The sequence below is a fragment of the Folsomia candida genome, unplaced genomic scaffold, assembly GCF_002217175.1.
Source record: "Folsomia candida strain VU population unplaced genomic scaffold, ASM221717v1 Fcan01_Sc037, whole genome shotgun sequence".
Classification (NCBI taxonomy): Eukaryota; Metazoa; Arthropoda; class Collembola; order Entomobryomorpha; family Isotomidae; genus Folsomia; species Folsomia candida.
In genome coordinates, this window is record NW_019091229.1 from 104,598 (window position 1) to 176,686 (window position 72,089).

At 36.5% G+C, this 72,089-nt stretch overlaps 6 protein-coding genes across 6 annotated transcripts; 5 read left to right on the forward strand and 1 right to left on the reverse strand.

Moving 5' to 3' along the window:
* Nucleotides 1-10,654: 10,654 nt before the first annotated feature.
* LOC110861097 lies at nucleotides 10,655-12,422 on the forward strand. Its single transcript, XM_022110210.2, has 4 exons — nucleotides 10,655-10,880; nucleotides 10,971-11,073; nucleotides 11,518-11,542; nucleotides 12,314-12,422. The coding sequence occupies exons 1-4, from the start codon at nucleotides 10,731-10,733 to the stop codon at nucleotides 12,411-12,413; spliced, it is 378 nt and encodes a 125-aa protein (XP_021965902.1). The 5' UTR covers nucleotides 10,655-10,730; the 3' UTR covers nucleotides 12,414-12,422.
* A 5,361-nt stretch (nucleotides 12,423-17,783) lies between these two features.
* Nucleotides 17,784-19,338, forward strand: LOC110861106 (caltractin). The gene is made up of 2 exons (XM_022110217.2): nucleotides 17,784-17,940; nucleotides 18,574-19,338. The coding sequence occupies exon 2, from the start codon at nucleotides 18,584-18,586 to the stop codon at nucleotides 19,037-19,039; it is 456 nt and encodes a 151-aa protein (XP_021965909.1). The 5' UTR covers nucleotides 17,784-17,940; nucleotides 18,574-18,583; the 3' UTR covers nucleotides 19,040-19,338.
* Nucleotides 19,339-21,543: 2,205 nt separating this feature from the next.
* Nucleotides 21,544-22,760, forward strand: LOC110861096. The gene is made up of 2 exons (XM_022110208.2): nucleotides 21,544-21,668; nucleotides 22,147-22,760. Exon 2 carries the CDS (start codon nucleotides 22,157-22,159, stop codon nucleotides 22,619-22,621), a length of 465 nt encoding a protein of 154 aa, XP_021965900.1. The 5' UTR covers nucleotides 21,544-21,668; nucleotides 22,147-22,156; the 3' UTR covers nucleotides 22,622-22,760.
* A 998-nt stretch (nucleotides 22,761-23,758) lies between these two features.
* On the reverse strand, nucleotides 23,759-33,284 carry LOC118439520. The gene is made up of 4 exons (XM_035860904.1): nucleotides 32,963-33,284; nucleotides 30,836-32,035; nucleotides 26,711-28,283; nucleotides 23,759-25,171 (listed from the first exon to the last, which is right to left on the reverse strand). Exons 1-4 carry the CDS (start codon nucleotides 33,196-33,198, stop codon nucleotides 24,371-24,373), a joined length of 3,810 nt encoding a protein of 1,269 aa, XP_035716797.1. The 5' UTR covers nucleotides 33,199-33,284; the 3' UTR covers nucleotides 23,759-24,370.
* An 11,256-nt stretch (nucleotides 33,285-44,540) lies between these two features.
* LOC110861085 lies at nucleotides 44,541-54,878 on the forward strand. Its single transcript, XM_035860886.1, has 4 exons — nucleotides 44,541-45,105; nucleotides 45,725-47,948; nucleotides 48,695-50,269; nucleotides 53,948-54,878. Exons 3-4 carry the CDS (start codon nucleotides 49,556-49,558, stop codon nucleotides 54,752-54,754), a joined length of 1,521 nt encoding a protein of 506 aa, XP_035716779.1. The 5' UTR covers nucleotides 44,541-45,105; nucleotides 45,725-47,948; nucleotides 48,695-49,555; the 3' UTR covers nucleotides 54,755-54,878.
* A 2,400-nt stretch (nucleotides 54,879-57,278) lies between these two features.
* On the forward strand, nucleotides 57,279-59,222 carry LOC118439503. Its single transcript, XM_035860874.1, has 2 exons — nucleotides 57,279-57,759; nucleotides 58,566-59,222. The coding sequence occupies exon 2, from the start codon at nucleotides 58,579-58,581 to the stop codon at nucleotides 59,032-59,034; it is 456 nt and encodes a 151-aa protein (XP_035716767.1). The 5' UTR covers nucleotides 57,279-57,759; nucleotides 58,566-58,578; the 3' UTR covers nucleotides 59,035-59,222.
* Nucleotides 59,223-72,089: the final 12,867 nt, after the last annotated feature.

Here is a 72,089-nt window from a genome sequence, read left to right on the forward strand (position 1 = left end):
GCAAAATTTACCCGCAAAAAGTATTGACAACCCTTAACTTAAGAAATCATAAATCAAAGAAACGCCAATTTTATTATGACAAACTGCTTCTAGTATTACGTAGCACCTCCCCTCGACGCAATACAAGCAAAAATACGTCGTGGAATTGATTCAACAAGTTTCGTTATAACGCTTTTCTATATGGCTGCCCACACTTCCTTTGAACTTTTGACAAGCTCGTTTTTCGAAGAGTGGTTTCCCACCAGTCCCTCTTTTCTGAATCCGGACAATCAGAATCACATCGGGAGACTGTGCAATCAACGAAAGAAGCTTAACCTTTTCGATCTCCAAAACCTTGCATCGTTAAATTGGCTACATGTTTGGGGTCACTGAATTTTCGGAATATAAAATTCCTTCATAGGTCAGATTTTTATCAAATAATTTCAAATTATCGTTTAGAATGATTATTTGGACCTCATTGGTCATGATTCCATCGATAATGACCAGCTACCTACGCCACGACCTAGTCATTTAACCCCAAACCATAATCGCTCCTCTTCTGTGTTTAGCTGTCATACGAACATATTCGTTTTTGTGAGCCTATTATGGCATCCGCCAGACTTGAACCATTCAATTGGCTCCGAATAAGTAAAATATGCTTATGTCAGACCAGCAGAACCTTCTTCATTCATTGGAAGTCTATTCAGGGTGGTGTTTAGTCCATTCCAATTTATTGAGTTGGTTCGTTTTGGGGACCCTCGCGTCAGTCGGGCTTCTGGACCCTGAAACCCCATGGCATGATTTTTGATTGATCACAATATTGCATGATATGTTGACGCCACAGTTGGTTCTCAAATTCAACATGGTTTTTGGGGTTAAAATCTTCCGATCTCGAGTGATAATTTGCTTGATTCATCAGTGGCTCGCGGGCGTAGGTGACTTTTTTCTTCCGCACCATGGAAAAGTAGAAACTGAGATTGTCATTTTATATTTCTTGGCTACCTATTCAATAGTAAATATGGAAAAGTATGTTTTCTCTTTGATTTTTCGATAGTAAAGCTTTTTTGTGAAAGATACATGATTATTTCTCGCTGCGCCAAATACAGCTCGTTTGATGTCGCCATTTTGGCTCCAGACAACACAACTGTAGACTTAAAATGTAGCTAACGTCATATTTGGTCACCTAATTAACTTACCGTAATGAAATGTGGTAGCTGATTAAGAAAATTGTTTCGCGTAATTAATTTGGCCACATGTTGCCAATACTTTTTGCGGGTAAATTTTGCAAATTTTCCAACAAATTATTTAAAAACTGTGTTTATCTAATTTGAATCAATAAAACATGACTATAATCGAAAACTACATAATATTTGCTAAAGGCCTACAAATTTTCATGCCAATTGTATAATGCATTCTAACGTTACAGCAAATTTTATTTAGCTGGCGTGGGGGTTGCCAATACTTTTTCCATTGACTGTACGTACGCTATACCGTGTAGTAATGACTCGGTATTTAAGTTTTACCTTATCGATAGTAATTTTTTACTGTATAACTTTGATATAAACGCTTAGTACGGAGAAATCAATACAAGCGTAACTCTACCAGGTTTTTAACGAGAGCATACATATGGATGTACATACATATTTACAAATGGAAATATACTTACGTATGTCCGTAATGTATGTATGTATGTATGTATGTATGTATGTATGTAATTACCTGGAAATGTTTACATACATCTAGGAGTTTATTAGTTACAATTTGTAACTTACAAAATAGGTGATACGAGGTAAAATTGTAGTTTACCATTAGTAATCAGTACCATGACAATTAGTAATCCAAAAGCGGATGATGATCTGTAATTGCGGGCAGCATTAACGATGTAATTTTTGTAGTTCTGCTTGGATATTTTTAGTTGGATTTGGTAATTCTATATGTAATAAATACAAAATTTGCACATGTATGAGCATAGGTCTACTCAAGTTCGCAGTTTTCGATGATTTTCATAACCATAAACGCATGTATGTACTGTACATGCATAAGTTCAATACTAAATTTAGTGTTTCCATAACTTACTACGTATGTATATATGTACATGCATATGTATGTGCATAATAATTGCATGCACCGAGTAAAACTAACAAGCATAAATTGTGTTTGGGTTATTAATGCAATTTTCAGTTGTGCTTATTTGCCGGTTATACCTACATATTGTGCCTTTGGTTGAACGTATAACGTATTGGTATTTGTATTATTTTTAACCTGAAATTAAAACTATGTAAATATATATGTACATATGTAATACTGATTATTCAGTTCAACTTCCAAGGATGAGTAGAAACTACATATATGTATGCAAACACGTAAGGAAGTAGCGTTGTTTCGTATAGCTTTGAGTTCGATAGAACATGACGCCATTACGTGTAATCTCATGACAAATTTGACCAGAAGATAAATAAAACTACATTGCAAGTCGAGGTTTTTGGAAAATATCTTTTCGAAAGAGAATATATAACGTCTTAATAAAAATGATTGTTACACAATTAATGTGGTCTTCGCTTGATTTATGTTCAAAATACAACGCTCGCTTCTGGCAGCACCCGTTCGAGTGGGATCCTTCCAGACAGAAATTTGTTGCGAATTCAAAATCAAAAAAGTTGATTTTTTATTTGTTATCCATGGTAACCGTCGGATCGGTTCCGGTCGCCCTTTTAGTTCTACTATCTTTCCACAGTTTTGGCCTCAGCAATCCAACCTTCCTCGAAATACTGGTAAATGTGCATATTTTATTACTAGTGATGCTAGCATTGGTCACGGAATGGTCGTTTGCAACATACGCGGACGAATTACAACTTTGCAGCAACTACTTGATCAGACTGGAAGGCGATGTTCAATCATGTAAGTTGATATGTGGTATCGCAGAACTTTATTCAATAATAGAAAGTTTTTAAAAATCATAGTATTTTTTTCAACTTCTGATTTTTTTAATTTAATTTGTTGCATAAACGATGCACCAATTAGTCAGGAATCTTTTGGTCAGTGGCGGCGGAAGTAGGGGGACATATTTATAGAGGCATTAGAATTGTGAGATTGGAACAAGGGCTTATTGCATTGCGAATAAAAAGTTTGTCTGAATTTGGACAATGTCCCCTGATCCCCACATCTGCCCCCACTACTTTTGATGGAGAGGTGTTTTTAATTTTAAGTTTAAAAAATTATTAAGTTGAATATGCTTGCCCGAGCAAGCAGTTTCGAGCTAAACGTTATTATACTATTTGGTAGATGCACAGTATGGAATTATAAATGTTGGAAAAAAATCTGGAAGGAACAAGCCTGACACACTCGTTATGAATTTTATAGTTCTTACAACTTTGTCAATTAAGTAAATTTCTCATTTTGTGTATGTGCATATTTACTTTTTCAGCTCTTCCTCGTCGAACCGGAAACTGGGACTAGTTAGGAACATTTTTTCACATTGTACTACTCGTGAACAAGACGGCTCCCTGGTTATGCTTGACATTCGTCCTTGCTGTCGACGTAAAATTGGATGCTGTATTTCTAATAATAAAGTATTGTGTGCCAAAGTACTGGAATCAATCCTTGATGCCGTCTCCGGTCACTTTGCATAATCCCTTTTCCATAACGGTTATATTGCAGAATTTTTATCCCATAAAAGTCACATGGTATAAACAACCACTTTCCATAATACATTTTCTCATAAATTGTAAAAAATAAATAATTTCTGATTAATGAGAACTAAAATCCTGTAGACAATACGAAATTGGTCAAAAATATTGCAGCATATTAACTGTACTGTAGTATTATAAATTTCAACAATATTCGTTAACCTGATACCCACCTTGCAATTTTTAAACCTCTAATTATCTGATCAGCCTTCAAAATTTCAACACAATTCCATATACTTTGATGAGACTCATTACAAATGGTGTTCATTTGAAAATGTCAAGCCTCTACAGAGTTATTGGTACAAGGAGTGGAATTTTCAAAACATGTGTAACTATTCCATAAAATTATCGGACATCGTAGTTGTCACGGAAGAACCCAGCCATTTTAGTGAATCACTTGATTGCTAAATATTTTATCCGGTGGAGTTTATGAAAAGAGAAAAGATTATAGGAGATGAACGAGTAGTATGCAAGGCAGCGTTATGCAAAATGACCTTGTATGCAAAGTGACTATTTAGGTTAAATGCGTTAGGGGATAATTTTGTATGCAAAATGCGTTATGCAAAGTGACACCAGACCCTTGATGCAGGCCTACTATTTGATTCGGCCCCTTTTTATCATTCCAATGACACAGATATGCCGCAGCTTGTTCTTTCTTGTCCTCATGGGGACAATAGTTGGTAACTTATACCTAAGTTGTTTCGAGCACCTGGACAAGACAGCGGTTCGAGTAAGCAGCAATTTTCGCCCAAACGTTGAAAAATATTTCCGGGATTACGATATTCTTCGAATTTTCGCAACTATCGGATCCACAACGTTTGGCGTATTAATATTCTTCACATTTACGACCGTTTTCATACTCACGGTAGTCTGCAATTTCACCTCGATCCGATTAAGGGAGGAAATTCATATGGAGACCTACATATTTTTCCCCTTGACCGGACACTGTAAGAATAAATAACCCCACACGGAGTAAAATTCTATCCATGCCAGAGTTAATAGTGTATGCACTCTCTATGGTGTACGTGGGAGCTTAAAAGCAAAAGAGTTACGCATTTTACTCCGGTTGAATACAGCGTTACTCCCAGCGGAGTAACGCTTCCAGCCAGGGCACTGCGCATTGGTAACCCTCATAGGGGTACTGCTTACTCGGTACCGGGTTCTTTCTGTGAGAGCGGTATATGCAAATAATTTGAAATCTACTTAATTGTCCTTACATAATTTCAATACAAGATTTTATTAATTAATTATCAATTTTAAAATTTCATCCCCCCCCTTTCGATGGCTCTAGTAATTCGTCATCTGCAATATGGTGATCTGAAAATAAGACGGAAAATTCGAATCAAATTTATGAGAATACAATTTATTGTATGATTTGAAAGAATTTCTTAATTATTTATTTACCCTCAATTTTTTACGTATTCCTGTAATCCAAATTGCTGTAGAAGTCCTTGCACTACTTGTGTTGCAATTTTCAAGTGGGGGTGGTTAGAATTAAACGGGGGTCAGAAAATAAATAAAATTCCACTGCCAAAATTACACTCGCAGCGTATGCGGAAGGCGGTTGAGTGGGAACTGAGCTACTTTGTGGCTTCAGCCAATCTCCCCGCCCAACTCGATAACTCTGCCACGGGTAAGATATGCATTGCCAACTCTTTCTGGGGTAAACGCAAGTAAAGTGGCCTAAACAGAGTAAAGTTTGGGCAAACTCGGTGAAGGGTTGGTCACTTTACCCTGTGTAGATTTATCAATACCCCGTACAGTGTATGCAGGCAAGTAACTCAGCGCTAAGTTAGACACATTTCTAAGAGTGGAATACTTGCCCCAACGACGATCAAAATTGTACTATCATTTCTTGTCGGGATCAATGATACGTCAAACAGGATTTTGGAAAAGTGTAAATTTTATTTGAACAGAAGTAACGAGAGGAAATTCGTGAGACGCAGGGTACGTTCAATGCATCCGATTTGTTTGCATGGGGAATTTATGGGGGCAAAATTGTTTAAGTGCAATAAACCAAGTAGGACGGAATATTTTTCGGCAATGTTGTATTATACTGTGACGGCTCTCATTACCTGGAAAAAAGCATAAATAGCAAATGACACAATGTATTTACTCATGATTGGTGTTAAATATCTGATTCAACGTAAATTCGTACGCTATGTACAAGACTGTTAAAAATCTGATGTACATAGTGAGTAAAATCCTGAATTACTACACCGGGTTATTTATAAATACCAGGGTTGGGCAAAATACATGGGTTTTAAAATACAAAATACAAAATGAAAATACATTGCTGTGAACCTTCAAAACACAATTACAAAATACAAAATACTCGAATCTCATAAAAATACAAAATACAAAATACTTTTGGCCAAAATCGTCGAAATCTAAAAATACAAAATACATAAACAAGGTCCCAAAAAGATGGAAATCTTAGTGAGGCTTGGTGCAACTACAGATGTTAAATTAATTTTCCGGAACAGCATTTGCATCACCACTCTCCAAACTATCTTATTCTAGACGATTTACAAATTATTGTAGATTGAAATATGAAATCAACAGCAGCTTATACACCAAGGAACTGTAAAAGGATGGAATTAAGTTTATCTTTGGTATCAAAGATAATACGGTTCCTACATCTCCTTATTCATAGCTCTCTTGTCTCTTAGAAATATTCTGATAATTTTATAAAACTAAATCTCCGAATAGAAAGTTTGCAGATTGGTGATGCAAATGCTGTTCCGGAAAATTCATTTAATATCTGTAGTTACACCAAGCCTCACTAAGATTTCCATCTTTTTGGGACCTTGTTTATTTAATACTTGTAATTAGTAGTTTTTTGAAGGTTTTGTTGTCAATGGTGTTTCTATTATATAAATTTCATCCATTTTTTGCACCTCTCATAGGAAAAACTTTGTCATTTATCAACCGATTTTAATCATACTACCCTTAAAATTTGCAGAAAAATTTACTCTAAACTTTGTGCAATTGGTTTCTTGCTGCAATATGCCAGTAATTAACTATAAATATAAATGTGTTTCTAAGGGTACATTTTTGTTCATAACTCGGGTAAAAATCAAAAATTCGCTAAGTCGAATCGATAAACTTTTTTAAATTGGCTCAAAATGATCTGTGCAAAATTTTATCCAAATCGGTTGAGAAATGGCTGAGATATCGTAAAATTACACTTTTTTTAACGATAGTAACTGCATACTTAGTAATTTTTTCGTTGTTGAGTATTTTCCTCACTAAGAAAAATACGTATTTAAAATACATTTCAAAATACAGAATACTATTGCCAGATTTGACCCTGAAAATACAAGTCAAGCTCAAATTTCAAAAGTTTTGCAAACTCATTTTAGTTCACAGCATTATTTGGAAGTTACTAATTCTTTTTCTGAGTATGTTTGAGGTCATTTGTTATCTAAAAAATGATACGAAGATTATAAGCCCTACATAATTTCAATCTAAGTAATTTTAATCTTTCTCGCACTACCAAAAGACCTTCTCGTACGATAAAGTGTAGATAAGGAAGTAAAATAAGTTTTAATACCCATCATAACACTTGTGAGAAATTTAAAAATAAAAAATTAATCATCTGCATAAATAGAGAGTTGGAGATTCCTTGTACTCTGACTGTAGACTGTACTGTGGACTCTAGATGATGACGTCATCAGCTTTTTGTACTAATTCTACAGTCTACAGTAGACAAATTGAAACACGGGCTCAATTTGTACTACTGTGGAAAAATCAAGGGTTGGCAACTAGGATATCTCTAGAACGCCTCAATGTAATCAGACGCCGTTTTCGCCATTTTGCTTCTAATTTTTGACCCTAGGTCGAGTTCGAAGATGGGCTCCCTGTGGTCAAGGTCAAGGTCACCCTGGCGTGAAGTAAACGCAAAATTGTACCTTAATTTTCATATGCGGTATCATTTTAAAGGAAATTTCACCAAGAATTTATAGTCGTCAATACTTTTGACCTACGACCAACCAATGACCGAAAGGACGAGGTCAAAGGTCGCAATTTAAGTGTCGACTGTTTTAGACGTGTATTAAGGCGAGAATTTAAGAAATCTGCATAGCTTTAACGTATGAAGACCCCGTGACCATGTTCACGAGGTCAAAGGTCAAAAATCTTAATATTTTATTTCAACCGTTGCAGACGTAGTTCACTTTGAAGCGAGGAGTTCAGAAATTACTATCATTTCGGCTTATATCAGCCTGGTGACCGTTTTAATCGAGGTCAAGGGTAAAAAATTTCGACTTTTTGGTTTGATCGTTTTAAACGCACATGTTGGAGGGATTCTCATTTTGTATATCATGAGTTGATTTGTCTCAATTTTTGACTCATCTATTTCGCGGAGTTTTACAATACAATTTTTTCAGAGTACAAAATAATGAAATTCTCCAGGTCTTTTGATTTTTGTACTAATTTTTGTATTGTACTGTAGTCACAGTACAGTACAAGTAAAAGTACAAAAAATCTCCAACTCTCTAATATGACATATTTTATGTAGTTTTCTGACACAGCCATGAGTCCAAAAACTGAAAATAATCGATGAGATCTGAGATCCTATTTAGCTGAAACCGTAAATATTAGTTTGCAATAGATATCGAATGGACCAACTCTTGTTCTTCTCATGAGCTCGTCTCATATTTGCCAAATGTATTTTGTAAAGTACTTTTGTATTTAAAATCCATTGACCGACCGAAAAATTAGAAAATACAAAATACAAAATACAAAATACCCGGCTAGCTTCAAAATACAAAATACAAAATACTTTCATCTGAACCATGGCCCTCAAAATACAAAATACAAAATAGTATTTTGTATTTTGTAATTTGTATTTTGTATTTCAAATAGTATTTTGCCCAACCCTGATAAATACGACTTTGATAGAATCAAATATGTAGGTACTCTGAAAATAGTATCATTATTTTTTTGATAATACTCCTTGGTATAATTTTTCTATCGGATTTCTAGTACAGGGGTGGGACAGAAGAAGGAGCCACTTGAATTTTAGGGGTGGCGTGTGATGCACAGTCGCGGCATTTTCAAAATTTGCATATGTCATACCCAGAAAATTTTACCTTGTAGAGATATCCTACGCGTATGATGTATTGTCTGATCCAAAAAAGAAAGAGGTCTATGATCGATATGGATTAAGGGGGTTGCAAGAAGGTGGAGGCCATGATGGAGACCACTTTGGTGGTGGCGGATTTCCCGGAGATTTCTTTTCAGACTTATTCGGCGGAGGCGGTGGGCCTAGCATGTTTTTTGGAGGAGGTGCCCACGGTCATTTTTTTGGATTCGAGTACTTAAAACAGAGCCTTCTTGAAAGGAAAACGCGTGCGTTTTGATGCACTTTGGAAAAGTGTTCAGGACGAGTGGTGCAGAATCACTCTGAAAATTGTGTCAAAGGTCATGACTGGTTGGAAAAAGCGACTGAGGCTCGTTAGATAAACTAAAGGGCTTCACACTGAACCAATTACCAAACTTCACAAACGAATAATAAGGCCGGAATAAATTTAGGCAAAGTGGCTCCTTCTTCTGTCCCACCCCTCTGTAGTGTGCAAATATAAATATCTACATAATTGTATGTAAACTCTACATATATGCCGACATAGTGCACAATTTTACATGTAGCTGCAAAATCATGACAACATTAAAAATGCTATGCTGGAATCAATTTAAGATTGGTGTAATTTTTGTAATGATTATTTTTTAAGAAATAAAATAAAAAATGTACTTAATTCATTAAAAATATATGGAAAGCATACATACGCATAAGTGGTAAATGTCTGCATATGTAGGTTTTTGCCACACGATAAGAAATGTAGCTTTGTTAGATAGATAGCTCAACTCGCCTGAACTTGGTGCGGTGCACGGGCCTTTCCAACACTTAGCACCAGAGCACGTCCACACAGAAAAGTGTGCATAATAATACAACAAATGATCTGAATGAAAATCTTTCATTGTGTGGGGTATAATTTATTCAAAATTACGATATATAGTCAAATTAATCAACCGATTTCAATTTTGTTCTCAATAAAAATAGTTTATAAAATTCAAGGTATAAAACAATCACAGGGACTCCTCTCCGATAGGGAAATGTGATACACCAAAATGAAGGGTTCTTCATACTGGTCAGAAATATATAAAATAACTTATTAAGGCCGGCAAACGTATATTAAGGTCATAAAAAAGGTCAGAGGTTAAAATTTTTATTCTATTTTTGGACGTTCTAGAGAATTTTAAGACCTTGTCTTACTTCCCCCAGGCGGGAAATTTTTGGGGTATTGTAAGATTTGTTGTTTTTCTTGTAGAATAGCGATTATAAATAGCGAATATTTTTATGTAAGGCGGTAAATTTTTCGAGCACAAATTAATACTAATTATTAATTATTAGGGTAAAGTTATAATGCTCCATATTGTGGTAGCTAGGTAGGATAGCTAGCTAGTAAAGATATTTAGGATGGCTAGGTAGGATTGCTAGCTAGGATGGCTCCCTAGCACTGTGCGAGGCTAACAAAATGATCGACATTCAACATTCGCTAAAAGCTAGAAATCTTACATTACCCCCCAAAAAATTTATGAGTTTAAGTATTTATACATACAGGTATATAAGAATTTGCATATATGCTTACTATGCATTAAACATGAGCAAATTTGAAGCAGTGAATCATTGGTCAAAATAGTGGTCATTTTTGAAACCTCTGTCCCAAATACTGGCTAAGCCAGTAAACAAAAATGCAAAAAAAGCAATTGCCCCGACTAGTATTGGAACCCACGACCCCGAAATGGGATAAAACGAATTTAAGCGTGCTCAAAATGTGTTTTTCGCACATTTCAGAGCCACCACCGCGAGCTGAGCTATCTATCCATATATAACTGATCGTGTGGATTTTTGCTATGTATCTATGTACATACAGGTTGGTGCACCAAGCTCAAGGCTATGTATGCGTTACCATGACAACTTGTATGCTTCTTCTGTCAGCCGGTCTCACACTTAATTACCCACACATAACACCAATACATATCCAGGCATATTACAATAATATGGGAAAAGTGTTCTATGTTTTCTCCGTTTTAAACTTTTTGCTCGTTACTTGTACCGCGGAGAAAGCAATGGAAACCATGGTGGCCACGTGGGAGGGGGTGGTGATTGCAGAGTCGGGAAATTGCGTCGTTGTGGAGGGCAATCAATACGTAAATAAGAATGATTTAGAATTTGCATAAGTGTGTACGTATTTTAAATTTTGTAGATGAATTAATTAATTTTTCTGTTTGGTTTAAAAGTTTCCTGCAGATTCGATCAAAATGGAATATTTTGAAAAGTCGGATACAACAACGGTTTGTGGGTGGAAGGGGACCGCAAATTATTACAATGTTCGCGTTAATGGTAAATAATTTTATGAAGTGATATATTTACATAAATAACAGAACGGAAATTCGCACTGATTTGTGCAACACACTAAAAACAGTATATATATATATATGTATGTATGTACATAAATGGTAAAAATCTTGCAAAATTGGGCGTTGATTTTTTTATTTTGCAAAAAAAAATAAAATTGAGCACTCTGACTCGGGTTAAAATAATTTTCTATGAGAGATTAAATTTCCCGACCTGTTGTACATATATACCTACATAAATATGAACAATAGATTTTAAACTTGCTTACATGATTTCTTTTAACCCATTTATGTATGTAAATATGTATTTACTGTTTGCTAACTTTTGCAAAGTTTGCAAACTTTACTGCATTACTGTGCTAATTTGTTTTTATGAATGGTAAAATACTACGATAACGTTGACGTCAATTTTTTACTGAATGATTTGCAGGAAAGGTTAACAAGGATGCTGCTTGGTAAGTGTTTTACTTATTATCCGCTGAATAGAACTCAGGAAAGACTTATGTATATGTAATGAGTATTCACAAATGCCTTCGTATCCTTTGTATCGTAAAATAGTTTACGAAGGAAAAAAATAAGGCGTCAAGCTTCGTAAAAAATGTGCATAATTTTCGATGACAAAATTTTACGCCGCTTACATAATCTCATAACTGTCGGTCGTATACTCTAAGAAAATGATAAGTGTACCGGTTCTTGTGATCGTGGTTTTTGCAGTGTTGGTGGTGGATACTTGCGTGTGATGATTGAGTATCACCGATTTGGTGGTGGGTTATTTCCATGCGGTGACCAAGCTGTCACCGAGCGGTGACGTATGATCACCATTCCGGTACACTGATCACATAAATATTTATGATCACGCAGGTATTGATTTCTCGGTATTAAAGTTGCTACTGCTTGGTATTAAAAATTTAGCGGTCCGTAAAAATTTGATATCAATATTGTAAAACTTTAATACTGAATTATTACTACACGGTGTTATTTATGTATCAGTACCAAGTTGGTATAGTCATATGTATGTATATGAATACCTCCAGGTATTATTTTAATACTGGATTGCTAAGAGTATTGAGTCACAAATAGTCACCGGTCGGGATAACATTTCTTCGAGTGAAACTTATTTAACGATGCGTGGAATACTAAGGAATTGAAGGAATCATGAATACCCTCAGAGTTAATTTCCGCAACAAGATTTGAAATTACATATGCATTTATAATTATCGTTGCAGGTATTATGCAGAGCCAAAGGCTGCAGCGGAGAATATCAAAGGGCGAGTAGCCTTTTGGAAGGGCGTCGTGGTGAAGAAATCTCCCAACGCGGAGTTGTAGGATGATAATGGAAATTGTAAAATCCTTACAAATTTTTACACAGTACTTTAAATTTATATAAAACAACGAATTAAAAATTAGAATGGATTCTTATGCAAAGTTTGTACATACATTTTTATAAAGTTAATAAATACTTAAAAAGTCCGTATTAAATCTTAAATAATTCAGTTATTCGTTATTCATTAATACCTCAAGTTGAACCGAAAGTGCAGGCAACACAAGTCATTTTAGTCAAATGATAGACATCTTTTGGAATAGACATTCTTACTCTGATTCGTATTGTAGACCGAGAAATGTGGGGGGAATCCGACCACAAAATTTAGTGCCAGCGGAATCGTGAGGACAATGTGCCCATACGGTTCTTCAATGTCGCTATGTTATATATGTAGGTAACCCCTCCCTCCCTTATCCTACAATGCTAATGACCCCAAATATCCCCATTGATTCCGCAGCAACTGATTTTTATATTGAAATTTCTTGAATCTATGTACATTTTTTTCGGCCTGTCTCATTCTTGCAGTTGATTGTGGAAATGTGTACGTGCCCATGTTGGGTTTTGCAAAATTATGCGTGTTATAAAACCATGCAACAATAACGATAACCTAAAAATTCTGTGAATGCGAATTAGAATCAAAGTACAAGAAATGGCTATTGCGAAATGTGTATAATACGTAAGTAAATACGTTCAATACGTGCGCATATGTATGTACATATACGTAATACTTGCGTATCACATATCTTGAGTAATGTAACGTGTTGTACAACCGAATTAGGTGCATTTTACTCTACAAATATGCTGTCAAACTACCAGGCCCCGATTTAGGGGCGGGCAACCCGGGCAGCTGCCCGGGGCGCCAAACCCCTGGGGGGCGCCGGCAAGCGCCCGGGTTTAGACTAGATATAATTGAATTTTCCTGTTGTAAATTTCGAAAATCTTTTCTTGGAGTTTCTATGTTTATCAAGTTTAGACAAGTCATTGCGACAGTTCTGATGTGTTGATGCACCAAATTGTTGTGTTAACCTCTACTTTGCTAAGCATGTAAATTCTCTAAAACTTATTTTTAATAATATGCCTGGCAATACATTTAGAGTTTACGCTGGGGAGCAAAATAAATTGAATGATATAACAACTGCTCTATGTCGCATTGGTTACATAGCATCTTGAGAGTTCAGAAAGATTGTGGTTTTATGTATATCATTCCGATTTTTGAAAAATGTCAAAGAGGACTGACTATGCAGGTCTTTCACATGTAAACATCGAATAACCATGCGACCACAAAAAATAAGCAAAAAATAAGTTGTCTTCAAATTTGTCGTTCTAATTTTCAAAGAATATTGCACGTGGATTTTGTATAAATGAAATAAGGCAATCTAAAGGGGCATGTTTTCAAACTTTTGGATTCGCGCTAAAATTAGAAAATTTGCAGAATTTTAAAGACCGACGTTTTGGCTGGAAAACAACTTAAAATTCGCGCTCAAATTATCGCCTTATGGAAAATGCAAAATTCAAAAAATACAGGGACGCTTTTATATTTTTTGTGAACAAAATAAATTGGTTTGTTTGCACGTAAATGTCAGATTTTTTGAAGGCATATTTCCAATTGTGGTGTCGGTTTGTCCCCAATTTTAACAATAATCACCAATAAAGATGTAAAAGAATTTCATATAGATATAAAAAGGTAAAATTTAATTCAACTTATTTAAACGCTGTCTAAATCACCGTAGTAAAATTTCTGAAGTTTTAAATTTGCAAAATTTAGACTAACAGTATTGAAACGCTGTAACTTCTTGCCCCCCATTCATATTTTTCTCTAATTTTTGGAATTTAGATGGAGTAAATTTCGTGGTATTGCTAATTACATTTCTCAAAATTGAAAGGGCATTATATCTGAAAATATATTTACCAAAACTTTCAAAGAACTTCGTGACTGACTAGGTAAAGTTGCAGGAGCGCAAAAAGCAGTGTTTTAAATTTTATATACCACTTGGTTTGATTTTTACCATCACAGTGGTAAAAAGTGGTAAAGTGGTAAAATGGTAAAAAGTGGTATAAACTGGCAACAAGTGGTAAAAACTCAGGATTCGTTGATTTAAACTGTGGGAAGTTCAATCTAAATGATATTTTTAATAATACGTAGATTGTTAATAGTTTATCATAATATTTCTCACCTTCCCTAACATTTCTCGGTAAGTTACTCAAACATAAAGAATTACAAACAACACATTTAATTTAATTTCCATAATAAATGAATATTTTTTTGCGCGTTTGTTCATAACATTTTTTAACTTTCATGTAAACCGTGACACTTGAAACATACCTAAATTCATTGCCTTCGTGCGACAATTGACAGAAACCAAAGTTTGTTTTAATATTGGGTTTGAAAATTATTTAATACTTGAATCTTTTTATCATTTTAAATAAATTTAATAATTCCTAGTATGTGCTGTGGTAATAACTTATGAATTTTATAACTGTGATCACTGAAACTTTCAATACTGTCCGTGTATCAACCAAATAATTAATTCTTGCAAATTTTTCTTAACTTCGTATGGCAGGATTAGTCTCACAATACCCCAAAAGGTTTATACCACTTCATACCACTTTAACTCGGTGGTAAATACCGGTAAATACCAGTTTTTACCAGTGGTAAATATCACTTGGTAAATACCACATTAAACACTGGCAAAAAGTTTGCTACCTCATTGTATATGTCCATTCTAATACGGCCTGGGTAAGAATATTTTGCGCAAATATCTGATTGAGAAAAAAGCCACATGCGAGCGCCGAAGGCGCGAGCGGCTAGGGGCGCCTAATTTCTTTGCCCAGGTAAGATTTTGGGCTAGATCGGGGCCTGCAAACTACGTAAATTTACCTTCATAAATTTACAATTTACGTTAATTTACCTTTTACTTGCATGCAAGTTCGTCTAGGGATGCGATACTGTTTTAAAGAGCATAGTACATATATATGTAAGATTGCGGAGTATTCTCGTTGTTAAGGAATCTATGCAGAAAATATTTCAAAAACTCATGCACAACATTACTTAAATCTTTGTATAGAAGCAATTTTTTTACAATTTCATAAAATTAGAGCACCCAAATTCTTGGCTCTAATCGGTACGGTGTGCACACACGTATAACGGGTAATTGGCCTTCGCGAAATTATACCCCCCACCTTTTCAGTTGGACCTGATGTATACAACTTTATAGCTGTTTGATTACACTAATTTATCAAACTAATCTTCAGCTTACCTCCTCAGCTGGATCTAGATCTCAGAGCTGTAGGGATTTCATGACCACCTAACCTTTTTCTTATGTATGTACCCTATTACAGACAGGTTGGGGGGTATAAAATTACAGCAGGGGAAAGAGTACATCCTGATATGTACGCTTATTGGACATCCACAGTACATTAACGTATTGTCCCAAATTAATTGTGGTACGCTTTCTATTTGCTAAATAAATTGACGTCAATTCTGTAATTACATTCATACCTATGTACATAGATACATATATACGTAAACCGTGTTCCTTGGACTACCTCACTTCCACTTATTTCTAGGCAATTTATCCAATAAAGCAATTTGACAACTTATGTATGTATGTAAGCGATAATTTTTATTAGTTAGGTTTTTACAACGTATAAATTCAAAGTTCTTATCACGAATTTCGACGTGATCTGATTTCTTACCCTAATGTGCACGAAATGCAAGAAATTGTACCACACTTGGAGACTGTCTGTCCCCTAAATCGCGTTTATTTCGTGCATTTCTTGCATTCGCGGAGAAATGATGCTTGCTAAACAATTTCTTTCAGTTTTTTTACCTCAAATACTGAGCACAGTTTCAACTCATTCATGCACTTTGAAAATCGAATGACTTTTTTTCAATTCCTGTATAAAGGTGAGATACATGACTTGAATGTTAGGCGACACGAATTGTATGCACATTTATGTACTAGGTGGCCCAGGCAAACTGGTAGTGAAATGAAAGGCTGTAGCCGCAACAGTTTCTGTGTTACAAATTTCTGATTAATTTTAATGGAAAGCCAGCTAATTTTCGAGTGGAAAACAATTTCTAGTTTTTGAAATTTCCTCCCCCCTCATAAATCTAGCGCTGAAGATGCGGCATCCTGTCATTGACGAAAGTGCGCACTGAGTTTGAGGACAAATTCTTTGATTTCGTGGCCAAAGATTTTTTTAATGCTTCCATACTTCTGTGAATCCTAGAACACACATTTGCACATAATTTTTGCAATATTTCATAATCCGGGGGTTCAAATGCACCAAGGAGAATGTAAATTCCGAAGTGGAGATAAAGTCCGGAATTTGTTTTTTTTTGCCACGCGTGCATCGTTTTTTGCACTATGCACTGGTGCTGAGTCCTTCTGAAAGGTCTAATCGGCTCCATTGAATCGGATCTCACTTAGGGGATGTACCACGGACTTGAAAACATATTTTAAGAAATTTGATCCCCCCACCTCCCCCCCATTTTAGATGAAATTATGAAAAATTTCCCCAAATCAGCTCGCACCGGCCAAAACCACCATAAAACCTGGATATTGTGAACTTTTGACCTTTTTCTTTATTGGGAACTCTCTTTGATAGGTTTTGCGTAAAAAATGTCGTTTTGTTTCTTAAAAAATTTCTCCACGGCCAAAATATCTTCATCTGTAAACAGAATCCTCTTTACTTTTTTTGGAGCGAACCGCTTCAGGAGGGCCCTTCATTTCTTAAATCTAGGTTTCCTTTGGAGGATAACCATCATATGACAAGGTCCACGTTTCGAAGCCTGAAGTCCAAGGTTCAGTTTGAGCACTCGTTGGATAATCTGCAGCGACACTGTCAGCTGTAATGCTAGTTTCCGGTGAAATTCCGTATATTTTTTCGGATTCTAGCCTTCAGCACCTTGCCAATGGGTGTGGTCGTTTGAAGTTTTAAAAAAATACTTCTTCGACTGTTCGTAGTCAACCCTATCCCAGTGAACATTTTTATAGTCCTCTGGACTAAATTAAAGTTCACCTTCGATTTCTGTAGTAGTTTTCAAATTGAGTATTTCTCCTCCGAATTTTTAGGTGGAAAATTTTTGTCTCCTGCGTCCTTTCACGATTTTCCCTACCAATATGCGTTGCAAGTAGTTAAAAGTGAAATTATGTTTCTTATAGAAAATCGCACGACGAATCCAATGCACTTATTAGATTTTTATTATATCCAGCGGTTTTGAAGTAAAGAGCTACTTTCAGCTTGCCTGGGCCCAGTAGGTATGTACATATGTGCAATTTAAGTAGTATATTTTCCTCCTGCATGCAATTCACATAAATAACGCTTGTTTTCCTGGTTTACTTGGTACTTAACCCACCAGAAATCTCTTCTCCTGTTGTCATTTAGTCGTAAAACAAGCAACAGAAACAACAGGGATACACTAACCAGGGTCCTTCTAGCTTCCAATTTCAAGGTTTCAGGTTGTCATATTTTTGTGAGCTGTACACTTAAAAAAGGGGCACACGAATCAAGGAACATATTGAAAAGGTAAATCACAAGCATTCTATGAAACGATTTCGGTTCTCCATAATGTAAATGTCAGTAAAAAACAGTTACACTGTTAAAAATCTGGCGGAGTCCTACTCCGGGTTGGTATTAATTTGGTAGTAAGTTCCTACCGAATTGGTAGTAGTTTATTATTGAGTGGTAAATTTTTCATTACCAGAACATTATTAAACAGTAATGTCTGTTACAAATTAGGTTTTACAGTAGTGGTAGAATCAAATCTGTGTTCCAATTACTGCCAATTAGTAATGATTTAGCAGTAGTACCCGGTTTATAAGGGCGTACAAGTAACATGGAAAAATCAAATTTGACAACTGGTCAATAATTTTTGACATAATCAACTAAAAATTTGAAGTTTAATTTCACAATATTTGACTTATGAAGAAACTTGAATTTCATCCGGCACGTCAGTTGAGATACATCAATATGTACGCAGATTATTAGAATTTAACATTATTACAGGTTTGTAGTATTTAAAACGAACTACATAGGCTCTCCTGTTGACCACTTTCTAGTAACACTTACAGTAATTTTTACAGAACGCCGATTGGTTTTTAATCATAAAAATCCTGTCTTTATTTTAAATTTAACTAATGAATTGCTCATTTTAACCAGATTATTCGAGATGGCTCACAACCGGCGATACGATCATTACGAGGTGGAAGCAGTTTTCAAGAAAATGCCGACTTTTAACGATGACACGATTGACGTCACCGATCTGAACGTCTTCTTTGCCAATATGAACTACACCTGCACTGATGAACAGAGAGCCGCATACAACAAATATTTGCGTGACTATCACAACAGAAAACTTCCTTTGGATCTTGCCGTCGCATGTTTGGCAGTAATTGACGACCCGAAAGAAATGATGCGTCACAATGTTACTGCCCTCGATCAAAATAAGGATGGAATCATAGATGAAGCCGAGTTCAAGTGTATCGTCCAATTGTTATTGGTTCATGATCCGACCTTCCCAAAAGTGGATTATGCCAAGTTCTTTGAAGAGGCTGACACCGATGGGGATGGGCAAGTTACGATTGAAGAAGCGGTGGAATGGATTGGCAAAAACACGAAAAAATAAACCGTTGCATATGTATTTTCCAGACACTGATCTGGAGTTTTTAAGACAACCAGCATGCAAAGCTAATAAAGATATGCGTACATATGTATTTCATATTTAACTGCTGACTTAATGCTTATAATTTGGGCAAGGATAGTGATTAAAATTCATGAATTATGCAATTTACTTTTTTATTCAAGTATATTAGTTACCTGGTCTGTCCAAACGTTTAATTTTGAGTACCCTTGTGTTAACCAGCAGTTTTTGTACATAATACTTATTAAGAAAGTAGTATAATAAAACTTCAATAAAAATCTGCACAATTGTTTTTTTGACTTATGTATTGTGTCCCCTTTTCAGGTGAATTTGTAGATACGGACAAAGTTTGAAAATTGCATGTTATAGTTCGAGCAAATTATTAGTTGTGGGTAACAATAAAAATATGCATGATTATTTTTAAGCAATACAAAAATTTAAGTAGGTTCAATGACATCCTGTGTGAAACTCTGATGCATGATTATGGCATTTGACGACTGGGATCCGTTCCCATTTATCACTGCCACTTACAAGGGAACATACCGAGGTGTCCAACGAGTTAAGGGTCGACACCTATACCAAAATGACCACAGTACATGACTTATTAAACAAACTGAAGGAATTTCCGTGTAAAAATCACTTTTCGTCAAGTTGTGACGATATTTGTGACGAGCGCATGACCATTGGGTTCCAGAGAGGGAGAGGTCGGCCGCTGAACGATCAGATCGAACACAGAGAAGCGTCGTCGTCTTCACGTCGTTTCTTCAGAGATTTCAAATTCTTTCAAATTTTGAAAACATCTTGAAATTTTGAAAAAAATTTGAGAAAATTTTGAGAAAATTTTGAAATTTTGAGAAAATTTCAAAATTTTTAGAACATTTTGCAATTTTGAAGAAATTTTTGCAATCTTGAAGAAATTTCAAAATTTTTCCAAAATTTAAAGATGTTTTCAAAATTTGAAAGAATTTGAAATCTCTGAAGACGACGTGAAGACGACGACGCTTCTCTGTGTTCGATCTGATCGTTCAGCGGCTGACCTCTCCCGCTGGCAACCCGATGGTCATGCGCTCGTCACAAATATCGTCACAACTTGACGAAAAGTGATTTTTACACGGAAATTCCTTCAGTTTGTTTAATAAGTCATGTATTGTGGTCATTTTGGTATAGGTGTCGACCCTTAACTCGTTGGACACCTCGGTATGTTCCCTTGTTAGTGATTAGTTCTTTAGTAATTAAAAATGTCTTAATTAAGCATAACATTGAACTATTTATACGAGTGAATTTGGATGCAGTAAACTAGTCTTTATTCAAAGTATCGCTGAGAAAGGTTTCTTATTTCAACAGGTATGATTTCAAAAATATGTAACTATGTATGTAGATATTTGCATATACATAGGTTTGCAAATTAATATTTCCATCTAAACTACATATAACGGCTATGTACAACGGCTAACCAAGATCTTATAAGCAACTACTTACCTATGTACATACATATGTAGGTCATACTAATTTATCGCACTTATGTTCAGTTTGCGTCATTGACTTGAACTCGATCTCAAAGCGTTTGAGTAATGACTAAGGAGCTATGTATTTATTTATGTTTCCTAGAAAAGACAGGTTTGTTTAAATACTAATACAAGGGAAAACAATACAGCATTATTGGAAATTTATAGTACGTACGCATTGCACTTATTTAAACTCTTAGGAAACTTACCAATTGTAGTACATTTATGTATGACCGTTCCGGCATGTTAATGACGAACATAACTGTTTAATAATGTTCTGGTGATGAAAAATTTATCACCCAGAAACAAACTCAGACCTATCCGGTAGGAAGTTATTACCCAATCAATATCAGCACGTATGTACGTGTGACTCCGGACTCTACCAGATTTTTAACAGTAAGCTAAATTATGGTATGATTTCTACTAGTCATAACATTTGACGTCACTTCTGCAACTACGTACAAGCGTGTTCAATGACCTACCTCATTTCTATCTGTTTCCTGAGTGTTTATCCAATTAAGTAATTGTCCACTAATGGGATCATTTTTATTGCAGTTAGGTATTTACAATGCATCGGGTCAAAGTGATTGTGACGTGATCCGATTTATTGCACTGCACTGCAAGAAATGCAAGGTGCACGAAATTCAGGAAATTTGCGCCATCTAGCGGCTTGCACTATAGATGTACACGTAATTATAGAGATTGCCCCCTCCCCTACATCGCGCTAATTTCGCACATTTCTTGCAAGGAATTATGCCTGCAAAACAACAATTTCTTGCACTTTTCTTCACGGCAAGCACGGTGTCAAGTCATAAAGCATTTTTGAAACGTGAAGATTTTTTTGCAGAAGACTTGACACGGATCTTTGCAGATAGATAATTTATCGCATTTTCCTCCAACCCACTTAACTAAATGATGCTCATTTTCCTTCTTTTTGTCGTATTTAACCCACCAGAATTCTATTGCCTGTTGTCATTTAATCTTGGTAACGTGCAGCGAAAAGAAGGGTGTATTTACCTGGATCTTTTTAGTTTCCAATTCAAAGTTTTCAGGTTGAGAGATTTTTGTGCGTTGTACAACAGGGACACACGAAGTACGGTATTCACAAGGTATGTAAATCACCAATATTCGACAAACAATTTTTGTATGCCATTATGCATCTAAATGTCAATTAAAAATAGCTGTGTACACTGTTAAAAATCTGCTAGCGCCACATACATACTTCGTACTCGAACTGATACTGTTTTGGTGGAAATTTATTACCGGAATTGGTAGCAGTAAACCATTATTTGAACCAATTCTTAGATTTGTAGTAAATGATTTAGAGTTTAAGAACTTTCTAATGAGTGTACATTAATTGTGAACAGCATATCTGATTTTATTGCAATATTCTGTACCCAAAATGTTTGGGGGTACTCACGACAACGTGGTATTTAGCATTTTTTGCAAATCATTTACCAAATCTGCCATAAAGATCTATTTTCCGGATACACCCGTTAAATTTGACAGTTATTAATTCCGAAAAAAAACATATCCTTTATTTTAACTTTATAAGGATAACAAATTGATGATTTAATTTGACCCCAGATTGTTCGAGATGGCTCACAACCGAAGATACGATCATTTCGAGGTGGAAGCAGCTTTCAAGAAAATGCCGACTTTTAACGATGACAAGATTGACGTCACTGATCTGAACGTCTTCTTTGCGAATATGAGTTACACCTGCACTGACGAGCAGAAAGCAGCATACAACAAATATTTGCGTGACTATCACAACCGAAAACTTCCCTTGGATCTTGCCGTCGCATGTTTGGCAGTAATTGACGACCCGAAAGAAATGATGCGACACAATGTCACCGCCCTCGACGAAAATAAGGATGGATACATCGATGAGTCCGAATTCAAGTCGATCGTCCAAATGATGCTGATTCATGATCCGGCCTTCCCAAAAGTGGACTACAGCAAGTTCTTTAAGGAGGCTGACACAAATCGGGATGGACAAGTCAGCATTGCCGAAGCTGTGGAGTGGATTGGCAAAAATACGAAAAAGACAAAGAATTAAGTAATTTCCCTACTATATGAATGACAACCAGTATCAAAAGCTGATAAAGATATGGATATTTATGTAACTGCTGTCTTAAATTTTATAATTTGGGTATAGACGGATCTGATTAAAATTCATGGAATATGTAATTTAAGTACTTACAGCAAAGATTGCCTTTATGATTTATTAAATTTTCACATCGCCTACATGCAGCAACGAATGAAAGTTATGAAACAAAAACCTACAGTGCAGACTTGATATAGCCCGAGTCAGGCGTAAATACATTTTCAAATTAAAATTTTTAGAAGTTCGAATTCTTCAATTAAGAGCCTTTAGTAACCCATACACCAAAATTTATCCACTATTACTAAATGTACTGGGCTATCGCTAAATTTTTTTCCCTTGGTCATCAGTATCGACTGTGACCATAACTTTGAAACGGGTGTATTGTTTTTCCTAAAACTCTCAGGATATTATCCTAGTAATATTAGACGCAAAATATGTAAATTCCAGCCACGCGGATAACTAGGTTCGTATACAGTTGTTGGTGCACACATATTTTTCTCCCTGGTCACGTTATTGGGTCGCCCAATAAGGCCCTCCAGGTGAAAAATTTTCTTATTTTACTTCATATTGTTCCATTAGGGGCTACTAAAAACCTATGTCCCAAATTTCAGCTCGATTTGACGAATTTGAAAAATTGGTATGGGTCACCCCATAGGGTTTGTCCAGGTGAAAATGTCTCGAATTTCAATTCATATTCTTCCATTGGAAGTCATTAACTACCTATGTAGCAAATTTCAGCTCGATTTGATAAGTTTTAAAAATCGGTATGGGTCACCCCCTAGGGTCCCTCCAAATGAAAATTTTTGGAATTCTACTTCGTATTACCATTATCAACCTCTGCGCCAAATTTCACCTTTCTCCGGCAATTTTGAAATTTTGATGCATAATACCCCACTCACCTATATGACCCCCACCGGTCAACCACTTGACCGATTTCGCCCATCTTCGAACTTAACTCCTCATTTGACCCATACTACATTTGTGCAAAATCTCAAGTCGATCGGATTAGTTTAACGGCAGTTATCGCAAACCAGACAGACAGACGGACAGACAGACAGACAGACAGACAGACAGACAGACAGACAGACAGACAGACGGACATGACGGATACATAAGCCCTGACTCGGGCTAAAAAGTTAAAATTCGATAAGAATCCTTGATTTGCATATTCCCTTTCATGAATACGTTAGTGGAATCGCTTATCTATGTAAATATATCCATCTATTTATCTACACAATAGACAATTTATTTATTCGTAAATAATACGTAAATTACAAAGTTTAGTAGTAAGACTAAAGATCTAAATATGTATGTAATGATGTAGGTATAACACTTCTCCGAAATTCAAAACAGGGAAGCCACACTTTTGTATGGACTGAAAACTACACTTTCTTACCGCATAAGAACAATGGAATACACATCAATGAATCATTTAAAGCTTATGTAAATATGTATGTTGTTTAAAGTTTGAAAAGTTTGAAAAAATAGTTAATTGAACATTATAATTAAGTACTTGTTTTGCACACTTCCATCTAGCACGCGTGAAGTTTCTCTGATTTGGAATACGTCATCTTCCAAAAATGACGAACACGGAACTAAATATGTATGTAAATATTCGACTACACTTTTTATCAAATTGCACCCATAAATAATGCTATAAATCTATACATATTTATATTTACCAATTTCAAATTAGTCAAATTATTCCTTATACCCTATAATTTCCTTCAGAATTTCTTGCACCCTGTTAAGAAAGAAATTATAAAGGTGAACCCAGTCTACATCAAACATTTGAAAGTCTTGAACTGACATCCTGTTCTTCACGTCCTTCTGAAGAAATGATCTTAGTCCCAATATGAATTCTTGCACAGGAATCTCATCAGCGTTAAATTTTAGCGTAGAATTTGAAACCAATTTTTCAGTGAGATTACGCAATCCTGCACCCACGCATGGAACCAAAACTTCAAAAATAATTAAACCTATCGAGTAAATCTCAGAGCTAAAGGTCGTTTCAGCTTCAGGAGCTTGATATCGCAAATTTCCTCTTCGTATTTTACTAAATTCGTGGGTATTTCCATCCAATGTGAAGGACAAGCCAAAATCCGCAAATTGCACAGGTAGCATAAATTTGTCATCGAAATTTTCTTCAAATTGATTTATTGGGATTCCAAAAGTAGCAAGTAAAATGTTGTCAGGTTTCAAGTCACAGTGCAGAATTTTTTTGGACTGTAGATATTGCATTCCTCGGATGAGGTCGCGGCAAATTGCTAACTGATACCGACCGATTTTGTTTTCCGGATTTTTCCGTAGATTAAATGTCTCAGCAAGAAATTGTCGCAAGGTGGGACCACCTAAATTCATTTTTATCAGACAACATGGAACCGGCGCTTGGCGGGAGCGAAGAATTAGCTTTTCAATTCGCATCGTAGCCGGGTCTCCGGATGAAGATACTTCGCTTTCGGTCTTGTCGTTGGGGATGTCAAGTTCACCTTTCAGGAGAACCTGTTAATCAAATTGCATATTCAATTAGATTTGTATAGTAGCATTCTAGTAAATATTTATTCATTGGAATTTAAATTGTATTATCAATTTATGTACATAGTTTCTGGTATTCGTTAAGGGGTGAAACGATGCTACCCGTTACCAGACCCAGCACAACTACCCGTACCCGTGCGGATACCCGTCACCCGCTACACGTTCAGAGAATTAAGCTAAAAACTAATTTAGAGCAGGCAAATTATGCTTCAGAAACAATAATTTCTCCAAATTCAGTATAAACGCTTGGTGCTGGGAAATAGCAAATTTTGAAGTGGATACATAAATAATAAAATCATACTTATGTAAATGTACGGCCTGCTGAGCTACTAACTTTGCTTGTGAGCCAATTTTTGGCCAAAATTGAATAAAAACTGAACTACCCGCACAAATCGTGCGGGTATGCGGGTAACGGGTACCCGACCCGTTGCCCGCTTGAGAAATGCGCTCAGTGTAAAGAAAACCCCGGGGTTTTGCTATTGAAAACTCATACCCCGGGGTTTTACCTGGGTTTTGCGGGTAGTCGGGGTTTTGGGGGCAAACTGAGTCAGTACCCCATGTACTAATGAAATTAATGAAAAAATCAGTTTTTCAGTAATTTCGCAACAAAACTGCTTATTAATTATATTTTAATAAGTAATTAATTTGTTGAATTGCTAGTAATGCCCTGTTATCATATTTGTAAAATTTGAAAACCCCAACTACCCCGACCACCCCGACTACCCGTGGGTATTGCTCAAATTTGCTACCCCAAAGCCCACCAAAACCCGCAATACCGCAATACCCCAAAAACCCGGGGTAGCATACCCTGAATGCGCTGTTAATATAATAGATTGCGCATTTTATTAAAATCGAAACCATCTCCCTTGGGTATTGCTGCCCCCAATCAAACCCCAAATACTCGAAAAACCCAGGACCATCTTAAAAATGGTCCATCGATAGACGAATTTGTTTGTGGTCCATGGTCCATAATTTATTTGGGTTCAGTGGAAAATGTTTTGTTGTCAGTTATGATTTTAATACCGTAAATACTCTATTTATAGCCGGGGCTAAAATCCAAAACTGTGAGTCACGGACCCGGCTACAATTAGATACCGGATATAATTGGAGACCCGGCTAAATTTTGTTCGTCCCAAAATTTTGGACGTTACCAGATCATGCTGACTCAATTTGAGTTTTCTTATTTTGCAGGATATGCCATTAGTAATCCATTCGCTTTGAATCTACATCTTTAAACGAGGTTTGTCAGTTTTTTTTAATTTTCTGTCATGATTATATCCATTATTAACTTGAAATTAATAGGTAAAAATTAGTAGTTCAACTTGTTCGTTGATGAGCATAATGTGCAACATTTTTCTTGAATGGGCTATGAGCGGGGATACAGCGGACGAAACAGGCCATAATTAGAGACCCGGCTAAAATTTTGAAATCTTGGTCTCTAGACCCGGCTATGTTTGGAGACCGGCTATAATTAGAATAGTGCTATAAATAGAGGTTTGACGGTACCTTAAAATCTGCCTCTGCTAACAAAATTTCTGTTGCATGGTTTTTGATCCAAATAACATTTGGATGGAAGAGACCTCTCACATTTTCCACTTCTCGTATCACATTTTGAGCCTCGTCTTCATTCGAGGGAACAATTAATTTTGTCGCACATTTGCGGTCCTTCCAGGTTTCATCGCTGGTCTGAAACACAAGTCCGAATGATCCGCATCCAATTAACTCAATCTCAGAGAGTATCGTCTTAACCCAAACTGATTTAATCGTTGATGCCAATTTTTCTCGAAACCTTGGGTTGTCGAATGCACCAAACAAAAAAATCTCTTTGATCCAAAGGTATCCATTTGCGAGAGATTTGTTTTTTAACATTTGCAGTACATTGGACATTTCCTCGAATTTTTCACGATTGCACTCAAGTTCTTTAAAATGCCCACAGCCACTGCTCCTGTCTTCTATTAGGATACGGTCTAAGTTTTCTTGCCAATCGGCGTGCGTTGGATTTGAGCTACGCGTTAGCTCTATGATATCATCATATAAAAGGGCAACCACATCCCCGACGATATTCTGATTATCCCCGTGGTTTAAGAGCGTAATTGTATCAATGTCGTCACGTAGGGTGAAAGGGGGACGTTTAACAGGCATCAAGCCAATACTTGCTATCTCAAGATTCTGAAAATGTTCCAGGTTCATGGATTCTTTACCATTTGGGAGCATCATCTCACGCAGAAGGCAGGATAAATAGTGGTGATTGGGATACACGCTTTCAATTTTGCCAAGTAATTCCTCAACCCCGATTTTGCAATTTTCAGGGAATAATAGTTGCAGAATTAGTAAACCCAACTTGTAAACAATTGTCGGCCTTTCGGTACGAGTTAGGTTTGAAGTGTGCTGCTCCGAGGTAAGGGTGATTAAAGATTGGTCTCCTATAACCACTGGTAATTTGAATTTGCCGCTACCTTGAGTACCCGAGGATATCCAATCCACGAAAAATATGTTTTCCGGAGATGGCATTGGCACAGGAATGTTGAACACTCCGTAAAACTCGACACAGTGAAATAAACTTTCGATAATATCATATGCAAAGGAATTTACAACAAGGGGTTTAGAATTAGCTAGGTAATCTTGCAGACTAGTTCTTCCCGCGCGATACTGAATTAGCCAGAATTGGACGTAATATCCGGAATGGATTAGGTCCACAACGCCACGAGGGAGGTAAGTAGAGGACGATATGTAGTTATATAATTGTTCGGAGTAAATTGTACGTTGCTCAATCCCGTCGTAAAAGTGGAGAAAGTGGTCCCTTGACAGATTGAGGTTGATTTTGGAAAACATTTTTGACACGACTTTTATGCTCGCTCCAGGTTTTGGCAAGAGCAACATAATTCTTGACCGAAATTCCGGCATGGCTGTGGCATCCTCTTCTTTTTGAAATAGGTAGCCATGCTCCCCCACACCGAGGTAGGAGAAGTTTTGAATTTGTTTTAGCCAGTGGGTAGAAATAGACTTGAATAACTTGGTAAAAAGTTGTGAAGAGAAGTGGATCTCAAGGTTTGATATTAGTTCTCGAATTAGCCAGGGTCTGTAAATTACATGATGAAATTAATATGCATTTATCCTACTCCGAGTAAAAATTTGAACAAATTTCCTGCAGAAAATTGGCCCAATATTCTTCTTTATGCATAGAGCTTTATGCATAGAGATTTCTGAAGAAACCTATGCAGAATTATGCAGAATTATGCACATATGGTTCTGCATAGTAATAGCGACACAAATTTTCTGCAGGATTATTTTTTAAAAAATATGCATAATACACTATGCATAGGGTTTTTGGGATTAATTTTATACCATCCAACGAAAATATGGATTATTCCAACCAAAATTAATAACTTCGCCAATCATGACTTGTGCAACCAATTGATTTATTTTACAACGCTTTTCATTAAAATTTCCAACGAAATAATTTAATGTTTAGCCCGAACCAGGGCTTATGTAATTGTCTGTCCGTCCTTCAATAACTTACGAACAAGTTGACCGACTGACTTGAAATTTTTACCATATTGTGTAGAGGGTGCTCGATGACTTTTTCCCTCGGTTTTTGTTGATAACTTTTGTATTTGAAAGTTTTGTTGTGAAATGTTTTTTGAAAGACGATACCAAAGGGAAAGTCTTCTCGCCAGCACAAGGAAATAAACACCATATCATTATCCAGTGCAGGGTATGGGGTTTATTGAAAATGTAAACACCAGAAATAAGCTGGGATTGCGGAGCATCAAAAAATATTTTAAACCCAAACGCAGATAAGATAGTTCGAGGATACTCTCCCCATCAAAAAATGCTAACTTGCATAAAAAATTGCAAATAAATTGGCTAGTTCTGCTATAAAAACTGGAATCTTGCACAACGGCACTTTTGGAAGAATTGACATAATTTAATAATTACTTTTGGGACTAACCCAACATGACAAAAGAGGGGTGCCAGACATACAGGGGTCAGTATAAAACGCTTTTAAACCCAAGTGATATCGGTTAAACTTTGCAAAATGGGCGAAAAACCTAGATTGTTGACTATTTCGACCCCTGTGGAAGGCGACGATGAGCCGATATATAAGTATGAACAAAAATTGGGCGGAGGGGCATTACGGGGTGACCCATACCGATTTCTAAGAGTTTATATAATCAGTTGAAATTTAGACTGGAGGCGAACAATTACTTATGATTAGCATATGGGAGAGTTGAATTTCGGAATTTTTATAGGGGCGACCTCCTCTGGTCATGGGAAATAGTCAAGGGGAGGGGATAGTAAATCTTTTTAGAATTTGAAACGAAGTATTTGTGTTTATAAGAATAATTGATGACAGTACATGAATTAGTGCATAGTAGCACACAATTTTATAGAAAAGTAGTGATAAATATGGGTTTACCAAGCAATTCCGGTTCGGGCTAAGCAAACTGTACTGATAGGTTTCGTAATTGAAATCGCAATTTCGTAATTGCAAAATGGGCTAATAGGATGTGTGTAAAACACCTATAATTTGGGTGGATGCTTTTACATTTTCGTTGGAAAGAAAAATTAAACCCGTTGCACATTGCATTATTGGCGATATCATTAATTTTGGTTGGATGAAACTGTATTTTCGTTGGACCGTTTAATTAGCACCCGGGTTTTTGTCGATTTCTGCAGAACTCGACACAGAGATTTCTACTCAGGACGCTGGGGCTAAACAAGTAAGGATTTACCTTATGTACACCCAAGGTTTCCGTATTGTATTTTTCCATTATAGTTTTTATAGACGATTTATGCAAGTTTAAAAATTCCACAAATAGGATTAATCGCCTGCAAGTTTAGTCTAGTTTTAGGCTCAATTTTGGTTCGCAACAGCTTTTTACCGGCAGAATCATCAAAACCCCATACATATTAAAATTTCAAAAAAAAACCGTAAATAATGACTGCGGATTATTTGATGATTCTGTCGGTGAAGAATTTTCGTCAAGCTACATAGACGAATCAAAGTTGAGCTGTAAAATCTAGTTGATTGAAATTGTAGATAATTAATATATAGCATACAATGCATACAAAAACTATCATGGAAAATATACATCACGTATACTTCACATATATACATACATATGTAATGTAGGAACCCTGCTGATGTCAAAATATGTGTACAGGAGGTGCGATTTGGAAAACAAACTACAGGCAACTACAGGCGCCAAAAGCAGCAACTTTAATTGGCATGGAGAGTCCTTTAACCGTGCGTGGGACAATGAATTCCTAAAAAAATGATGTTAAGGGCTCATTTTTGGAGAGAATGGAAAACGGATCCGTAATTCTGTGGAGAAACCCATTCCCCACATATTTACGGATCCATTTTCTATTCTGTCCAAAAATGATCCCGTAACATCATTCTTAAGAAATTATTTTTGTTCATGCGTCACAGGCAGCCTTAAAAGGCATTCGGTTTGTACATTTATTTTGGAATAACGTTTACCCGTAACTTCGCTTAACACCTCAGCATGTTACCAAATAATAAGTAATTTCAGCTGGTTCAAGTCTACTATGTACATATGTACCAAGTTCATATATGCACGGCGTTGAATAATTTTATAACATTATATCATGTGTATAGGTAACCTTGTATCCTTCACGTAGTAGAGTATGCTTTCAAAACTGTCAAGGGATTTTTTTAATTCCACGTCAGGAAGTATCCCCTCTTCGTTGAATAGTTTATCCACCAGTTTATCAACACTGCTCAAAGTCAAGGGAAGTTTAATCAATTCGAGGAATAAGTCTTCAATGACACCTCTTCCAACGGGGTAAACTAACAATTTCACGCGTTCGTCTATGCCAAAAAAATTAATCTCGTCCTCCTCATGGGCAAAGTCGTTGCTTAATGCGGTCCAATCCACAAAGAGATTTATAATTTGATGGGAACTGTATGTTGAGTGGATCACTCTGTGCACCAAATTCATGAGGGACTTCGAAGCCGCAATTATTGGGGCATATTTTCCTATGATTTCCATCTTAAAGTCATTCTCATTCTTGGTCGTGGTAAACTCATGAGCCAATTTATGAAAATCCTCTTCCGTTGTGGCGGATAAAGAGTAGAGCATGATCATTCCGATACAAAACGTTGTCTTCGTGGGGGTGTTACCCTGAGTAAACAATTGGTCAAACTGGGAGCATGATTTAGTCTCCCCTTCGAAATGAATTATGGAAGCATCGAATTGCACTTTTGGAAGCCCAGACTTCGCATCATGAATCATAGTCTGTTTCGGAAGTAGGACCAAGTCTGACAATTTTGCTCTTAAAAGAACTTCGAGACCTTTAAAAACGCCACGAGACATTTGTATTTGGGACCGAATTTGTTCCTTGGGGGTTTCAAAATTTCTGCGCTGTGGGAACGTCGCGTTCATCCAAGAATCTAGGGGTGAGTCGGGAATGTGAGAAATGGTTAGGATAATTTTCCCTTCAAATTGGTCATTCGTTACGATAAAATTTGGTACTTGAGTTCTTTGCATCCCCGTAACGTAGTGGAAACAAATTCCTTCGTACTTTTTTAGCAAGGCGTGCTCCGATTCGAAGTTGCTCGGCGAAGTTGGATAAAACCATCGTACCCAGAATTCGGAACCATGAGGGGTTTTGCATTTAAACTGAAACTGCTGTCGTGTTGCTCCACTGATCGAATTTGTCTGACTTTTTGGACCATGAAGACAAGTTAAGGAAGACAGGAAATAGTTTTCCATTGTGGAAATCATTTCGAGGATGTCTCTTCCGAAGGGTAGGTCAGGCGTTATTAGAATCCATTTCAACAATGTCTGAAGGTGCTGGAATCTGTTTGACAGAGGATGAAAATATAAAGTAAATATTTTTATTGCATAGTAAATATTAAGACTTAAAACTCTTCATTTTTTTCATTGTTTGATTGCTTTCTCATTTTGGCATTTCTTGCACGACACTGGACAATAAATTCAAGAAATGCAAAGAATCTCCCCCAACTGGCGACTTTTCTATCATACTGTAACCTGAGTACACTATACCCAATACCAATGGGATAGTGGCTTCACAGGTCTATTCATTAGTAGTGAGTTAGATAACCACAGAATTGTCCGCTGGATGTCGCTTACATATTTCCCGCATTTCGTGCACTCGTGCAAGAAATGCCATTCAGCCATTCAGTAGTTTTTATGGCATACACAGGCAAGGTACAATTGATACGGCTATTTTGTGTTGGTCGTTAAGATCATAGCCAGTACGATAGCGTTATCTGCCCTTTACAGAAGACGGATATGCATTTATTTTCAAAATCATTTAATGACAAACGAAGCCTTGTCACTCTTGACTGTGTTGCCTAACTTTTATAGATTACAACAATTTCAGTTTTTTACAAATTTGTATGTACATACATATGTAATTATTTCTAGGTTTGCGTATATTTGTAAATAGTTCCGCTATTAGTTGAAAACACGTAAATCAAATATATTTGTTTAAAAGATGTGAGGCAAACGCTTTAGCTCAAAGAAAGTAGACCACAAAAATCCAGAGCAATACATATATTCAAAAATACAAATTTTCTGAAAATTTTTATTTTTATATTTAGCAAATAAATATGCACTTTTGCGTGTTTGTAGATATTTTAGAGATATTGCGTAAATACGAACCCCCCGTCTGGATACATAATTATAACGCATTTGACAAAAATACAATGTCGGGAACTCTGATTATCCAAAATTAACAACTACAGTAAAAATTGCAACTCACTCATGCTCAACGACGTATTTCAGAAAGGATGCTTCGTCCAGATTATGCGGTACATTTTTCAACCCAGTGTGTTCACATAAATATTCAGGACTTCCAATTTTGTCGGAATTATTTTGATATATATTTATCACGTATGGAATGAGTTTCAGTATCAAGTCCCGTTCAAGCTGCCAGTTAAATAATTCTTGAAATATTGTTTCAAAATCGCGTAAGGTTTTTTCACTTTGGTCTGACATTTCGTTTTTATTGTAAAAAAAAGACAACTATAAAATAGAGATGGAAGAATATTAGTTATAATTCGTGTATGTATTTGATTCGATTGAGTCATATGTTGTTTAGCAATGACTCACTTGTTAACTGACTGCTTCGTTATGTAAAACATTTAAGATTTAAGACGTCCGTAGCAGTAATCGTCACATACTAGTATGTGCATACATGTATGTTTTACGTGCATGTTTTACGTATGAATGTACATATGTATACATATGTATACATACATATGTACATAAGTATTATGTATTAATTATGCTTAGGATTATCATAGTTCTGAAGGCTTATTACTCCTACGAAGATGATACGTTCATCGAACCAAGTGAAAACCCATCTCGTTTTCATTTGCATTTTTATGACACATTTTTGCTTGTTTGTTTTGCAGGTAAAAAGTTTGGTTGCTGCTTCTACGTCGGATTAGTGGTCTTGTAAGATATATACATATACATACAAATGTACATCTATATTATAATTTCGAAAAGTCCGTCCCGTGAAATTTTCTGTGACATTCCTGCATTCTGATTGGCTGCCGCCTTTCCACCAATCAGAGAAGGGACTGGATCTATGATTATGATTATGAATATGAATATGAATATGATTATGAACATGATTATGAATATGATTATGGATATGATTATGAATATGATTATGAATATGATTATAAATATGATTATGGATATGATTATGAATATGATTATGGATATGATTATGAATATGATTATGGATATGATTATGAATACGATTATGAATATGAATATGATTATGAATATGATTTTGGATATGGTTATGAATATGATTATGAATATGATTATGGATATGATTATGAATATGATTATGAATATGATTTTGGATATGATTATGAATATGAATATGAATATGATTATGGATATGATTATGAATATGATTATGGATATGGTTATGAATATGATTATGAATATGATTATGAATATGATTATACATATGATTATGATTATGATTGTGAATATAATTATGCAACGGGTGAAAAACTTTCCTGTCCAACGTCAAAAAATTTCCTTAGCAACATGAAAAATGTTTTTTAGCAACATAAAAAACTTTCATTAGCAACATAAAAAAATTTCCTTCCTTACCAAGGTAAAAAAAATTCCTTAGCAATGTAAAAAAATTTCCTTAGCAGCATGAAAAAATTTTTTTAGCAACATAAAAAAATTTCTTTAGCAACGTAAAAAAATCAACGTAAAAAATTTCCTTAGCAAAATGAAAAAAATTTTGTAGCAACGTAAAAGAATTTTTTTAGCAACATGAAAAAATTTTTTTAGGAACGCAAAAAACTTTCCTTAGCAACATAAAAAAAATTCCTTAGCAACGTAAAAAAATTCCTTAGCAACGTAAAAAAAATCCTTAGCAACGTAAAAAAAATTCTTTTTACGCGAAATGTTCGTGTAAAAATTTGAAATGTAGCCCGTCTTAAAGACGGGCTTATAGGCTAGTATAATATAATTTTGTACATGAACAATAATTACACATGAATCATTCTAGCTGGACTTGACCCAAATGTTGCGTATGGAATAGCAAACTTTTAATTTCTTCCACAGAAAATGCTTTCATTATTAAAATCTTATACATACATATGTAATACATATGTACATACGTACCTCGCACCCAAACAAAATTACAGGAACTGATAAAAGCTGGCCATGGGCCTGTTTTATTTATTTATAATCATAATTCGATTTCTTTTGCTAAAGAAAAGTAACGTGGAAAATTCATTGATTTAATCTATGCGGTATATATAAATGCTAATTTGAAATTAATAACCCCCACCTTTTCTGGCGTTCTTGTTATACATATCTACATTATAAGCTGGAAATGTCTGTTGACAACGGAAGTGAAAGTAAATGTTTTGTAACGGAAGTGAAAGTAAAGAAAGTCAAGTTTCAAATGGCGCGAAAATTCAAAATAAATTAAGTTTAAAACAATAAATGTCAGAACGTATGGTACTCTTTGTGGGCTTATTTATGTGGGGGTGGTAATTAGCTGGGGGTGGTGGGTATTTGGGGATGGTAGTTATCTGGAGGGGGTGGTTATCGAAGGGTAGGTGGTTATCTGGGGGTGGTGGTTATCTGAGGGTGCGTGGTTATCTGAGGGTGGGTGGTTATCTAGGGATGGTGGTTATCTGGAGGTGGTGGTTATCGAAGGGTAGGTGGTTATCTAGCGGTGGTGGTTATCTGAGGGTGGGTGGTTATCTATGGTAGGTTATCTGATGGTGTTAGGGCCAAGGTGTCAAATTCCACTATTATTGGTGGTATAAGACTTCAGGTGGCCAGGCGGGCCGCCCAGGCCGGGCCGAGCCACGGGACTAAACCCCGTTATGGATGAGCATTGGTGGTCTTGGTGGGCGAGTCGCCCTCAGCCGCGACCAGCTACGGGACTAAACCCCATTATGGATGAGCATTGGTGGTCTTGGTGGGCGAGTCGCCCTCAGCCGCGACCAGCTACGGGACTAAACCCCATTATGGATGAGCATTGGTGGTCTTGGTGGGCGAGTCGCCCTCAGCCGCGACCAGCTACGGGACTAAACCCCATTATGGATGAGCATTGGTGGTCTTGGTGGGCGAGTCGCCCTCAGCCGCGACCAGCCACGGGACTAAACCCCATAACGTCTGAGCATTGGTCGTACAAGATTTTAGGTGACCAGACGGGCCGCCGGGCCAATGTCCAAAATCCAAGTTTTTGACATGGAATCGCAGCAAAATGGGCCTGATAATTCCCGATAAATAGAAATTGGCTAGCTAGGATCGTTAAAGCTTCAATTTTCATTATGGCGGGAAAGCTTACTAACATTAGTGAGGTTTTTTTGCAAAATATGTCCAAAATTAATTTTAAATTAAATTACAGAACGTGTGGTACTCTCTGTGGGTTATTTGGTGGTTATTTAGGGATTATGGTTATCTGGGGGTGGTGGTTATCTAGGGGTGGTGGTTTTCTGGGGGTGGAGGTTTTCTGGGGTGGTGGTTATTTAGGCAAGATGGTTATCTGAGGGGGGTGGTTATCGGGGGGTAGTTAAGTAGTACACGGCCCGGCCCTCCTCAGCCCAGCCCAATCTCATCTCATAGTTAATGAGCATTACACGGCCGCGGCCCACTATCATATCGACGATATGACGATTCATAGCGACGATTGCCGATATGCTGCTTGCGCAACGGACAAATTTCTTTCACTTCCGTTGGCATCAAATAGTTTCAGTTAATAAATATCTACAAAAGATTTAGTTTGTGGAATTTTGAAAATAAAATCAACTCGCGCACGGCGGGAGACGGGCTTATACGCTAGTACTTATAGATTTTGAAACTAATAATTATATTTTTGAGCGTAATTACTACGTTTGTATGTATGGGTATAATTTTTAAAAAATTATGGATAAGTGGATATTTACATATTTAAATGTATGCATTGAAACTGGACGACTATGCAAGTTGTAATAAACAACTACTGACATGTACGTAAATGGGTCATTCTACTTACAACATACGTATGTATAGAGATAAAATGACGGATACGTTCCATAGCTTTTCGCATCGATTTCATTGAATCAAATAAAATTAATTGTAAATGCAATTGTGGGTACAAGGACAAATGTACCACAACATTTTTTGAATTCTGTGCAACCACACCCCCTATAAAAATAAAGGAACAAAGTTCGGAAAAATGAGAAAGTCAATGTACATCGTGTAGAATAAGAGTTAGACCTATACTTGCATTTGCAATTTGACTTCCCCTTGAAATACGAACATTTTAATGCATCAAGAGTTTCAAAATTCGAAAATTGGCGGTTTTTTTACGTACACAGAAATCCTTAAAAAACGCATGGTACCACCCATTTACTTCGGACAACCCGATGCCAGATTTTTCTCCTTGGGAAGAGCTACATTTTCAGCTTTTGTTGCCCGAAGGGAATCGATGGTACCACGAGAAATTTGGGGTCAAAGTTTCTGAGGGAGGGACTTATTTTGCAAGAGCCGTAACAAACTCTGGCCACTAATGAGATATGGATTTCAACCACCCAACTTAATTAAGTTTGTGATATTTTAATTACCTAATCACCCCAAATTTAAAACTTGAGCTTTTTCGAATTTATAATGGTGATATCCACTCGGAAATTGACGCTACAGGGCTTATTACTGGACTTATCAATTTTTCAGATAAGCAAGTTTGGTTTATCCAAATCGCCCCAAATTTAAAACTTAAGCTTTTTTGATTTTATAATGGTGATATCCACTCGAAAATTGACGCTACAGAGCTTATCACGGCACTTATCAATTTGTCAGATAAGCAAGTTTGGTTTATCCAAATCGACCCAAATTTAAAACTTAAGCTTTTTCGATTTTATAATGGTGATATCCACTCGAAAATTGACGCTACAGGGCTTATCACGGCACTTATCAATTTTTCAGATAAGCAAGTTTGGTTTATCCAAATCGCCCCAAATTTAAAACTTAAGCTTTTTTGATTTTATAATGGTGATATCCACTCGAAAATTGACGCTATAGAGCTTATGACGGCACTTATCAATTTTTCAGATTAGCAAGTTTTGTTTATCCAAATCGCTCCAAATTAAAAATTTATCTGAATTTCTAAATGCCAAAAATCATGAATTTCGGCGATTACAAAAAATTCGTATTATAATGTTTAGTAGACAATATGCAGTAATTTTGGGTTTCGACTATGCTTAGTCCAAGAATTATTTGATTATAAATAATTCCTGCTGGAAAATCCAGTCATCAGCGAGATAGCAGCAATCTCGGACCCTGGTCCTTTGCGCCTTAGGTGATGTTAATTTAATTATCGCGCGATAATTAAACTAACATTCTTACCAATTAAAAACAAGTCATTGAAAGCCAAGTTGATGAATTAATTTGCGATATGCGATCATGACTAAATTACCAAGAGATTTTATTTTCGTAAAATTGAATGAATTAAATAGGTTTATAAACCTATTTTACAACAGGTTTATAAAACTATTTAATGATATGATTTAATAAATAACTTTATTAAAAAATATCTTTGGGAAACAGTCACCAACACCACCATTCGAAGTCCATCTTCGCCACCACTTCCTTATTCATCGCTGAAATTGTCTAAAGAGTCTGTCTACTTCTTCCTGCTCCTCCAGTGAGATGTTGATTGTCCTTCCACGTCTTGATGCTCTTGATGGGAAGATCTTCTTGAGAATTTGTCCAATTTTGATGTAACAGGACGCGTTTTCAGAAATATAAGAGGTTCCAAGTTTTAATTTTGAGGTGTTTTGTTTCCAGAAAGTCACCTTTACTTCTTGGTCAGCAAGGTCCACTTCATCGATGATGGCCACGTACCACTGGTTTTCGTAGACACATGCAATCCAATCGCTGACGGCACATTCATCGATGATGACCAGAGGTTGAGCAACTTCGGATTCCATTATTTTAGTTGCCATCACCGTGGTGTCCCGAGAAACTTCATAAAGGTGAATTTTTCCCGATCCAATTTCAAAATTTCAACACGGTGAGCTTGTTGAGTTCCAGGAATGGTTGTGATGGTCTCGTACCGGGTTGTCAAATCTTTTTCTTCAATAATCTTCTGAACTTCGGAATCCGAGACGAATATATATTCAATTCCCTCAATATTTGAACTGCACCAGAGGAAGAATTCTTCTGCGGTTGTAATTTTGATACCTTGAAGAGATGCAATTCTTGCTCGACGTTTGGCAATTCCTCCTTGAGCATCTTGAGGTCCCTTCATATGAGCAGTTGCTCCATAGTGCCATACGGCTATAATTCCAAAGTCGTTCTGATGGTGGTATAAGTTGCAGAAATTCTTGCGATTCTTGTATTGAGCTGCAGATCCATCTGGAACGTAGTGAATTTTGGTAATTCTGATTTGGGCAGCAGCAAACTCTCGAACAAGTCTTGGTATGAGCTTAGTCTGGAATGCGTAGAAGGAATTTGTGTCATGAGTGGTGCAATCACTGATAATAGATATGCTCATGTTGTATACAACTTCGTTCACGGCCCAGTAGATTGTGAAGGGGTGAATAGTGATCTGTTTGTGGGAGAAGTATTCGGACTGGACAGCATTCTGGATTACAGGTGAGTAGTTTTCGGAAAAGTCTCCCCAAATGAAGAGCTCACCAGGCTTGAGATTCTTTCGAAGATCCACAAGAAATTCATGCTGAGCTTTGCTGATGTAGTGATGTTTCAACAGCTTCTCCACTTCCGAAGTTGCAAAGTCCAAGAAGTCTTCGGTTTCTTTTTCCTCAGTCACGTATTGAGTTCCGTCTGTCGTCAGCCATCTTCGGTATGAAATTGACGTGTTGTTCCTGATGACTTCGTTTTCTCTTAAAGCTATTTTGAAATTTGTTGTAGATCCTTTACACTTTGTACATCGTCTGTAGTAGCAATCCTTGCATCCACTTTCACAGACTAATTGTGAAATTGAAGGCTTGATGGATGAAATCTTGATGGCATGGAACAGCACCTTCACATTTTCATGGTAAATGCACACGCAAACGTTGTGGTATCCCTTGCTGGTTAGCGAGATGCATTCTCGTGGCCGCAGCATCATGAATGACGATTTCCCAACTTTCGAATCCGGGTACTGAATCTTGAAATTTTGGTAGAGCTCCCTGAGATTGCCTAGAAGATATCGTTTCTGCTTGTGTTCTCGTCTTCCTGTTTCCTTGTTCTTGATGGACAGAAAATCCTTTTGTCCTGGGCAGGCTCTTGACACATCATCTTGATAATAGAAATCTTGAATATTGGATTTGGTTTCTTGGGTAATTTTGTATCCAGATTTTGGTTTTATTGGAGGAAGGATTGTGTCGGTTTCTTTACGACGTTTGCGGCTTCCCTGGACCAAGCGTTTCCCAATATTGAAGAAATCTTGAGTCTTCTTAATACTCCAAGACGGTGGAACTAAGGTAAGCAGTTGTTTTTTTTCGGCTTGAGAACATCCTTGCAATCTTAGCTTCAAGTGCTTCATGATCCAGTTGAGATCTGTAGAATCCTGGAGAAGTTGTTCTTGATTGTGTTGTTCTTTGTCTGGAATTGGTAGTCCGACATCTTGGAATCCTGTGGTGATTGTCTTCGTTACTTGCTCAAGTTCTCTTGTGACTAGATTACTTTGTTGCTTGAGATTTCTTCTGTTCAATGCTATTGCAGGGGCCGAAGGGGAAATTGTTTGCTTGATACTTGTTAACGTCTCGACCAATCTCTTCTTTGAGGCTGGTTCTTCAAAGGTAGGATCTTCCGAATCTTGATCTTGAATTTCTTGGGTATCATCATAGCAGAATTTTGCGTCCTTGCATATCGCTTGATTTGGTAATAATCCCAGGGCTTTGTATTGGGTAAAGTAATCTTCCGCAGTGATGTATTTCACATTTTTGCCTTTGTATTTATTGTTATGCTTTGGATGACAACATGTGCGAACACGGCGCCGTCCAAAAAACTCAATGCATTTTGCACAGAAAAAATTATCACTGAAAATAAGTTTGAAATTGAAACCTGGAAATGACTGCCTGACAGACTGCATAGTTCTGCTTTGCACAATCTTGTCTAGAGGTCGAGATTCGTCTTCAGAACAAGTCCATCGGTGGTGGGCAATCAAGAGTCCAATGTCGCAGCGACGTACTATAAAGAAAACAATTACCACTACTTGAATTTTTGACATACTTTGAAACGTTTTTACTAATTGGAATCTTCCAATAGAATTTTATTAGCATGTTCTAATTTTAAAAATTAACCTGTCTCTGAATATTCAAAACTTTTGTAAAAATTTCCAACTGTTAATAATAACCCAATCTGTTTTTTGAAAATTTTAAAAATCTTCCCTAATTTAAATAATTATCTTGCAAAATTTAAATAATTACCCTATGTCTGATTTTATGAAAATTTAAAAAATCCTGCCCAAGTTAAATAATTATCCCATCGCTGATTTTTTGAAAATTTTAAAAATCTTCCCCAATTTAAATAATTATCCCATCTCTGATTTTTTTAATTTCAGGAATCTTGTCCAATTTAAATAATTATCCTATCTCTATTTGTTTAAAAATTTTAAAAATATTGCAAAATTTAAATAATTAAGCTATCTCGGCTTTTTAGAAAATTTTTAAAATATACCCCAACTTAAACTATCCCATCTCTGAGTTTTTGACAATTTTAAAAATATAACATAATATAACAATTTTAATATTTATCCCATCTCTGATTTTTAAAGCATACCATTTTCAATAATCCGTTGCAAACAACGATCGAAATGTAGCAAAAAGGTAAAGCGACACGGTCACACGGTCGTGACAAGTCAAAACAAAGTCGATTTTTGAAATCCACGACCAATCTAAAACGGTCAAGACAAAAAATTCGACACGTTTGACCGTTGCTCTCAGAGATTCAACCTTAAAAGGTACCTACCTTGGCTTATTTCGGTGGGTGTGGTAGTATCCGGTGGTGGTGGTGGAAGTGATGTCGAAATTGGGGGTGGCGGTGGTGGCAGGGGTGATATTGGGGGTGGTGGTGAAGGTGGCTGCTCTCTTGGGAGGGAGGAGTGAGCCTCCATGATTCACTTTTTTAATATTTGATAAAAAAAACTCCCACTTTTTTAGTTTTATTTTAAAAAACTGGAGAATTCCAAAGATGAACCAACTCGTGTGAGAGATAAAAAGCATCTCAACACGAGTTGGTTCATAATCCCGGTAAACAATTTGCAGAGAGTGAGAAGTGAGACAGACCACCATACGGCACTGTCGCATCGACAGTCGCCGGTGGTGGTGATACCCACCAGAGTCCAACTCTCACTCTGCTTTTTGCTAAAAATGGAAACAGGGTTTGTGGAACAGTTGGTATGGCTCTCCTCTATATACATATTTGCTATTACATTTATCTAGAAAACCATAAAAATGTTATCTCGGGTACATTATGTCCATTTTTTACATAAAATTAGTCATGAAATTGTTAAACAAATTTTGACCCCATTATATTAATATATACGTATGTATCTATGTATGTATATGTCGTTTAGGAATTTCTGGGATAAAAGTTTGCCAGGATTGTGTACGTACATACATCGCCACCGATCTATAACAATGCAGCTGTAGTTCGGTTGTGTAGCTTGGCAAAAATGTTTGACCGATTTTGCAATAACACAAATTAACAAAATAATTAAGATCAGTCTCGAGCATACAAGGGTTGCCGAATCGAAATCATTTGTCGCTGCACCAATTTACATACATAATATCAATTTGATATTATGAAACCACGCTTATGCACGAGGTACATATTTCCAGTGGGTATCTTACCGATTTGATAGTATTCATAATTTGGCAGGAATTGGTAGAGCTATCCGCTATTTTAGAAACTTCAATTTTTCTCTCAATTTTAACGAGTGCACCACCCCTTAAGATACGATGCTGATCTCTGCCCGTGTTATCGAAGCGTTTGACACTTTCCATAAGTGTTGCAAACCCTTGACACAATGTTGCCTCGATTGGAGTCCTAACACGAAAAGGTTCACCTCCTTCAAAACGAGGGATTCTTTCTGGTGGATTTTGTCCATGATTTTCTTAAACGTAATCCAGTGTATTTTGGGAGGACTGTTTTCAATCGGAGAATTACTAGAGTCGAACTGTGAAAAGGACAAGTTTAAGATTTTATCATTCGCTGGAATCATAGTGATCCACCGTTAGCGTTGGTCATCGGACTTGTGTTAATGACGAGTGGGGAGAAATATGTGCAGTTTCTTAATTCGGTGCTGGATTTTTCGGACAAATTGGGCCAAGGTACATAAATGCAATTTAACGCGGAGGGCAAGGTTCTCAGGAGGCACATTTTTTATGTATTCTGTGTATCCTGGTTCCCGAAATATTCATAACAGGAAATTTGAAGTGCATATTCAGATTACAAAACTCAGATTGAACTGTACTAAATATTATGATAGATAGCAAAATTTCGATGAGACAATTCAAAAGTCATGGGTAACTCGTAAGATCCGTGGGTTCTGCAAAATTATTTTACAAAATAAAAGGCTATTTTTAAGGATATGATTAAGCTGAGAAAGTTTTCAAACATTTGTGAGCTAATTTCCGTAGAAATATTTGTTAAATCATTGTAAAAGTTTGCATGCATAGGATTTACGGATTTCATAACGTTACCACTGCCTGCGTGAATTGCCTCAATATTTTGAAGTATAGTTTTAACCTGCCATTAAATATTTCAGACGTTGATGGATACCTTTGCCTAGAAAAGTTCACATCACCCCGTCCCGACTATTTCGGCCGAGCCATGATCATCACGGTACGCTCCTTCATCTTCGGAATACCCATCGCGGGCATCTTCTCAGCCTCGTACGGCCTCACTCCGACATTTTTTGTCGCACGAAAATACCTCCCGCCTCACCTGTATTCGACCTTTTTCTGTAAAGCAGTTATCTTTCTAACGGCTCAAATCCTAACAATTTCCACCGGCGCGGAAATAAGTCGCATGTTGCCCCTATTCTTCCTCTGCTACGGCCTCGTCTTTCAGGCTTTACGAAATTTTGTGTCCTTTTTAAACACCGTTTATCAACTTAACTTTTTTCCCTCGAAATTCGCCCTAATTTCAGAATCCTACTCCCAACTTCAAATCCTGATCAATGTGCGATTCGCAATTTCACGAAGTCATGATTACTTCCTGTACGCTGTGGGAATTTGGCTGTCTGTTCTGGCCAATTATTCAACCCTGGTGGCATACCCAATCATTCCGGGAGACATGTACCCCGTCTTTCCCGCCGCGGCGGTTTTGATCTTGATGATAATTCAGGTCCTCCTTCAGGCCGTGGTGCAGGTGGAGGTGGGGATTGAAGACTTTTTGAAAAAATTAAAGGACTCCGTTCCACCCCGGGAGAGATTGATGAAAAGGAAAGTTGCGGCGCTACACCCGCTCCGATTGAGGATTGGAATTAATAACTTCAATTTAGTGCAAGTCGGGAGAAACACGGCGAGAGAATATTACGAGATCATTTGGAATATGACGGTCAATGCGGTGTTGGCGTTTCCGATTTGAAAGTGTTGTGTTGTTACATTTATGCGGGTAACAGTTTGAGCCAATTTTATATTGGCTGTTTCTATTTTTCCAACGCAGGTTTCAATACCACTTTCGAATATTTGGTGTGTTTTAGTATGACTTGCTTCATCGTTGTATGCAATATACATATAGGTAGATATATACATTCCAGGGTTTTACAAATATTGCTAAGATTCGAGCAAATCGGGAACTGAAAATTAAGAATGAAAAACATTTATTTTGTATACGTAGTCACAGGCAGGACTTGATGGATATTTATGTACATAGTTCCCATGGCACAACTAATTCTTGGAATTGGTGAGACAGCACTTTATGTAGTTTAATGTTATGTATATAAATATGTATTTACATATGTACCACTTTTACTCCACGACTATGTAATAGCCAGATACTGGTCAGTGCAGTGTGTCATCATTTGCATAACGAACCAAACAGTTAACAACTGATTCACGACCAAACAACATATGTTGGCATCATGCTAAACCTAAACCAGCAACTTAAGTGAATACTTATTCTTTGATCACGCCAACATTTGTAATTTTCTTCTTTCAAAATAAAATCGAAATAGATATCGGACAAAATGGAGAAAACTTTACGTGATTTTGAAACAATGCATGAAAAATTATTTACCTCGAATCTTGAACTGGATTTGATACTGAAACTTATTCCTTGCGTGATAAATATATATCAAAATAATTCCGCAAACATTGGGACTCTTGAATATTTAAGTGAACTAGCTGGGCTGCAAAATGTACCGGACAATCTGGACGAAGCATCTTTTCTAAAATACATTATTGAGCATGAGTGAGTTGCAATTTTAATAATAAATTCAATTTTTTAATTCTAATTATTACGCAGGGTTCCCAACATTGTAGATATTTTTGTACAGTATGTTAAGTATTTTCATAGGGCGGTTATGTAGACCTAAATATAAATATCGCTGAAATATGTATTCAATAGCGTAGTGCGTCTAGCTTAGCGAACTAGTATAAAAATGTGGTTATCTGGAAATATCTGTTTTGCATTTTGTATAAAATGACAAAATTTCTTTCGTCATTAAATGCAAAAGGTTTCTTACTCATGCATTTCTTGAATTTTTTGTCCCGTGGAATGCAAAAAATATCGACAAGGTGATAGAAATCAGCCCATCATCAAAACAGAGTTCTTGTTGCACTTACATAACATAGGTGTTCAAACCACAGTGTGGATCCACAAAGTGGACTCTGGTGTGGAAAGTGTACAATATTTTTTGTTGTGGTTTGTGGAATTTTGGATTGTAGTTTGTGGAAGGGTTTGTGGTTTGTAGTTGGTGGATTGGTTTGTGGATTGTAGTGAGATGAAATGAACAGCTATGTTATATAATACCTATTCATAAATAGATATTTACTTAAATATATATTATTTCTAATTCTCTGTCAAACAGGTTCCCACACTTTGAGACATTACTGAAATTGATTCTGAGGCCTGACCTGCCCTTCGGAAGTGACATTCTCGATATTATTTCCACCATGGAAAACTATTTCCTCTCCTCCCTAACTTGTCTTCAGGGCGCAAAAATTCAGAACAGTTCTACCAGTGGTCCAATACCAGCGCAGTTCCAGTTTAAATGCGAAACCCCCTCAGGTTCCGAATTCTTGATACGATGGTTTTATCCAACTTCGCAGAGCAATTTCGAATCGGAACACGCCTTGCTGAAAAAGTACGAAGGAGTTTGTTTCCTATACGTTACGGAGAAGGAAAGGACTCAACTAACAAATTTTATTGTAACGGATGACCAATTTGAAGGAAAAATTATCCTAACCATTTCTCACGTTCCCGATTCACCCCTAGATGTTTGGATGAACGTGACATTCCCACAACGCAGAAATTTTGAAAAACCGAAACGACAAATTCGTTCTCAAATAGAAATGTCCCACTTGCTTTTTGAAAGTCTGAAAACCTTTTTAAACACAGAATTAACAGACTGTGTCCTACTTCCGAGACACAGTTTGATTCGTGATGTCAACACTTGGAACCCGATCTTGGAATTTGATCCTCTCATAATTCCTTTCGAATGGGAGACCAAATCATGCTCCAAGTTTGACGAAATATTTACTTCGTACAACGCCCCGAAGAAAGCAACATTTTCTATTGGATTAATCATGCTCTACACTTTATCCGCCACAACGGAAGAGGATTTTCATAAATTGGCCTGTGCGTTTACCACGATCCAGAATGAGAATGACCTTGACATGAAACTCGTTGTAAAATATGCCCCAATAATGGCAGCATCAAAGTCCCTAACGAATTTGGTCCATAGAGTGATCCACTCAACATACAATTCCCATCAAATTACAAATCTGTTTGTGGGTTGGAGCGCATTAACGGACGATTTTAAAAACGAGGATAGCCGGCATATTCTTTCACATAGGATCAGGCATGTACTCAGTCTTGACCCTACCTGGCCCTTCAAAATAGTACTTCGGTCGTTATGACATTGTAATTTCATTTTAATGCACAAAAACATGTGTGACCAATGTCGAGAATATCTGTTAGATACCAAGTCTTAACATAGAAATTTTAAGAAATCGATGTGAGTCACCTTCTGGGGTCACTTTGGTTACACGTTGCTCACTTTTAACTTCACATTCGTTCATAAAACTTAATTTAAATAGGATCGAATATCATATTGTTAAGACAATTTCTAAAAAGTTTTTAGTAAACACTTGCATGTAAGCACCTTCTAGGGTCCCTCGACTTAAAATTTTCAATTTCCCTTCGTCTTCCTTTATCAACTTCTGCACAAAATTACAGCTTGATTGGTTAATTTTCAATATTCGGTAAATTTTCAAATTTCAATTCCTAAATATTCTTCAGTTAGATACTATTGGCAAAATTATATGCCAAATTTTGTTTTCCACTAGGATTTTGAAATTTTGGTGCATTATACCTCACCCACTGGTAAGTGGGTGATTGACCGAAGTCACCGGGTTGACCTTCTCCGTTGACTTGACTGATTTAGCCCATCTTCTAACCCAACTTCTCCTTTCGCCCGTACTACATGTTCACCAAATTTCAAGTCGATAGTTTAACGGGAGTTATCGTAAGACGTTCGGATGGTCATATGGTTATACATAGCATTTAAATACAAACGTATGCATATTTACATATTTAATATGCATAAGAATGAAAAAATTTTATACATATTTTTGTGCTTTGAACCCATCCACACAGTCACCAAGCCGAAGTAGTGGTGATGAAGCCCACATCCTACATTCTATCTAAAAAAGACGACACAAATTACCCCAAAAGGCGTTGTGAAACCCACAACGCCGAAATGGGAGAACACGAATCTGAGCATGGAAGCATGTTCAACGTTTGTTTTCTCCACATTTCGAAGCCACTACCGAGTGATCCATCTATGAGTACATGCTTAATCGTGTGATTCTTTTTGACACAAGCGAAAACGTAAAATTGTTACTTTACCCCGTTGGAAGAGGGGTCATGGAAGACTTGTTCCTCGATTTGACAAAACTTCCCTTGAGTTTGAGCAGTGTTGATGAACTCGTAGGGAACTTATTCAACAAAGAGGGGATACTTCCTGGTGTGGAATTAAAAAATTCCCTTAACAATTTGGAGGGCATATTGCATTACGTGAAGAACAAAAGGTTACCCATGCACGTGATATAAACTTACATAATTACACGACGCTATCATAGCGTCACTATGCACATGCATGTATACATATTTACATATGTAAATACATGTACATATATTGCATAAACATGATATGTATGTATGTACTTATGTACGTAGCCGTATATATGTATGCACGTGCAAGTCTTCATACATTGTACCTACGTGGTTCGTCCAATAAATATTTTCAAAAGGTATGTTCCGCACTGTTTCTGACCAAACTTCTGATGAAATAACAAACTTCAAGTACATTTAGGAGGCTCTGATTTTTTTCAGTTCTGTAGGTTAACATTAACACTAGCAATAAATCAGCAAATTTTAATCCGAAAATACTCAAAAATTTACGATTTGATTTCATTATCATCCGAAAATCATTTCCTCCTGATGTCTTTCTTTAAGTTTCGAAACGAATAATAATCAGTAAGGGTCAAGTCTGGGTTGTACATAAGTGACGTGGATCTGACATTTTTCCCGTCGAGGTAAAGTTTGCTGATTTACTGACAGTGTCAATGTTAACATACAGAACTAAAAAAAATCACATCCTGCTAAATGCACTTGAAGTTTGCTATTAATCAAAAATTTGGTTAGAAACAGTGCGGAATATACCTTTTGAAAATATTTGTTGGACGACCAACGTATATAATACAACGTATATAATGTGTACATATTATGTACGTATGAGTACCTACATAAGATAATTTGCTCATGTACTTTTCAGACCCTGGTTAATTTTTACTCTAATACGGAACCTTGAGATTCACTTCTATCAACAACTCTTTACCAAATTGCGCGAGTCTATTTCTACCCACTGGCTAAAAGAAATTCAAAACTTCTCCTACCTCGGTGTGGGGGAGCATGGCTACCTATTTCAAAAAGAAGAGGATATCCCAACCATGCCAGAATTTCGGTCAAGAATTATGCTACTCTTGCCAAAACCTGGAGCGTGCATAAAGGTCGTGTCAAAAATGTTTACCAAAATCAAGCTTAACCTGTCAATGGACGATCATCACCGCTTTTACGACGGGATTATTCAACGCACAATTTATTCCGAAGAATTATATGGCTACATCTCATCCTCTAGTTATCTTCCTGGTGATGTTGTGGACCTCATCCAGTCAGGATATTACGTCGAATTCTGGCTAATTCAGTATCACTCGGGAAGAACTAGTCTGCAAGATTACCTCACTAATCTTAACCCCCCACCGTAAATTATTTTACATTTGATGTTATCGAAAGTTTACTTGAGTGTGTCGGTTTTTACCGAAACTTAAACATCCCTGTACCAGTGCCATCTCCAGAAAACGTTTTTTTCGTGGATTGGATATCCTCGGATGGTCAAGGTACCGGCAAATTCAAACTACCAGTGTCAATCGAAGACCAATCGTTACTCAATCTTATTTCCAACAAGGACATCTCAAACCTTTCTCTTTCCGAAAAGCCGACAATTGTTTACAAGTTGGGTTTCTTAATTCTGCAATTATTACTTCCTCAAAATTATCACGCTGGAGTTGAAGAATTGCTAGACAAAATTGAAACCATATATCCCAATCACCACGATTTATCCTGTGTACTGCGTAAGATGATGGTCACAAAGGGCTCAGAATCTATGAATTTAGAACACTTTGAGAATCTTGAGATAACAAGTATTGGTTTGAAAATAATTAAAGATCCGCCCTCCATCCCACGTGATAACCAGGATATTATGCAACTCTTAGGCGACGGGAAGAATCAGAACATCGTCGCAAATGTGGTTGCCCTTATGCGCGATGATATCATGGAGTTAACGGTTAAGTCAAATGAAACGTACGTGACTTGGCAAAACACACTAGACAGTTTGCTAATATTGGAAAGGCAAGGTGGTTATGGATATTTTGAAGAGGTTGAGTGCAATCGCGAAAAATTCCAGGAAATATCCAAAGTCCTGGAAATGATAGAAAACAAATATCTAACATATGGGATCTTTTGGCTGGAAAAGATTTTTCAAGTGTATCGTGCATTCAGCAATCCAAAATTCCGAGAAAAATTGACGTCAACGATTAAATCGGTTTGGGTTCAGACCATACTGTCTGACATTGAGCTACTCGGATATGGAGCATTCGGAATTGTGTTTCAGACAAGGGACGAAACCTTCAAGGAGCTCAAATGCGCGACAAAGTTAATTGTTCCCTCGAATGGAGATGAGACTCAAAACGTGATGCGAGAAGTGGAAAACTTGAGGGATCTAATCCATCCAAATGTGCTTGGAATCAAAAAGCATGCAAAAGAAATTTCGCTAACAGAGGCAGATTTTAAGGTTAGTAAATTTAGGAAGTTGATCAGAATTTTTATGTACAAACAAAATTTGGCTACATTTTATCTGAATTTCTGCGTTATTCGACGCAATTACATGACCACAATTTTAAACCCTCTTCAATATAAACGTGTGGATGAGTTTGAGCACATTTGTATGTCATGCTATTGACTATAGACATACGGTATTATCATGTCATACACCTACTCGTACCTAGATTCAGTAGCCGCGAAAATGTGGGGACAGAGGGACAATGTCCCACTGTTTTTCGATGTCCCCATCATCTGCGCCAATGTTACCCCTCCCTAGCTTATCCTACAATGTTACTGTCCCCACAGCTTCCGCGGCCACAGCTCAGATTGTTCATTACAGTAGCATTTGAAGCCCACCAGATTTTTTGCGTAATATAAGCTTTTCATGCATGAAAATCTCTCTTTTTTGTGTCTAAAAATAGTCGCCCCACTATTTTTGATTCGCGGTGGTGGTGAGTTGGCAAGAGAAAGAAAGGCAATGAACAATTAACCTTGGATTTGAGTAAAGGTTAACAAGAGGTAGAAAAGAGTCGTAGTTTAGAATAGGAACAGAGCAGACTTACTGCTGAGACAGTGGTCCTAATAGTGGACAATTGGTGTAATAATTAGTGAGTTAAATTGTGACAATAAATTGGCGTTGCATTAAAGAGATCGTCATTTGTTGTGCACACATTATTTGCACCATTTCTCGGAGGAAAGCAGAAGTCTCATCCTTTCAACCGGCGAAGAGACTACACCCACCCAAACCTGAATAGGCTCGCTGCTGATAGTGGGAGTGGCTATTCAAAAAGATTATTATGAATTGTGAGTGCTACGGATATTAACCCTTTAACGAGTATGATTAACTATGCAAGCAAATTAATTTATTCGGGGACGTTATATGTATATGCATATATACATATGTACGTATGTATGTAAGTATTTTGTGGTCCATATATTTCCTTCGTTACGAACTAAAGGATTAAGTACAAATCTTTTATTAACTGCCACATCAAACGCCACCACAAAACACATATGTACATACACACATATTTATCTGTGTACATAACAAATACGGGTATATATCGTCGCACTAATTCTAAAAAGACGTAAGTGCATTCGATGCTTAATTTTAAAACCACGTAAGTGCACTCGATGTTTAATTTTAAAACCACGTAACTGCAGTGGATGTTTAATTTTAAAAAGACGTAAGTGCACAAAAAAAACTAGTAAAAAGACGTAAGTGCACTTTTAAAATTATAAAGAGTAATTACTTGTTCAAAATTGTCCCATCAAGGGAAATTTGAACTTATTGGCCCCCGCAGGCAAGTAATGAAAAACAATTCAAAATTTAAAAACCACACCCTCAGGGGGTGTGGTTCTCGGCACCTAGCGTAAGGTGAATTAAATCCTGACGTATTTGTTTCTTCACCTCGGTGACGCAATTCCTAAAGATTATTAAAAATTTAAAAACCACACCCTTTGTGGGTGCGGTTCTCGGCGCCTAATTTGCAATAAATAAAACATGGCAAGCAATATATCCTTTTTCTCATCTCGATGATCCATATTCGACGATACATTCAAAATTGTAAAACCAAAACATTCAGGGGGTGTGGTTCTTCAAGCAAAAATTGCATTTTGACGTTTTTACACCCCCAAAGTTTCAAAGATTGCACTTCAACGTGGTTACACCCCGAATTTTCTAAAATTGAATTTTGACTTGGTTACACCCCCAACGTTTCCAAAATTGAATTTTGACTTGGTTACACCCCCAAAGTTTCAAAAATTGAATTTTGACTTGGTTACACCCCCAAAGTTTCAAAAATTGAATTTTGACTTGGTTCCCCCCCAAATTTTACAAACCTAAATTTTGACTTGTTTACACCCCCAACGTTTCCAAAATTGAATTTTGACTTGGTTACACCCTCAAAATTTCAAAAATTGAATTTTGTCTTGGTTACACCCCCAAATTTTACAAAATTGAATTTTAAGTTGGTTACACCCCCAAGTTTTACAAAATTGAATTTTAAGGTGGTTACACCCCCAAAGTTTCTAAAATTGAATTTTTACTTGGTTACACCCCAAAAGTTTCCAAAATTGAATTTTGACTTGGTTACACCTCCAAAGTTTCCAAAATTGAAATTTGACTTGGGAAAACTTTGAGGGTGTAAACAAATCAAAATTTAGGTTTGTAAAATTTGGGGGAGTAACCAAGTCAAAATTTAATTTTTGAAACTTTGGGGGTGTAACCAAGTCAAAATTCAATTTTTGAAACTTTGGGGGTGTAGCCAAGTCAAAATTCAATTTTGGAAACGTTGGGGGTGTAACCAAGTCAAAATTCAATTTTAGAAAATTCGGGGTGTAACCACGTTGAAGTGCAATCTTTGAAACTTTGGGGGTGTAAAAACGTCAAAATGCAATTTTTGCTTGAAGAACCACACCCCCTGAATGTTTTGGTTTTACAATTTTGAATGTATCGTCGAATATGGATCATCGAGATGAGAAAAAGGATATATTGCTTGCCATGTTTTATTTATTGCAAATTAGGCGCCGAGAACCGCACCCACAAAGGGTGTGGTTTTTAAATTTTTAATAATCTTTAGGAATTGCGTCACCGAGGTGAAGAAATAACTACGTCAGGATTTAATTCACCTTACGCTAGGTGCCGAGAACCACACCCCCTGAGGGTGTGGTTTTTAAATTTTGAATTGTTTTTCATTACTTGCCTGCGGGGGCCAATAAGTTCAAATTTCCCTTGATGGGACAATTTTGAACAAGTAATTACTCTTTATAATTTTAAAAGTGCACTTACGTCTTTTTACTAGTTTTTTTTGTGCACTTACGTCTTTTTAAAATTAAACATCCACTGCAGTTACGTGGTTTTAAAATTAAACATCGAGTGCACTTACGTGGTTTTAAAATTAAGCATCGAATGCACTTACGTCTTTTTAGAAAATGTGCGACGATATACATATACCTACATATATTTATGCACAAATCTAATAATGAGGAGGTGTAAGATGGTTATCGCCGATATCCGCCGGACTAATTTTAAATTGTTCACGCTCAAAAATAAGTGGACCCGTATTTTTTCGTTTTAATGGGCATGTTTACGCCCGTGGTGGAATTTTCAAAAAAAATTCAGCCAAAATCCGGATTTTAAAAAACCTTGTCACTTTTCGAATTTTAACCCGATTTTAAAAAATAAACCCATTTTTTGTTCAGAAATACATCCCTGAAAATATAAAAATTCATTTTTAAAAAACTTTGAATTTTCAAAAAATTATCCGTTTTTGGGTTTATAAAAATTCAAAAATATCTAGCATGAAAATATCAAATTTTTAAAATTTTTAAAAATTAAATTTTAAAAATGACAACAAATAGAAATGAGAAAAATTATATTTTCAGGGATGTAATTCTGAACACAAATTGGGTTTGTTTTTTGAAATCGGGTTAAAATTCGAAAAGTTAGCGTTTTTAAAAATCCGAATTTTGGTTGAATTTTTTTTTGAAAATTCCGCCAAGGGCGTAAATATGCCCATTTAGGAAAAGGAAAAAATACGGGTCCACTTATTTTTGAACGTGAATAATTTAAAATTAATCCGGTCGATATCGGCGATAACCACCTCACACCATCGCATTGTAAGTGAATACCTAATTTGATTAACAGGTTCTCCTAAAATATGACTACCATATCCCCGACGACATGACTGAGAGCGACATATCTTCATTTAGAGACCCTCTATCGATGCAAATTGAAAGGCTAATTCTCCGCTCCCGCCAAGGTCCAGTTCCTTGCTGTTTGATCCAAATGGATTTAGCGGGTCCCACCTTGCGACAATTTCTTACCGAGACATATAATCGACGAAAAAATCCTAAAGACACAATCGGTCGGTATCAGTTAACAATTTGCCGCGATCTCATAAGAGGAATGCAATATCTGCAATGTAAAAAAATTCTGCACGGTGACTTGAAACCTGACAACATTTTATTTACTGCTCTTGGAATTCTGATCAATCAACTTGAAGGAAATATCCAGGAAAAATTTATGTTACCTGTGCAAATCGCGGATTTTGGCCTGTCTTACACATTGAATGGAAATATCCCAGAATTTAGCAAATCTCGAAGAGGAAATTTGCGATATCAAGCTCCCGAACTAGAAACGACCTTTGGCTCTGAGATTTACTCGATTGGGTTAATTATTTTTGAAGTTTTGGTCCCATGCGTAGGTGCGGAATTGTTCAATCTCACTGAAAAATTTGCGTCAAATTCTCTTCCAAAGTTTAACACGGATGAGATTGCTGTGCAAGAATTTATATTAGGATTAAAATCATTTCTTCAAAAGGACGTCCAGAACAGGATGTCGGTGCAAGACTTTCAAATGTTTGATCTAGACTGGATACACCTGCATAATTTTGGTCCTAACAGGGTGCAACAAATACTTAAAGAAATCACCGGCACCGGCTATATCGATTAACTTGATTAATTAGAAATTGCTAAATGTAAATTTATGTAGATTTACAGATTTGTAGTGCCGTTGTGCGGGTTGAAATTGATCAAAATTAAATGTAATAAAATGCACTGATTCATACATAAGCTGACCCACCCTTTTTGTACCACTCTATGGATTGTGCTAATATGCAAATGAGGTATGACAAATAATATGACAAATAATAATAATAATATGACAAACATAACTTGATAAGTATATGCTCGCGATGGGGATGTTCGGCTAAAAGATTATCGTTTTACTTATATGATGTCTCACCCATCGACTCATATGTAGAAGTAGTTTACATACCTCGTGATGGTTGGTTCAATAATATCAATTTAACAAGTAAGCACGCTAAAATAAAACTCGTTCCAAATATCGTTTACATAATTATTAATTCACTCCCCAGCACTAGCGGCAGGATAATAAAATTTTTCCCAAATACCTACATAAAATTGTACGACTGATTGGTTCAGATTTAAGAAAATGAATTATTCCAAATTATTAAGCCTTTCTTGTCGCATGACGGCCCAACTATCATTCCGACAACGTGACATCATAAAAGCTGTCGTGGTCCCATTGGGGTTGGGGTCGCTGATCGGTTCGTCCACGGTACGCCAGTGTTCTGTTCACCCTTATATATAAATCCAGTATCAAAATAATCTCAGGTTGATACATATACATGTAACTCTATGAAACTGGGATTGATAAGTAATACATCCAATTTAGCAATATGTAGCTCAGTATTAGAGCTGTACCACATCGGTTGCAAATTTGTACGGACCGATATAATTTATTTACCTATGAAGCGGTAGCAACTTTAATACCGAGAAATCAATACCTGCCTGACTATACCAAACTTATAACCGTGTATGCTCCATACGCAAGTAAGGTGGCCGAGTTGGAGCCGGTGGTTGTGGAAGCTGTGGAGACATCTGGGAACGTTGGAAAGGACATTATACCTTTGTCTCCACACTTCTGCAGCCACTGGTTCTAGCCGGACAAACTATTGACGAGGGATAGGAAATCTGGGTGTCATGTGAATCTGTCAAGTGTGAACAATATGGTCCCCGAACCTTCACAAGTTTCCTGGTCGATCACGGTAGCTGAGAGGCACTCATAGATCGAGCGATAAGTGGGTTGCTTCGCGTTGGAGAGGAGGCACTTTCGTGGGGTTATCATCTGAAAATGCAAGCAAGGAAAGTACATTGATCAAATTTAGTACAGATTTTTTTCAAAATCACCACTATTTACCCAAACGAAATCTTTAACTGTCTGGAATCTGTATGTCTCGTTGGCTGATCTTTAAATATTTGTGCCAGGACAGATAGTTTGGATCACTTCGTTGCTACAAGCGGAAACCTGGACCAGGTTGATGTCCATGGCAATGATGAGGATGAAGGGGACAATAAGACAGAAATACATGTCTGACAAGGAATTGTCTCGACTCTTGATTGTAGAAAAAACAGAATCGGAGAGTTAGTCAACTAAAACCTGTCTATTTATACATATGATATGTAACAATTTGGAGGGGTTATCTATGTAAATATGTACCTTAGAAAAGTTGTGCAAGACATTTGGGAGTAAATATGAAATTATACCAGGAAAAGAGGAATTTATGGTACATATTGTACCTAATTAATTACGGGACGGTTTCTGTTTGCCAGACAATTTGGCGTCCCATCTGCAACCAAATACATATTTGGTACATACGGAAACCATTTCCTTGGCCTACCTCACTTTTACATACGTGTTTCAATTGGGTTTTTCACTGGGTGTTTATCCAATTAAGTAGTAATTTATGGGATCATTTTGATAAGTGCATTTTGTACCTAATTAATTATGGCGCGGTTTCTATCTGCCATGCAGTTTGACGTCGCTTCTGTAACTGCATAAACCATGTTCCTTGGCCTAGCTCACTTCTTTAAAACTGTTTCCTGGTTGATTATCTTATTAAATAATTTGTGCATTTACGGAATCATTTTTATTGCAGTTATGTAGGCATTTACAATGCAAAGTTCAAAGAAATTAGCTTGGGTTTCGACGTGACCTGATTTCTTGCATTGCACTGCAAGAAATGCAAGAAATTGGCGCCACCTAGTATCTCATCCTTTGTACTACACTTAATTATAGAGGTTGACAGCCGAGTTGCACTTATTTCCTGCATTTCTTGCTCTCCCGCAAGAAATTATATATGCCTGGAAAAAAGGTATTTCTTGCATATGCACTCTTAGCAAAGCGGAGATAAATATGACTTTACCGGCTGTGGTGATCAGGCTTGTTACCATTTCGGTTGTAGCAAGCAAGGTTCGTGATTAACTGCCACCGACTAGTGGTGGGCTGAATCCACGTGGTGACTGCGCCTTAACCAAGCGGTGACATATTATCACCATCCGGTGAAGTTATGTATGTATACAGGGTGGTTTAAATGTCAGGTTACAATGGAAAATTTTTCAATGGGAAAAATTCATAAATTTCCATTAGTTACGGATTGGAGATTGAGATTTTTATTAATTTTTATCAGAACTTATGGAACACTGATGGCAAAATTCTTAAAATATTGAACTGTAGGAGCAAAATTTCGGTGACTAATGGAGATTTGTGAATTTTTCCCATTGAAAAAGAATTTCCACTGTAACCTGACATTTAAACCACCCTGTATATGGGTATAATCACCGGTCCGTGATTATCGCGTGGTACAAGTTGTTAGAGCGTATAGTTTTTTTAACGGTAGGCACTGAGCACTACTGCAACCCATGCATTTCTGGTAATTTTAAGATTTTTTAAAGGCGATATGCAATCTGGAATGTGAGACACGGATCGGATTGTATGCACATAATTTATTGCATTTTCTTCCTGCTCAATTAACTAAATAAACCTTGTTTTCCTTCTTTTCTTCGTACTTAAGAACAGACCAGAGACCTGTTTGCAAGTGCTCATTTCATCTTGGAACGTGAAGCTGTAAGGAATTTACCTGTATTTTGTTGAAGGTGAGTATTTTTGTTTACTTATATATACAACAAGATATAGACCAACTAAGGTACTTACCAAGTAAATCACAGATGTTTTGCTAAATAGATAGATAGCTTCGGGTTTCCGTTATATAGACATATATATGTACATAAAACTGTCAATAAATAAAATAGATACATATCTACGTACGTATTTATACAGGGTGAAGTAAAATTATCCATGAAATCAACTTTTTGAATATTAAAAAAAACCTGAAAATATTTAAAATTCAGTTTTGAAGAATTTGAATTACAGGTAGGCTTGTGTTATCAAAATGTAACTTTGCAATATGAGTATAATTTTTAGCTTAATCAAGTAAAATATTTGGCATACTCACGGCAAAGTATTACTGAGCATGACAAATTATTTCTCAAATTTGAATCGAAGCACAAAAGGGTATTAACAAAGCGTAATTTCGCCAATTTAGAAAAACTATTTTCTTGTCTCCAAACTATATTTGAAGAAAATCGTTTGATCCAGTTTTCATGGATTTCGTAAATTGACGAAAAGAATGAGTTTGTTAAATAATTTTACAAACTATAAAAATGAATGTCACAAATTTGTGAAAAAATCATAGGGGTAGTTTTCCAGCAATTTGTTTGCAAAATTTCTCAGGTTATCTTCCCTATGCGAAACTTGTCATTAGTAGGCCAATTGTATTGGAAATTACCACAGAGAACCATTTTCGGAAAGTGGCTACTAAATTGTATAGATTATTTCCGAAAAAATCATAATCTTTCTTTAAAATTTAACTAACAAAATGCTGATTTGAACCTGAAACTAGATTTTTGGACGATATGGCTCACAATCGGAGATACGGTCAAGTCGAGGTGGTCGAAGCTTTCAAGAAAATGCCGAGTTTTAGAGATGACCATATCGACGTCGATGATCTCAACGCCTTATTTGCGACGATGAAGTACACCTGCACTGAGGAGCAGAGGGCAATATACAGGGCTTATTTGCGTGACTTTCACAACAAAAAACTTTCTCTGGACCTTGCCGTCGCTTGTTTTGCAGTAATTGACGACCCAAAAGAAATGATGCGACACAATGTCACCGCCATGGACAAAGATAAGAACGGATTTATCGATGAATCCGAGTTCAAGTGTATCGTTCAGTTGTTGCTGATTCACGATCCGAACTTCCCAAGGGTCGACTACAACAAGTTTTTTGAGGAGGCTGACGTAAATAAGGATGGGAAAGTTAGCATTGACGAAGCTGTGGAGTGGATCGGCCAAAATGTACCAAAATAAGAAATTTCTTTCAACATTGCTCTGCAATTTTTTCAGCCAATCAGTATGAAAAGAGGGAAAAGATATGTAAATTTGCATATTTAGAGGTGGGTGCCAATATAACCACCCAACTAAAATTTTTTTTCTTCCAACCAAAAGCTATAATTTTTGCAACACTAAAATTTGCAACCAATCGAATTTTTTAATCCAACGAAAATATAAAATATTACAACCAACAAATTTTATATTTAAGCAGCAGAATTATTAAGTTTAGGCAGCAAAAATTTTAAAATGCAACAAAATCTTTATGAAATTTCACAAGTTAGGGGACGTTCATAAACTTCATAACGCATTTTTTTTACTTTGGATTTTTTAACGCTTTTTTGGACACCAACCCGCTGTTATGGCGTCACGAAAACTTGATAGCTTACCCCCGTCACGTAACATATGTGTCTATTTGTGAAGCTATTGATGGAGATACATATATTGTCGGTGTTGGTTTGAATGGTTTGAATGCAAAAGTTTAAAATGTGTTTAAAATTTACTTTCAACTTTGAAATTCAAATTTTAAATCACAGAAAATTACAAAGCCTATTGTAAGATGTTTGGGTCGTTTGAAAAAAACTTGTGCAAAGAAAAATTTCGAGAATTAGGTTACGAACAAAAAAAAGTATAGGCAGAAAGGGTTTCCACCTTCCAACTTTTTGCACCTAACGCCTTACATTTATTGCTCGAGAAGCTTTATGGAATGAACTGCAAGTTTTCACAATTACTTATCATAATGCAAGGCTTTTGGAACCATACTTTGGATAACGGCGTAGCACAAGTAAGGACATGGTGGAATTATAGCGTGCTTCCCACAATACACGGTTTAAAACCACTTAAAAAATCCCAACACAATTTTGGAAAATAGATCAGAAATTTTCAGGGCCAAACTTCAATATATGCAAAATCGTCTGGACGACATACAAAATACTAATGTATAACGTATTATAACGGTTTTCGATAAGAAAATATAGTGCTTGTCAAAATAAACAAGGTCCCTAAAAAGGGGAAATCTTAGTGAGGGAGTGCAATCACAACTAATAAATAAAATTAGATTGGAGAATTTTTGCATCACCGCTCTCGGTACTATTTTTACTGGATGCAGTATAAATTTTTCTTTGCATATGCATGAATTGTTAGTTTTATTGAATAAATTGAGGAAGAAATACATTTTTACTGTGTAGTGAACGAGAAGTGGGTTAAATTAACTGAGGTAGATATGTAAGATATAATGACTAAATAATTATGAGCTACGTATTTGTTTAAAAAAATATACAAATTTCAATTTCATATATTAATTTGGCTACTCTATGCAAAATCATCGAACCTTTTGAGGGAGCAAGTGTTCTATTTAAACGATTAATTCTTCCAGTAAAAATGGTACCGAGAGCGGTGATGCAAAAATTCTCCAATCTAATTTTATTTATTAGTTGTGATTGCACTCCCTCACTAAGATTTCCCCTTTTTAGGGACCTTGTTTATTTATAACTTTTAATTGGGTAATTAGATTGCCCATTGGATAACTGCATTGCACTACCCCTTTTCAGTAGTTTGATGCGGAATAATTTTATTAAATGCTGGGTGTTTAAAATTGAATAAATCCGTTATTTCTTAACCGATTTATATCATTTTGGTCAAAATGTCCGGCCTAGATTACTAAACACCTGATCTGGAGGTGCAAACCCAACAACAACAATTTCACGCAGTTTACCAAGCATGTTACAGAAACGACTAGTTGTGCTGTTTACAGTTTTGAATGTAATTTGTTTTCAATTTATTAGTCTTGCGTCGTTGTCAATGGCAATGATTCGTAGCACGAGCAGGAATTTCTGAACTTCAAATTGGAATAACTAAGCCAATTCTTAACAGATTTTGATATATTTATGCTTTAAATTTTCGGGATAAACTGCCCTACAATTCGTGGGTATCTAACTGTTGATAACGTTTGCTAGTAACCAGCAATAATTACAAATGTGTTTCTAAGGCTACATTTTTGCCCATAATTCCGGTCAAGATCACGTAATCGCTTAGTCGGATCAGATCCCATTTCTGTATTATGCAACAATAATCGGTGCAAAATTTCATCAAAATCGGTTGAGAAATGACTGAGATATCGCAGATGGTCACTTTTTTGGGGTGGGTCAAATGCATACTTAGTAATTTTTTTCGTTGTTAGGTATTTGCCTCACTAAGAATAACAAAGAATCTTTACCTCGCCTGGTCAGAAACTGTAAGCCCATGATGTAGGGAAAGCTTTGATTATTAATTGAATACAGATATTTTTCTCCTAACTTGTGAAATTTACTAAAAATTTTGTTGCATTTGAACATTTTTGTTGCCTAAACTTAACTATTCTGCTGCTTAAATATAAAATTTGTTGGTTGTAATATTTTACATTTTCGTTGGATTAAAAAATTCGATTGGTTGCAAATTTTAGTGTTGCGAAAATTATTTCTTTTGGTTGGAGGAAAATAAATTTTGGTTGGGCACTATAAATTTGACCCTGTAGGGGTCCTTTCTAAAAGTTTAGAATTTGGAAATAAACGAATGTGACTAAAATTTATGAAATACATAATCTTCTTCACTGACAAAATTAGCTTTATGAAATAGAATTTCATTTTCATATCATTTGTACATACATATATCTGTATAACAAAGCAAAGAGCACACACGCTAATGACGATTTACACATTAAACAATCTCGCAGCTGCGGAAGGAATTCTGCATAATTCAAAATTTCCATAGACAATACGTATATATGTAGATCTGTAATTTTAAACTTGCTAGTATAGACGAAGCCATTGAAACAGTTGGAGTATTCACTTGGTAGTCGTCGTGAACTGAGCATCATAACAGATTTTCGTAACTTTACATTATGTTTGAGCAGAATTTTGATCCAACAACCAATCAGTTTGATTTATTTGTTGCAAAATCCGCGAAGCAATTTATATCCAATTTTTATAAAACCCGTCGATACAAAATTAATCGGTAAAAACTACCTATAGATCAGTACAAACCTATAGTAGTTAAATAAATAGATAAATTGAAACGATTGAGATGACGAGATGAACTACATATGGTCATACATATATGACCAGTCATGTATACACTCTTAGAAACTTGGTATTGAAAAAAACCTAACGGTATTGATACGTGACTTTACCGCCTTGGTATTAAACGGTTATACCATATTGGTATAGAACCCGTATTGAAATTATACCTCACGGTAACAATTTTAATACTAATTGGTATTAAATTTTTTACCACGTAGTATTAATTCAATACCACGCGGTAGAGTCACCCCGGATGAAAATCGTGTGTCGAATTTGACATAATTCGACACAACTGCCCAGGACCAATGGTTTGTGCATAAAACGTATGAACGATTCTGCATAAAACTTCTGACAGGTATATTCTGCAGAAATATTTTACACAATTATGCATAATTCTGCACATTTTATGTACAAATTGTTTCGGCATAAATTTTTCTGCTTAAAATCCAGCCAATTCTCTGCATAAAAATCAGCCAAATTTATGCACAAAATCCCTTAATTTTTTCACCTGGGACGTATCAATACCAACGGTTATTGATTTTTTTAAGAGTGTATGTACATGTGTAAACAATGTTGATAAAATTAGATTACCTTCCTTATGACTCATCCTATGAAAGCATTGTTAGTACGATGCATTTATTTGTAGTCGAAATAAGTATTTGGCTACTTTTTGCAATTCAAATTGATAAGGATAAAAAGATAATTGTTGTTGGATAATCAATATAATACATGCATAGGAAGTGTTATTGGTAAAGTTTCATTCAATACTATAATACATAGAAACAGAATAAACATTTCATGGTACACAATCCACTTAATTTATTATTGAATTACCTATTTAGCAAAGAATACATATTCAATAAGAAAAGTTATTGTGTCGTAAACTACTTCTGAATGGAAATTAATGATAAATGGAATCTACCGTACTTACTCATTTACTACAAGCCTTTTCCTGATTGCCGGTTGCGAGTGCACTTGTAAAAAGAGGTGTGTGAACTTAAAAACGTTTCCTAAAATGAGTTCAGTTCTACAAATACGATACATATTTAAACAGGACTCGAGAAATTTATGTAGCTTCTTACGTTTCGTCCGCCTGAGACTTTAATAATTTTGTGAAATGGATAATTCGAATTTAGAAGTTTTTGCCACGATTTTAATCGTTTTCTTGCTGGATCGCTTGCTTCTTACTAGAAGCACAATAATACCTCTCAACTCACAATATTCGGGAAGTGTCCTCCGTGTACTTTCTCTCTTTGAAAGATGTAATTTCTTACTCATTCTGCACAACAATGGAAGAGATTCAAACCGTGAGATTCTCTCGTTCCTCCAAAGTGGACAAATTCCTAGAATTTTGGACAACAATGAGGAAGTAGGCCCCCTGCAGAAACCAAATTTAAAGCCTTCATCACCCACAAAACACAGCAAGTGTCACTCCATCTTTATTGATTTATCTTGGATAGAGCATTATTCCTCCATTAGATCATCTATGGAACACTGGAGGGTAGAAATTTCTCTAATAAGAACAATGAATACCATCGTGCTACAAAAATTGAACCCGAGCTACATATTTCTAGAATACGTATCAGTCCAATCGGATGGGGCATGTGTAAGACACGATCTCCTAACTGGAAGGATTGCACAACTCCTTCCTCATTTAACCGTTACGTCAGATTTCCTAGCAATTCTGGTGAGTCGAAGAAAAACGGGGAGCAATTACTCACCCACGTCAATCATTGTGGGATTCTGTCTCTCCTGTACTTATGAAGTTGAAATACCGCCCTTAATTTCACATCTGGATGAATTATCAGCTTGGTTTCGAACCCTCCGAGATATGAATGGTCTCTATGTTCAATCTCGCTTTCCGGTTCTTCCCTTTTATAAATGTGGCCTCTACCAAAAGACTGAACCTGCCGCGTTGGCACCGGAGTATTGTATAAATAAAGTTTTAAGCCGATATTTTAATTATTCGGTATTAAAACCTTCGTCTGGCCGGGTTTTTGGGGAAATTTACAGTCATTTAATAATGATTTCGGGCAGCATTGAGGTAAGTAATATTGGAGCAAGGCTACAACTTCACGCAGTCTTTTGTGCCTTTGTAAAATCTGTGATTAGTAAAGTAATTTTACAAACTTTTACAAAATGAAGAAACGCCTTCATATGCGTACATTATAAAAAAATCATAAGCTAATTTCCCTTCGTAGTATCACTAATCTACAAAATACTGTAAAAGTTTACTGAATTTATGGATTTTACAATGTTACCAAGGCCTGAGTGAATTGCTTCACAATTTGTTTTGCTAATTTAAAGATTTCATGTTTCTAAATAACAGGGAATCTTCTTGCGAAAGAGTACTACTCGATACATTTGGGGAAACTATGGATGCTCGTACAATTCGTTCAATTTTCAAGTATTCACTTCTTCTATATTAATTATGCCGCTCTTCTACTCCCGTTTGACATATTTACCTGGATTTTGGTCTTCACTGGTGGCATTTTTGTAAATATTTTAGTATATAAGATAACCCCATCTACGAAAGGTTATCTACTCGTGTGGTCCTTGATCACTGCTATGGAGCAACCGATTCTTACTAAGAGGGAGAGTTCCACGGGAAAATTACTCATCCTGTGCGGCACCTGGTTGACCTCTATCTACATTTTAGGCTCACTGTACAAGGGCGACATGGTTTCCGTACTAACATCGAGGACCACTCGGCAAGTTCCGGACACCTTGAAAGATCTAGTTACCTCAAATATTACAATTTTAACGACAGATCACTACGACAATTTAAACGGTCCACCACCTATTTCTCGTTGCAGTCTACACGATCTAGTAATTCCCCAGCTGATGAATGCTATTAACTCGAAGTACACCTTGTACCATGTTCTGACAAGACTTCGCCTCGGTTCGAAGTGCGTCAAAATTTTCAATGTTTACGAAATATCTAAAAATATTTCGAATTATGGTCTCCTAAGGACCAATTCCGAAAAAGAGTTCATAATTCCGGATCAATTTGCAGTGATAGATCCGACAAATATGCTAACTTCGATTCAGACAACAATACTCCTTTTTCCAACGTATTTGCCCATCACGAATTTAGAAATCCCATTTTACACCGAACTAAAGCCATGGATCGTGTCTGCGAATTTTTTCGGTCCGAGATTTATTTCCGGATTGGCGAGTCTCGTAGAGTCGGGGATTCATGGGTGGTGGTCAAATAATGCTAATGAGGTTTCACTACTTATTGATATCGAGGCGGTGAAAGGGGTAGGAAACGTTGGCGAAGAATTTGCCAAAGTTTCTTTCGCAAAGGAAATGAGGACAAAGCATGGAATTATGACGGCAGTGGCAATATCTTTTGACAAGTTGAGAATTCCCTTTGTAATCTGTTTGTTTTGTCTAGGAATTGGAGTAGTGTTTCTTTGTAAGGAGTTGATTTATTTTCACTTTAAAAAGAGAACGAGTAAGGTAACCCTTAAGGGTGTAGCAAATCGGGTCATGATTGTCCGTAGTATGCGAAACGTTCCATTGATTACGTATACACTTAGAAGTGCAGAATTAAAGTAGAACCCAGTGGTAATCATATTCACAAATACATACTCGAGTCATATGTACATATGTATGTACCTATGACTCTACCGAAGTGGTATTGGTATGTAACACCGGTTAGCAATGGCTCGGTCTTAGCGTGTTTCTGTATCGGAAGGAAATTTGCATCGGTCCGTCTAATTTTGAAACTTTGCATATAACCTAGAAATCAATATGTACCTGCGTGACGATACCTGATTTATAACTGTGCAAGTGAACCGTTCCATGAACCATAGTGAATACATTTCCTTAGTATTTATGGAGACAAGTCTTTTAGAAAGTTGTATGAATTAATAAAATATGTAGAAGTGTAAATACGTAGAACGGTAAAAATGGTGACGAACTTCGTGATAAAATTCACTGTTGAAAATTGTATGCATACCAAAGTTTATGGTAATTGAACTCCCCAAATTATTTACCTGTTTATTAATAACCGTGTTCATAGCAATTGACACAAACTAAATATAAATGTACAGGGTGTTAATAAAGTCCGATCCCATTTTTCCTGTAAAAAAGTGAAGGCTAGTATAAAAAAAACTACCCGTGATACTTACAAAAAATGTTCGACATATTTACCTTAGTATTTGGTCTTGTTACCATTTACTTTAACCATGCCCTCAACTCTTTGTTTAAGGCTCTGTGCTAATTTTTCCAATGTGCCTCTGGAAATCGAATTCCATACATCTTGAACTTTTTTTTACTAGCTCTTCCCTCGTCCGGGGTTGTGGCTCTTTGTATACATTTTCCTTAAGTATGGACCACTGGTTCTTCAGGGGATTCAAATCTGGGCCGTTAGCGGCCCACACCCCCTTGCTCCAGACCGTTGAAACTTGCGTCTTGATGAGACTCAAACTCGCTTTTGCTGTATGGGCTATAGCACCATCCTGCATGAAAACTATTTTTCTTTCATTCGGAAATATTTCCTTGTTCCCCATGCTATCGAAATAGATAGGTAATATTTTTTCCATATAATGCTTTGCATTGACTGATTGGCCTTTTGGTATGATATGTAGAGGGGTCACGCAACGTGCACAAAATCCACCCGCTACCATAACTTTAAGCCCGAATTTTGGGATCGCTCTTGATGGTACATCCGATTTGTTTTCTGTCCTGTAACGAACATTTTGTTGGTTCAATTTTGGATATAGTTCAATAATAGATTCGTCAGTCCAAAGGATGTGACTGCGCAATTCTTCACCAAGTCTTTTTTCACTCAAATGGGCACTTTTCTGAAGGAGTTCTTCAAATTTCAGACGGTCATCGATATATTTTTGTGACATGAGAGGTTTTTTTGGTTAGTTTGTAAGCTGTGTGACCCCACTTCGTAGTTTTCACAAATTTTTGCACGGTCACACAGTTAATTTGCTTCTTCTTCTCTTTATAGCGTTTTGAGTCATTTAACTCCCTTGCTCAATTACGTAATGAACTACCGGTTTTCTTGCAAAGTCTGTTTTTAATCATTCTTTTTGTGGTAGGTGACACCTTTCTGGGTCGCCCTGGTCGCTTTTTGTCGTGGACAAAATTTTTATTCTTCCATTTCCAAACAGTTCTGCGGCTGCAGCCCAATTTTTGCACAATTTCTGTAGGTTTAAGCCCCTGCTGATGCAATGTTTGTATCTCAACTCTAAGATGCTCATGACTTACACGTTTAGTTGTTCCTCCCATGGTAAAAATTTGAAATAAATAACTTCACTGGTTCAAAAGTTCCAGCTGAATTTGTAACAACCACGCTCCAAAAAATGCATGGGATCGGACTTTATTAACACCCTTTATAAATCTGTATACAAATATGTCATGTAAATATGGAGTCAAGAGTGTAAAAACATCGTAGACCAAACACTACATATGTGTACACTTTATGTTATGGTGAATAATTCACGATAAGTGAAATATAAATGAAGCATTAGTGCATATATGTTGTATTTATAGAGGAAATCATGCATATAGAGGGTGCTTTAGAATTAACGCAACTCTTTTCACATGCACGAAACCAAGGGATATCAGTTTACCCCAAATTCGAAATGACCGCAATCATGTAGCACATGCATCTATCGTCTTAAATCCGAAAACCGGAAGTCGATATCTCGTACCGTTCCAAAATGAGGTGAAAAACCACCGAGCAACTAGGAAAAGCTGACTGCCACTACCACAAAAAAGTGGTTACGCGCTCCAAGAAATTGAGCTGTAGTCCCTTTAAAAATCAAGTAATTCAAAAACCGAAAATTTGCCATACACCACTTAGGTATGAGCTACAAAAAACTGCTAATAACAAAAAAATATCTTGTCGGCCCATTCGTGTGGCAGCCCTAAAAACGGGGAGACTCGTACAAACAGAAATCTGCAATGTCGAAGCGAAATTAAATTAAGTACTAGAAGTTATCGCCTAACATAATACATTATTTTAAAGCTTAGAAGTTGTGCATCAAACCTTATAAGGTTTTATAAGCTTATATATACAGTGAAGGTAAAAATTAATGAAGCAAGCACGATCACAGAAAAAAGACTCGACCTGAAGTAATCAAAATTGGTCGCCCCGTACAACATAATTCACTGCCCAGGTTATCAAAATGATTTTATTTTCACATAGTACAACTCTCCCACCTTCAAGAAAACCATTCAAGCAAAACTAGAAACTAAATCTAAACAAAAATAGCCCGATCGGCCTGTAAAAGGATCAAATGCAATTAACATGGGAGAGGTAAACAGCGTTCCCAAATTTGCCCCATACAAGACCCATTGAACAATTTTTGTCTTTATGCTGGAAAGAATATCAGAGCCGAAAAAATTCAGCTAAAAGTTTGAACTTATTTTACCAAATGAGGTCAAAAATCTCAAAGAAGGTAGCTCAAAACAGTGGCAAAGCACTTTTTGGAGCGTCTGACAAACGCATCTCCAAATTGGGCGGAAGGGGGTGTTTGGACCATTGAAAGCAAAAAATAATTACTTTGATCCCTTGCCTATCTCTGCCCAAAATATCGTTTAAAGAAATAAATTGCTTTAATTTATATCTGCAGATAAAGAAAGTTGCGTTAATTCTAAAGCACCCTCTACATATATTTTCTTAAAAAAGAGGAGGAATAAATCGTCGAATGGGAAATTGTGCTTTCTGCATGCTTTTCGTAGTAAACGTATCGTTTCAGACACTCATCAGTGATAAGTTATCACTCATCCCTGGCGTACATGAAAGCATCGTACTCCCACGCATCGATTTAAACTCAAGTTGTAATGAATTGATCTCTGTTGACACGTGAATAAAGGCTTAACAACAACAACAACAGCACCAATGGCAATACATACTTATATACATATGTATGTACATAAATTGTTGGATAAAAACTTTAATAGACCGCACCCATCGAAGCTATACGTAAGTATCTAAATAAAATAACTTTACATCACCTTAGTAACTAAGATACTCAACTTTATCCCAAGCCTGTAGAAAATAATAAACATCACTGCCGGTAAACCATGTATCAAAACTACTCCCCAAAATTTCGCGAAGTCTGGAGAAAGATAGCGGACGAATCACCTCCTAGCTTGCTTGAAGACTCTCCATGGACTTTAACCTCCATGTGCGACAAGCTTGGCGAGGGGGAACGCAAAATCCATCAGATTTCTCTAGAAGATTTAAATTCAAAACCGATTTTCAAGCTGGGAAATAATCCCTATTATTCCTACACAACTGGTCCAATTCATATCGGCGAGGTGCCGGCTCCATTTGCCGAAACCATAATTAACAACCTGCAAGACACTCAAATACACTCGTGCTTCAAAAACACTCGCGCCGAGATAAATCTGATTCGACTTATAGAAGACTTCGGCGAAGAGATGCGTAACGGTCGCTTCCTTGGTGGAGAGGAAGGCTGCCTACCTCCTTTTAAACTAGCTACTTTTCCGCTAGAATTAGCAAAGGATAGCGTCCGAGAAAGAGGAACGCTAAGGAAACTTTACGCCGAGATGGGACTACCAGACGACGAGTTTTATCCTAGGGTGATTCGCAACGTATACTTGGACGCGTACGTCCTAAATTTCTTGAGGGGATTTAACCTTAGCGATTTGGCCATTGCGTCTTCTTCACAAGCCCTTTTTCTCTGCATTGATTTTTGTGACAAATATGATGGCGTCAACTTTGGCCTTAAGGAAGCTTACGTCGCCGCTTTAACGGATGGCTTCAGTCTTTATGGTGGCGGGAGATATGCCGTCATTATGAACGAACTCATAATGACGGCAGCCTTCATATCGTACAAGAATCATATCACAAAATTTTGTGGAAGGAAGGCGGCACCATGTCGAAGATAGAAAAGACAAAATCGAAGGTGCCGACGCCCCTCGAGTATGCCGAAGTGCGGTGGTGGGATGGTTTTCTTGCTGTGTATTTCAAATTTCCCTTTTTCCTGGCAAACGGAGCGACAGGAGTCCCGTTGGACGAGTACTTCAATCCAACAGGGACAAGGAGCTGCTCAGCTATGCGAAGGGCGCTAGACTTATTCGTTATGTCGAATGACATCCTCGACCTAAATAGCGACATTGCTCATGGCGAACCACTTAATAATGTTGTCATCGCGGCAAGGTAATACCTTTAATAGATTCGTCTCTGTTAAGTTGTTCAATCTTGTTCAATCTAGCGAGTTATATAAAAAACAAATCAAGAATTAGGGATCATAAGGCATTATCTTTCCGTTGAATGAACCCCTTGAAGAAAAATATTGGGGGAAAGGTTCACATATCCACCTTGTTTTTCACCCCGTGGAGGAAAACCAGAAAAAATTTATTCAAAAACTGTCGCCAATTTTTTCCTTCAAATTAGTTTTTCAAAATTAGTGCCATATGATTCTTAATTTTTTGCTGTTTCTTATATAATCTGCTAGCTTTAACATGAAAAAAGATTCCATTTATAATTCTCACAGGTATGGTGGACTCAATGTCATTGGATATGCTGAAGCATGCGCCACTTGTATGGACGATTGCGCCAGCTGCGTCTGCAGTGCCGGAGATGTTGCGCATGACTGGACAACCGATCTGGTTCAAGGGATCCTTATCTTTTACGTGTTGGAACATCGTTACGTGGGGCTAACTCAAATGACGGAAATGCGACACTTTACCGCCGAAAAGTATAAAAATCTTACAGACTCGTACAGTCATGCTGCCTTCACTTCTGGGAGGATGGCCACTTTTCGCAGTAACGTCCCCTCCATGCATGACGATGACTGGAAACCGCTCTTTGACTTGGTCACTATTCCGAACTATCCTAGGTCCGGTGAGTGCCAGCATTGTCAGGTGATTGGGACCTGGTTGATCAACCGATGCGTACATAGAGATCGTAGAGATCGGTTCGAAAAACAGGTAATTTTAAAGCTTTATGCTTGATTTCTGAAGAATTTATTTATTTCAAAATGATTTTTTTGCAGATTCGGGAATTTGTCAAGGACCGTGTACATCTAAATTCTTCCACGGAAATGAAAGGGTTTTGGGGAGATTTTATTGTTCTTTTGGTGGGAGATGAATTTGGGGATGAAATCGTTGCCGAATGTTGTCAGGTTGTAAACTGCCTTTGGGAATTGATGCGAGATGCCGTAGACTGCGAGGTGGTGGACGTCGAGGACATTCGACAGACATTTATGAAAGGGTTCATTGAGCTAATTAAAGTGGTGACAAAATCGCATGGAATTGCTAAAGGCTACGTACTGGGGCGGGCGATGATAGGATCCCTGGTATTGATGGCTGATCGGACAGATGTTTCTGCGTATCAACGGGTTTTGGATGGAGTGCTCGAAAACTCGAAAGAAACTTGAAGGGATTTAGAATTTGAAATTGAAATATTTTACATAGTTAGTATTTGGGTTTTAATCATAGTGCGGTGGTTAATTTGATTGCAGCAATTTAAAAAATTCATTTCTGCTGCAACATGCAATATTATTAGCTAATAAGAGACAACTTATAAGCAAAAATCGGTTGTATTAATTAAATAAATAAATTCAAACCATTGCGAGGACGAGATGAAATTATATCTATGTATGTATGTATGATCAGTAATGCATACTTGTATGTTTCTATATATGCTCTTAAAGTTGGACAGCGACACATACTTAAATGAATAGATATGTACGTCATTAATTTACTCGTGACCAAGGTATTACGATGTTTTGTACATATGTAATCGAAATAAATATTTGGCTACTTTAGGCAATTCAAACTTATGGAAGTATAATTGTCGGATAATCAATATGTATAAAAATATGGAGGAAGTGTTAAAGGTAAGCATTTACTCAATACTGCACAGAAGAAACATTTAATGGTACACAATTCACTCAAATTATTATTGAATTACCTAGTTAACAAAGTATATTCAATAAAGAAAACTATTGCGTCGTGAAAGTATGCATTTAGTTCTGA

What these genes read in the sequence shown, in the direction of transcription:
- LOC110861097 (XM_022110210.2), top strand. Translation starts at nt 10,731, where the DNA reads ATGGGAAAAGTGTTCTATGTTTTCTCCGTTTTAAACTTTTTGCTCGTT. An exon ending in TTACAATGTTCGCGTTAATG is followed by an intron (nt 11,074 to 11,517) that starts GTAAATAATTTT and finishes AATGATTTGCAG; the next exon opens with GAAAGGTTAACAAGGATGCT. An exon ending in GTTAACAAGGATGCTGCTTG is followed by an intron (nt 11,543 to 12,313) that starts GTAAGTGTTTTA and finishes TTATCGTTGCAG; the next exon opens with GTATTATGCAGAGCCAAAGG.
- LOC110861106 (XM_022110217.2), top strand. Translation starts at nt 18,584, where the DNA reads ATGGCTCACAACCGGCGATACGATCATTACGAGGTGGAAGCAGTTTTC.
- LOC110861096 (XM_022110208.2), top strand. Translation starts at nt 22,157, where the DNA reads ATGGCTCACAACCGAAGATACGATCATTTCGAGGTGGAAGCAGCTTTC.
- LOC118439520 (XM_035860904.1), bottom strand. Translation starts at nt 33,198, where the DNA reads ATGTCAGACCAAAGTGAAAAAACCTTACGCGATTTTGAAACAATATTT. An exon ending in AAATACGTCGTTGAGCATGA is followed by an intron (nt 32,036 to 32,962) that starts GTGAGTTGCAAT and finishes TCTGTCAAACAG; the next exon opens with ATTCCAGCACCTTCAGACAT. An exon ending in TAGCAGAGGCAGATTTTAAG is followed by an intron (nt 25,172 to 26,710) that starts GTACCGTCAAAC and finishes TTTGATTAACAG; the next exon opens with GTTCTCCTGAAAGGTGAACT.
- LOC110861085 (XM_035860886.1), top strand. Translation starts at nt 49,556, where the DNA reads ATGATGGTCACAAAGGGCTCAGAATCTATGAATTTAGAACACTTTGAG. An exon ending in TAACAGAGGCAGATTTTAAG is followed by an intron (nt 50,270 to 53,947) that starts GTTAGTAAATTT and finishes TTTGATTAACAG; the next exon opens with GTTCTCCTAAAATATGACTA.
- LOC118439503 (XM_035860874.1), top strand. Translation starts at nt 58,579, where the DNA reads ATGGCTCACAATCGGAGATACGGTCAAGTCGAGGTGGTCGAAGCTTTC.